Source organism: Thamnophis elegans, chromosome 1 (assembly GCF_009769535.1).
Source record: "Thamnophis elegans isolate rThaEle1 chromosome 1, rThaEle1.pri, whole genome shotgun sequence".
NCBI classification, from domain to species: domain Eukaryota; kingdom Metazoa; phylum Chordata; class Lepidosauria; order Squamata; family Colubridae; genus Thamnophis; species Thamnophis elegans.
In genome coordinates this window covers 119883815-119952052 of record NC_045541.1, presented here as the reverse complement: position 1 = coordinate 119952052, position 68238 = coordinate 119883815, and the positions used below count along the sequence as shown (strand labels likewise).

General features: G+C 39.9%; 2 protein-coding genes across 2 annotated transcripts; both read right to left on the bottom strand.

Annotated features, from left to right (window-relative positions):
* Nucleotides 1–12843: 12843 nt before the first annotated feature.
* On the bottom strand, nucleotides 12844–21137 carry EMC7 (ER membrane protein complex subunit 7). The gene is made up of 5 exons (XM_032229927.1): nucleotides 20819–21137; nucleotides 16769–16888; nucleotides 16112–16250; nucleotides 15004–15084; nucleotides 12844–13265 (listed from the first exon to the last, which is right to left on the bottom strand). Exons 1-5 carry the CDS (start codon nucleotides 21052–21054, stop codon nucleotides 13113–13115), a joined length of 729 nt encoding a protein of 242 aa, XP_032085818.1. The 5' UTR covers nucleotides 21055–21137; the 3' UTR covers nucleotides 12844–13112.
* A 5099-nt stretch (nucleotides 21138–26236) lies between these two features.
* Nucleotides 26237–61429, bottom strand: KATNBL1 (katanin regulatory subunit B1 like 1). Its single transcript, XM_032229904.1, has 10 exons — nucleotides 60319–61429; nucleotides 49147–49274; nucleotides 47349–47389; nucleotides 46313–46595; nucleotides 34574–34692; nucleotides 32448–32498; nucleotides 32279–32368; nucleotides 31520–31609; nucleotides 30193–30286; nucleotides 26237–28310 (listed from the first exon to the last, which is right to left on the bottom strand). The coding sequence occupies exons 2-10, from the start codon at nucleotides 49258–49260 to the stop codon at nucleotides 28278–28280; spliced, it is 915 nt and encodes a 304-aa protein (XP_032085795.1). The 5' UTR covers nucleotides 49261–49274; nucleotides 60319–61429; the 3' UTR covers nucleotides 26237–28277.
* Between the last annotated feature and the right edge of the window lie 6809 nt (nucleotides 61430–68238).

The following is a 68238-nucleotide window of genomic DNA, read 5'->3' as shown; positions in this document are numbered from 1 at the left end:
AGAAACAAAATTAATGACAGCTTTTACTGTAATTCCTCAAGTTGACCTTGATTGACTAGTCTCAAAGAAGAATGTCATATTCGATGTGTAGAAGGGAGGAAATGCCTGAGCTTTGTCAAAAACCTGAATTGCTTCCCTCCATTTCCTTTAAACCTTTTTCAAGCATAAGGACGATATAATGGCTGTCTAATAACAGCAGTATTTGTAAATGGAGCGTATGGAGAAAGTTGGAAAGGATGCATGTCGGCAGAAGTAATTTTTTATTGTAATGTTTGAAGATCAGCTATAACAAACCCCAAGAGACTCTCAGCAGATGGGAGAGAATTTGCTTCCTATTTCAAATCCTTCATGTTTCTTTCTTGTGTTGTCCCCTATGCAGAGAAATCTTAGCTTCTCATAGCTTCAAGAGTGAACTATTGAAGTCAATTTCATGTTTGCATTCTCAGCATTTTTGCTTTTTCCACTAGACAAGTCTCTCTTGATATAGTAGCTCCCACACATTAGTTATAGGAATTCTGTCAAGTTGGCTGTGGTGGCATAGATAGAGGGCTCACTAACATCAAAGTATTCCTGTTCTTCTGTATCCAGGATGGATGCTGGAAATATTGTGGATGGATTTGGACAGCTTCCCTAGAACCCCGGGTAAACATTAAGACATTTTGCATACAGATGGTGTGTGGGAACTGGTACAGGGAGTGCAAGATAAGTTTCTGATATGCAACTACAGTCCAGGACATTTCTTCCCTTAAACTCATTTTTATTTGTGCATGGATGGATGAAAATACTGACCTCATGACCAGACATGACTGTAAGGGCACAGATGGGAGAGGGAACATTGGAGCCCAATAGATGACTTCTCCAGGCAACATTGATGTCTGCAAAGGAAATATTTGACTTTCTGGTGGAAAACACTATCCTCTGTAACACCTTGACTCAGCATCAGCCTGCAGGCTGACTTCAAGATGAAGGCTCCATTTTGAGAACATGTCTTCAGAATGTATAAGTTGGGTTAAACCAGGTCATTGGAATTGTGTGGAAGAACCCAGAGTAATATTTGCCTAGAGTATTTAAATGTCAATCTACTTGATGAAAGGAAGATGTTACAGTGTAGATCTGGGAAGAATATTTTCTTAGCCTTTAACTTTTTTTTTATAGATGTACTTCGCCTGTTGTCAGTTTTCTGAGGTCAGCAACAGTGGAAAAAGTGCTCAGCAACACTGTAGAAGCTCCTGAACTTAGTCTAACTCCCAGGGGAACGTCAAAGAATCCTGCTCTGCTAAAGAGATTAATTAGACAAGAATTATTACTGTTAGAAAAATTGAGACTTCCAGAATGATTGGAAATTGTGAACTCTCTGTTATTATGCCTGATGTGGGTAAAGCTTACGTTTTGTACATTCATTTGTTACAGACCTTAGAACTATTATTTTGTACTTAGTTAAGATTCCCTTGCAGAACTCTTCCAATTTATCTATTTGTGTAGGAAATTGGCCACCGTGATCTGAGAGAAAAGTTGCTCTATTTCACAGTTAAGGGTATTTGCTTGTTTAATTCAGAAAAGTAATGTTGAATAGCACATCGTGATATCCTTTATTTTCTTATTTTATTTTTAACTTTAGTTTTGTATCAGTGTATCAAGAAATCACAGTGTTCATTTTGGGCAATTGAACTTAGTTATCATTTGGTACTTAATTTGACTTTGAGATTCTTGCACTAGAGGGAAACAGAGGCAAAAGGAATTTTTTAAGCTCATTGATGCCATCTAGTGCTCAATTCTTTTGTAGTCCAGATTTAGTGGTTTAAATTTACATGTGGACAATTTTTTTACAATTCTTTGGCAACCTCTGAAAACATTATCTACAAGCTCAATAGGGGCCAAGGTAATAGCTTTTTTTAATTTGGAAAAAAACAGATGATCTAGGCCAGCACTCAATCTTTTTTGTTTCTCTTACAAGTTGCCTTGTTTTTGTCTTTCAGTCCCTGTTTCCCGCCACCATCACTTGGCCCTCAAGTGCGAACTATTTGTAAATAGGAAACATGGCTGTCCTAAGGGCCCCTGGAAATCCAAAGCTAATTTTGCAGAGCCGAGGTGGCGCAGTGGTTAAGTGCAGCACTGCAGGCTACTTCAGCTGACTGCAGTTCTGCAGTTCGGCTGTTCAAATCTCACCGGTTCAGGGTTGACTCAGCCTTCCATCCTTCCGAGGTGGGTAAAATGAGGACCCGGATTGTTGTTGGGGGCAATATGCTGACTCTGTAAACCGCTTAGAGAGGGCTGAAAGCCCTATGAAGCGGTATATAAGTCCAACTGCTATTGCTATTGCTAATTGAAATAATCATATATAATTCATACTAATCAGGGGTGAAATTCAGCAGGTTCTGGAGAACCAGTAGTGGAAATTTTGAGTACTTCAGAGAACCGGCAAATAACATCTCTGGTTTGCCCCAGAGTGGGGAGGGAATGGAGATTTTGCAATATCCTTCCCCTGCCATGCCCACCAAGCCACACCTACAGAACTGGTAGTAAAAAAAATGAATTTCACCACTGATACTAATCATATTGGTTGTAGATGACAGAAATCATAGGCAAATGCATGTGGAGAATGCTAAGTGGGGGGAAGGCATGTTTTGTTACCCTGACCTCACTTTTTTTTGCATGTAAATTTTCTATCTTTCAATGAAATGTAAATACAGTTAAGTATGACCAGAGATCTAGATTGTCTCTTTATTCTCGACCTTCAGAAACAATTAAAAGACAGTACCCTCTGAGCATACCCAACCTCACCAGAGTGGCTTGACTTATCTAACCACAATTAACCTGGGTTGATATGGGTTGCCACCACTGGGCCAAAGAGGCATTTAGGAGGATTCCAGTGCATCTACAGCTTAGTTGGGTTACACTCTAGGTCTTCTACTAGTAGGGCTGCAATCCTAGTCAACCAGGTGAACACTCCTTCTTCACCCAATTCAAGCCCAGAGGATTAAAGAAAGAACTAACTAAGGATGTGGGCTAGCAAGTGTAGAAGACAGACAATGGTAGTAATGATGACAAAGTAAAGTAAATGACAGAATTGCAGCAATGATGAGGGGGTATCGAGATGTATTAAAAAAAAAGAATAGCAGTAAGCAGCCTGGCCCAGGGGAAGAAAAGGACTTGTAGGTTTGTTCCAGTGGCAGCTCTACTGGAGTTTGGTTTGGTGTACAGCTTAAAGGATTCAGCCATTATTCTGCTTCATAGCTTGACTGTACCAAATGGCCATTAGAAATAGAGAGAATCTTGGGCCAGAGCAAAGACTGCAGGTAACCGATTAAGTCAGCTAAGAGAAGTTGGGAGGCTGAAGTTAATCCTATCCAAACCAAACTGTATGTACAGTAGCAAGAAAAAGTATGTGAACCCCTTGGGATTATGTGGAGTTTTGCATGAATTGGTCATAAAATGTGCTCTGAACTTCATCTTAGTCACAACAATAGAAAAACACAGTCTGCTGAATATTATACTACACAAACATTTGATGTTGCCATGGTTTAATTGCACATAACATGTAAACATTCACAGTGAAGGGAGGAAAAAGTATGTGATCCCCTAGCCTAATGACTTCTAGAAGAGCTAATTGGAGTCAGGAGTGAGCCAACCTTGAATCCAATCAGTGTGATGATATTGGATGTTTTGCTGACAGCTGTTCTGCTCTTTAAAAACACTGGTTTCAAGAAGCACTGTCTGATATGAACCATGCCTCGCAGAAAAGAGGTCTCAGACCTACGATCAAGAATTGTTGACTTGCATGAAGCTGGAAAGGGTTACAAAAGTATCTCCAAAAGCCTTGATGTTCATGTGTCCATGGTAAGACAGACTGTCTACAAATTGAGAAAGTTTAGCACTGTTGCTACCCTCCCTAGGTGTGGTCGTCCTGTAAAAATGACTGCAAGAGCACAGTGTAGAATGCTTCATGAGGTAAAGAAGAATCCTAGAGTGTCAGCTAAAGACCTACAGAAATCTCTGGCACATGCTAACATTTTGTTGACACATCTAAAATAAGGAAAACATTAAACAAGAATGGAGTACATGGGAGGACACCACGGAGGAAGCCATTGCTGTCCAAAAAAAATATTGCAGCATGTTTGAAGTTTGCAAAAGAGCACCTGGATGTTCCACAGCACTACTGGCAAAATATACTGTGGACAGATGAAACCAAAATTGAGTTGTTTGGGAAAACCTCACAACACTATGTGTGGAGAAAAAAGGGCACACCACTCTAAAATCAAAACCTCATTCCCACTGTAAAACATGGCGGAAGGAGCATCATGGTTTGGGGCTGCTTTGCTGCTTCAGGGCCTGGACGGATTGTTGTCATTAATGGGAAAATGAATTCCAGAGTTTATCAAGACATTTTGCAGGAAAACGTACGACCATCTGTCCACCAACTGAAGCTCCACAGAGGATGGGTGATACAATAGGACAATGACCCAAAGTATACAAGTAAGTCAACACAAGAATGGCTTCAACAGCACAGAATACACCCTCTGGAGTGGCCCAGTCAGAGTCCTGACCTCAACCCGATTGAAATGCTGTGGCATGACCTTAAGAGAGCGATTCACACCAGACATCCCAAGAATATTGCTACACTGAAACAGTTTTGTGAAGAGGAGTGGTCCAAAATTACTCCAGATCGTTGTGCAGGTCTGATCTGCAACTACAGGAAACATTTGGTTCAGGTTATTGCTGCCAAAGGAGGGTCAGCCAGTTATTAAGTCCAACGGTTCACATACTTTTTCCTCCCTGCACTGTAAATGTTTACATGTTATGTGCAATTAAACCATGGCAACATCTAATTTTTGTGTAGTATTATTTTCAGCAGACTGTGTTTTTCTATTGTTGTGACTTAGATGAAGTTCAGAGCACACTTTATGATCAATTCATGCAAAACTCCATGTAATCCCAAGGGATTCACATACTTTTTCTTGCAACTGTATCTCAAGACGAGAAGGGATCGGGGCCCATACAGGGATGTCAAAAAGATCAAGATGATGGCTTCAATTTTGCATTCAAAGCTTTGCCCTTTTTTCATGTGCTACATGTCTGACCCAGCCTGGGCCAATTTAAAAAGCCTTCTCCTAAGAAAAGTTTTGAAAACATTTAGCCTATTTGGGTAGATCTCCAGTTTTTCTCCAAACAATTCCACAAGGGACAAGTGCTAACTCAAGCACAGTGATGTATCACTGCCAAGCAAGACAACAGCCAGACACTGCAAGGGATGTTATTTCAGTTGTAGAACTCTTTTATTTCCTGATTTTGTGGCAGCTGAGGAACACCCAGGAAAATGGTTTTAAAAAAAATAATTTTACTTTGTTCTTATAGCAATAAAAGAGAAAACAGGCTATGAATTGTATACCGTGTATGGGTGCTGCAGCAAAAGCAAGAGGTATTATTTTCTTTGACACAGATATGTGTGTGTATGTGTGTGTGTTGCATTTGTGCTGATAAATAAATAAAGGGAGACTAGTATAGATCTATTTCAAGCTATTTAGCTCTCATCAGCTAGCCATACCCTTACTGGGAATCGAACCTGGGCTGTATTACATATTAGGCAGTTATATTAGCCACTAAGGCTCTCCTCCTTTAATATATATATATATATATATATATATATATATATATATATATATATATATATATATATATATATATATATATATATAGTGTGTGTGTGTGTGTGTGTGTGTGTGTGTGTGTAGAATGTTTGTGTGTGGGGGTTACATCTATATAATAAAAGTCATCAGATTTACCTACCTCTTTGACCATGGTGAAGTTCTCATTAGGTCATTGCTCAGGTAAACTTGTTACATGGGACCATAGGAATGCTTTCTTCTCCCGTAACTTACATCCAGTTAATGTACTTGCTTTGTTTATGCATCTTTTTACCCATGGATCAAGAAAAATAGTTAGAAAACAGGAGCAGAAAATGCTTCCTGATGAAGTACATTGCAGCTGCATTATCCAAAATTTGTATTTGTAGTATTCTGTATAAACAAACTGTACACCCAGACACAGTTTTTAAGAAACATTGGATCATCTTTGAGGAAGCTTTATACTATAAATGGCATGAGTGAAACTGTAGAAAAAATGGACTCTTTAAATGGTTTCAAACTGTGTTGGTACATCGTCTTTCTTTTTTGAACTAGGAAGAGATGAATAAAATGCTGACATCCTCTGTTTTAGAATGTATATGATGTACTATGTATGGGAAAAGTTGCTTGCCTTTTTTCATCTCAGCTAATATTTGTACCAATTGTGCATCCCCATTGCTGAGATACATGGATCACCATGTCATTCCAATTCAAAATAGATTGTCATTATGCTGAGAAAGATTTACAACCACATGAATGGCACTTCCATGCCATCTAACTCAGCCAGCAAAGCAAATTGCTAATTTACTCTCAAGGTCACCGAATGGTGCCAACCCTTGTCAAATGAGTGTCAGTAATAGAAATTAGACATTCCTTTCATAATCTCTCCTGCAAAGATTGCCTCACCATCTTTAGAGTAACAGCTACTTTGTGCCATTCCTTCAAACTGCAAAGAAAATAAGATTTGTGTCACTGACAGTTTCCTAAGAATATACTTGCCCGGAACTCCTGTAAGAGAAGCTGGAGGACAAATTAATTGCTGCAAATACGCAGTTGCAATGACAACTGTTTCACAAATTGCATGGGAAAGTCGGGTTCTTCATAAGAGAATGTTAAATTTTTAATAAATTGGCCTCCTAGAAAACAACCGTATGCATTAAGAATACTGCCAAGAAAAGTTAGGGATCGTTGAGTTTTATCATCAAGGCACAAGGAATTTGGAATGTTAATCTCTCCAATTAAATTTTCTTGTGAAAAGTTTGTTTTCACTGGCTAGATTGAACAGGAACAAATTCACCATTGAGAGATCTAAAGTTTGAAGACAGATCATTCTGGAAACAAACATATGGGCTCTTGGAACTGACCCCCGCAGAGTATTCCCAATCCTTTTAAAATAATTATAGATTGTTCTTGGGGAAGGGAGGAGGAATTCCACTTCACGTTTTCTTCCTGAACATTTTGACCATTACTTCTGCTAATTTGGAGGTTGCTGAGCCAACTGATTCCCTATTTCCCATGGTTAGCCATGAGCTCTGCAAAGAAGGGGCAGGAGACACAGTGTAAGCTAAAGCAACCCTGCAGTCCTACATCCTCTTGCTCAGTATTCCCCAAACATTGGGAAACTGAAGTTCTCTTCAATTAAAAGACACAATGTATTCTTATCTCAAAGCACTCTACTTTTACAGTATGCTGTGAGTCACAATCAGTTCTTAGTGAAGTCCTCCCACACAGTGCATCTTTTGCGTGAGTCACCATGCAGGGCAAGTCTCTCAGTTGGAAATTGGCAAGAACAAAGAGCAATTTATGCTCTGAAATGGGACAGTGCCTCCTCTGGGAATGGATAATTCTGCTACCTCTTTACTTTGGGAACAAGTGAATACGCCAGTTGTGTTGACACATGGCAGTATTACCCTTGGTGGAGATTAGCTCGAATGAGTCAATTGAGCAGCGCATGCTGCAGGAATCCAATGTGCAGTCACCTTCATGTTAGGGACACATAAGCCTTGCATGATTTATTTCTTATGGTTTCTTAGCAGTTCTCTCTGGGAGATACTATGTGGAAAATACTATTTCCAATACTGCCAGTGTTTATTCAGGGCACTGATGGAGTTTCTAGTATTGAGATGCCTTGGATAACCCCAGAAGTGATTCTATGAATCACTTTTTATAACACTGTTTTGCTGAAAGACTAAGGTGCTATCATTATAATCTAAGCATAGTAAACAAAGGGCTGCTATATTTGAGCTGCCAAAATGGGATAAGCATACATAACAGCAAAAAGCAGCAGACCGGAAAGCCTAAATAATATTCATTAAATTGTAAAAGTATATGTTTAAAAGTTAAATTGAGATACATTTTATGTATCAACAGCAAAAAAAAAACAAAAAACCTGCAACATACCTATTATGATGTTAACAAATATTAATTTCACCGAAAGCAGTACAAGGTAGTGTTGGTTACTCTTAGCCAGCATTTGGCATAATAAAAATTAGCTTTAAAATTATATGTGCTTAATTGAAAATTTTAGGCTGAGAATTTATTAAATGTCATAACTAATGAATATTCAACGTATTTTTTTAAATAATATTAAAATCTACCTATGTTCAATAAAATCATGGTTGATAAATGCCAACATCTGGAGTTTCTTCTTTTGTGGGCATTTTTAGAAATGTTTTCAAGGCTTTATTGAAAATATGTGAAATTCAGCAGTTTCTATAATAACTATTTCTACAGGTATCTCTGCTGAGATCACTGAAAGACCTATTAAGATGGATGCAGCAAATCATCAGTCCTAGAAGTGCTTATAAATTGATACATTCACTCTCATATCATCTTGTATGGATTGGCATTCATTTCATCAATACTTTTTCTTCACTGGTATCATTTCTGCTGAAGGGCAGTTATATCAACCTATTAATAATCAATCACAGATACAGGAAAACTTTGATTCCTTTCCCCTCTCCCCCTGAACACCAATCATTCAAATGCTTCACAATTTGTGCCTTTGTTCAACCTCCAACATGCTGCTCGGTGAGCAGAGTGCAGATAAAACTAGGGAGGCAATGAAGAGTTTCTCTGAGTTAGCAGTGCTTCTTAGTGTATTTTAATATTTGTATTCTGAAAGAAACCGCTTAACTTATAAATGTGCTTACTATTGGCATGAGACCCTGTGAGTAACTTGGTTACAGTTGCTATGGAAGGAAGATTCCTAGCTGATCCTTTGAAATGATACAGTTAACAGCTCAGGAGGAATAGAATTAATCAATGGTATGATCAGGATTTTAAAAAGGCAAGTTGAACTGCCAATATAGAAACAACAGTTAAGAAAGGAGTATAGTCATGTTACTTATGCTTGCTTAACATGTAAAATACATTCAAATATCTGACCACTTCTTCCCTATGATCTTTGGGAGACAAAAGAGTAGCAGCTTGGGTCTGAGTATAATCATACTGCCTCCAAATGGTTATTATTAATTTTAGTCCTATTTGTCGTGTGCGCTATAAGCCGTTTGTCTCTTCAGAACTAGAGTGGCATATGACCTGAATAAAATTGTTATATAGAATTTTAGGCTTCATTATTTAAAAAAGGTGATATTCGCATTTTAGCATGGCATCCATACCTCCTTTGAAGTTCAGGAAACCATATTTCTTTTTAACCATTTTTTTTACATGCAGAAATTGTCCTACTGATAAACTAAGCAGGGCCATATTCTGGAATCCTTAAATGTTGCAAGTGTTAAAGAAGCCCCAATGGGAAAGGAAAAGATGTAACATATTTTAAGAGTGTTTTGTCTTTTCTCATATCAATGTATTTTATTGTTTGCACATATATCAAATAAAGGCAACAAAATTAAATAGAAGATATAAACATGGCTTTAAATATTTCATGGGAAAATTAAAATAGAAGAGCAACTGGAGTGAGGAATCAGATTACTGAGAGAAAAACTAAATCATCAGAAGAGTTAGAAAAATAAGCAAGAACACCAGAAAAAGGCTTGAAATCATTTATTTATTACCAGTTAGAAACAGCATGCTTTGTATGCAGGTATGGTTGCACAAATGAAAAGTGTCCTGAGATGAGCTTCAAGTGTGTTCCCAGTGACAAGGAAAGCAACCCGTTTTTAATGTGTAATTATTTCTATGAATAAATTGATCTTCTTTATTAGAATACAACTAGGGAGAAGACCTGAATGGAAGTCATTTAGAAGGTCTTTATAGAAATTCCATATAGAACCAAGGAAAAAAATGGTCACTTTAGTTTAAGCATCTTTTTGCTTTGTTTACATACTACAATGATCTATAATTGCATGTTTGATTTGGGCTTAATGTGTTGTATAAACTGAATTAATTGTAATTTATTAAATAAGTCATGGTAAAACGATATGTGGCTTAGTATAATTTCTGACACAGGTCTTTCTCAGTGGTGCACAGGTTCAGATCAACCAATCTAAGTTATGGTTTGTTTTAATTATAATTTGAACAAATTATATGGTTACCTAGTTCATACTTTGTTACATGGTTTATATATTATAAAATATAATTTTCTTTTCCCAGGAAGGGAGATAAAAAAGAAAAGATTTTTTAGGAATATATGCTTCCAATGAAACCTAAAATAGCATCTTCAATTGCTTTAATCCCCTCTTTTGTTTTTGCCCACTCAAAACTGTGTGTATAGTACAGTCACACCATGTCAACTTTTACGCTAAAAAGCAAGCACTTCTTTGTACAGTATAAACCTACTTTTTATACTCTGTATTTCATGAATTATTTTTTTTCAGTTGCTCACCTATAACACCACTTCAGTATCAGGGTGTGAATAAAACAGAAAACACATTTTGGTTTAAACCCAGAACCAACCATTTTGTTTTCAAATTCTACCAGACTGCCTTGGATTTCCTGGAATTCAGCAAAAACCAAACGGTGAGGGATCCTATCATTTTTTAATATTAATCGGGGAAAATATAGTACCTTCTTTCATCATCCCCCAGAACAGCCTGTTATCAGCCCGTTGGCCTCGATTTTATGGACCCTTCCTTTTCTTCCTTCACCACAAAAGCTTACTTACCTGTTTCCTACTGCAATGGACTTAGTAGCGAAGAAAAGATTCCCAAAGTGACAAATCCCATCAGTTTGTTCACCTCAGATCTTCCCTCCAATTTTTCCTCTCTTCAGGCCCATGGCTTTTTAATGCCATTATTTGTCAAACTACTTCTGCTCAGAACACCTGGGTCCAGTCTATAACCTCTCTTTCAGTTTGAGGTTGGATAATCCCAAACCTTCTTCATATATCTCTCTACTTAAACTGAGATAACTGTTTGGCTAACTCATAAATAGTCCCTGAAATGGACAACAGATGTCAAGATGGATAAAGATAAGACAGAATTGTGGTTCAGTGGATTTATCAAACAACTACACCTAAGATATTGAAAAATGACTGTGCATTATTTGCATGCAAGAAAAAAATTGCATGTGATCTCTCCACAGGGCTTTCAAACTGTAGATGAAAGAAATGGATACCAAATTTGCAGGCAACATCAAATTAGTAGTAGAACTTCAATTATTTTGTTATCATATAACTGTTTGGAAAACTTTTCAGCCCTGAGAGAAGTACAAGTGTTTGATTATGTGAAATCTCAATTTAACAAACTATAAACTCTGCATGCAAGAGACCAAATTTCCATCTAGTTATTTCTCCGGAAATAATAAACAAGCCTACCATATATAAAACAATTTGTAAGAGGTGGTTATGACCAAAATATGTAAGCTGTCATGATGTATTTTTGCATTTAACACATTTGGAATATGACTTTATTCCATTTTTTTCTCTAAAATGAGAAAAGACTAAGCTGGATTCCCATCAGCCTTTGTTTCTGCACTGTCCCTTTGACATACATGCAGTAATTGCTATTCTTAGCAAAATAATACCTCCCATGTGTTTTTTTCCTGTGGCTGAAAAACACATATCCTTAGGGATACTAGAATTGAAATGAAGATAAAAGGACAATTTTTATTTTGCTGATGTCTACTTACCTTATTGTTTGGAGTATAAGACGCACCCTTTTCCCTCAAAAAAGAGGGTGAAAATCTGAGTGCATCTTATACACTGAATACAGCATTTTTGGCTTCATGAAACCCCACCCTTTCACCAAAATGGCTGTGCCTAGCCTTTAGGAGGCTTGTAGAGTGCTCCTGGGGCTGGGGGGGTGGGTTAGAAATGAGCGGAAAATGGGCCAAGTCTGCAGGAGCACTCTACAAGCTTCCTAAAGGCTAGGCATGTCTTTTTTTTAAATGAAAAACGGGCCTGTTTTTGCGAAAAGTGGGCCGTTTGTAGGAGGTCTGCAGAGTGCTAAAACTTTTTTTTTTTAAATTTGCCTCTTCAAAATCTTGGTGTGTCTTATAATCCAGTGCGTCTTGTACTCCAAAAAATACAATAGTTCTATGGGCAAAGGTGTTTCTGTGGCAAACTAGTGGCTTTTGCCTTTCAATAAATGTCTAATTATCATGCATTGCACCTACCAATAAAATAAAACAAAACAAATCTAGCATAAATTATTTCCTCTTAGATACAAAGTAGGCATCACTGTTTTTCCTGAAACTTTCTCTAATCTTGACTATAAAAATCATACAATAGATATAAGCTTCTAGGTTATTTTATAGAGAACAGGGAGGGAGTTAAAACCTAATCATTACATAAATCAGCTCTGTATTAATATTGTACTCAATACATAACTGCTATTCAAGTGTATCTCCATTCTTCAGATGTTAGTAACATGAAAACCGATTCCATTAGCCTTGTATTATAAGTTTATAGTGACAAACTGTCAAGTAATCGGCTCTCTTTACTTATACCTGCACAGAACTGTATTATCGTTTACAGTTTACAACACAAGGTACTTATGGAATTCTTTTTAAAAGTAAGATTAATAGAGGAACATGTCTTTCATCACTGGGACTTTTCCAAAATAAGGTTTAAATAATGAGAAATGTCAAAGCATTCCACAGAAAAAATATTAAGTAAATTTGGGAATGAATCAAATAGGAAGTTAAACTAAGATTCTGGAAGAAAACATCTGCAACTGATGAAAAAAATATTTTTCCAGCTAGCAATTCATTGTGTTGAATATCAAGAAATGCACAATTATACCACTGCCATTATTAAAGAATGTTTTCTATTTCTTAAAATCAAATTATTTACAGTGATGTATTGTTTAAGAATCATTAATATATTGCACATAATTTAAATTCTTTAATGTCATTTCTACAAAGGAGTTAAATTATCATCAGTACTGACCTTACATATTTTAGACAGAAGTGATGCTCCCAGGTATTTCAAGAACAAGGTACTTAAATAGATTAAAAAGCTACAGTTGTATCCTTTCAAAATTCAAACTGAATTAAGGTTACAGTAGTGGCTTTCTGTTCTTTCACAGAACATCCAGATGGTAACACATCACAGAGCTGTGCAAATTGTGGTTCCAGGAAAAGAAGCAACTACCTTCTTTTTCCTGCACCACTTTTTCCTATTTTACTGCTACTGCCAGTAGACTTGCTGGAAGATTTTGAAGAGAAAAGTCTTGTCATGAACTCTGACACATCAGGCAGCTCATGGTTAGAATTCAACATATTCATGGATTGCTCCATTTCCTAAATACATACAAACAGAGGAAAGTATAAGAGAAAACCATTTTTAAATTATTTATTAAAGAATACACACAGTGAATGTTTACAGTTTGCGTTTGCTCTCTACTCCCCCCCTCCACTACAGACTCCTCTATTCAGCCAGTGTGAAGAACTTAAAAGAAAATTATTACATATATAGGAAAGATATAGGAAAGAAACTACTAAAAGCAAAAAAGCTTAAAAACGTGTCTAAAGTAGTCTTACAGGACAATATTGATTCACATTTTGAAAAACTGAAAAATCTCAGTTCTAAGTGTTATTTTTTCTTATAGCTTTTCTTCAAACAAATGAGCAGAGAGATATCATCCAAGCATAATACTTGACTATTAGGACATTTCAGGAGCTAAACTAGTGTGTAATAGGAATAACTTGAAAATAACTTGATACCTGTAAAGAACTACTGAAGACAGAGATAATTCAGAGGAAATAAAAATTAATACCAACTGAACCCCAGAAGCAGCAGCCAAAGGCACACAGTAAGCACCACTAAATATAGAAGATTTAGTAAACACCTTGAGTCTCCATTTTGTTCTAGCCCTCCGCTATTCAGCATAATGCATGATGAAAGGACAATGAATTAAAATATTGTAAGAAATATCATACTACAACTTCCTATCACTATGAATTTATCAAAAGTATGGCAATTCTTGCTGAAATAATAATGACAAAGAGAAGAACAACATAAGTTGGCAGGAAGTTTTAGAGAATTATAGTAAGCACAGAAACTGAATTCCTTTTAACCAATGTCTGTACAATTTGCTACAGTGAATACAAAAGAGCTCTTGATCTAGTATCAGAGCAGTTCAAGAAATCAAGTCAAAGAGCACACATGCTCAGCTAGCCATAGATCTGTCCAGGACTTTGCTTTAAATAACAATGTTTACTAGAGCTGCCATATAAAAAAAATAGTATGCTAATTCCTAATAGGAGCAGAAGAAAGTTTAGGCAGCAAGTGCCTTTGCTGATGACAAAATAGTAAAAGCTAACATCCTCCAAATAAGCTTTGATGAAATATGGGATAAACCCACATGGAAAATAAACCTGTTTTTTTTTTTTGAAGATTTCCCATTCAATCATGAAATGTGGGGGGATTAATTCTTTCATGGGGATGTTTTCCAGATTTGACTTTAAGATTCAGAGCACCTCACAGTATTTTGTGTAGGTGGGGGTACATAAAACTGTTGAAATTAAGATTATCCAGCATATGCATTCTCAAGCATAACAGCTTTATCCTATTTGCTTTTCCATGTGGGGGTTTAACTAAGAGACAGATTAGGCAGGTACCTGGGGGAAGGGTATTTTTGTTTCAGGTAAGCTTCATAGGAGGTTGGTGAGCAGCCTATAAATCACTTTGTGAGAAAGGCAGCCATACAGGTCCTATAACTAAATGTCATTTCATCACATGATCCTGACACCATTCCTTTTAAGCTCATCCTATATTTCATAAGCTTTTTGGGGAACGCAAATAAAACATGGAAAAAACTAACCTTCTTTTATGTCTTAAACCCTACTTTCCAGTAATAATTTCCATTTTTTTGTATTGTTGAAGTTTTCAGCTCAGAACTATATTTCAATTATAGCAATGAACCAAAAGCTCACTATTATATCCAAAACTTTCCTGATTCTGTATATTATATATCTATATCTATACCTATATCTATATCTTGATTCAACAGTTTTCACTTTTGCAAAGCTTACTCACCCGCCTCATGTCAGGATCACTTGTATTGACAACTTTGGGTAATAATACAAAGATTAGCAATGGAAGGATCATCATCATAACCTTAGAAAAAAAATCAAGAGGTCATCAAATTTGTTAATCACTTAACAAATGTTTCACTTAACAACAGACATTTTGGGCCCAATTGTGCCTGTAAGTCAAGGTCTGTCTGTATTGAACCTTTCACAACAAATTATGGTGATCAGAAATATTCAAGATATAGCTTCATGCAATTCCTTAAGACTGAAAAAAGGAAACTACCAACATAAGTTACATTTATCAAATATGTCCTAAGTAACCACTGAGATTACAAATTATAGAGATGTGAAATGAGCTAAAATACATTTGTTCTTTACTATATTGGAAGGGTCAATACCGAACAGCAGATATTATAACAGATTTTTTTTCTTTAAAAAATTAAAATGATGAATTTGAGTAGTAGCAGCAGTATAAAATATTACAAGCTATTTGATAGTGAAATTGTATTTTTCAGAACTTTGTGAGCACTCATTGAAGAAATTTAAGAAAAAATTGAATGGCCATTATTGAACTTTGCAATGGTGTTCCTGTCTTAGTAATAGCACTGGATTATATAACTTTCAAAATTCTTTCAATTCCAGATTGATTTCATTATGAGCTCATTGCCTGCAGCCATTTCCCCTATAATTCTGTAATCTAATATGTAAAGAACAAGTAGAGCCACTCTTCCAAAAAGTTATTCAGATGCTATGATTTTATACCTATGAAAATCAGAATAGTGCAAACAAAAATATTTCTTGTGATGCTCTATGGGAAGAAAACTTGGACTCTGAAGAAGTAGAAATTCCTATTTATATAGTGTCAGCCTCAAACATGCTTATCTGAAATGAATATATATACTCCATGCACTATTACCTTACAGAACACTTGAGATTTCTCAGGACAACCTATAACATACTACAATCACCAAATAAAATTCAGAATAATTAAAATATGCAATAATTAAAACACACAATAGAATATAAAAACTAAAAGTTGTTTAATATGTAATGTCTATAAATAGAAGAATAGTCTGGTAAACTTGTTGATGTTTACACAATTCCATACATACCATGGGATTCATTAAAAAGTCAGTCCATCCCCAAGACTCTCTCTTTATAAAATATGAAGGAGGCCCCGAAGATTTCATTTGAAGAGGATATGGCAATCGAACAACTTCTGATGTTTTGATATAATTCACGTATCTTGCTCTGAATTAAAAAAATTAAAACTGTGTTCTATAGATTTTTCAATTTTATCAATATCTCTACCCAGTATCCTGTGACAATGTAAGCTGCACACCTTAATGCACTTCCACTGAAGAGCCTACAATTAGATTAAATGCTGCTAATTTCCACGTAAATGTTCTTAGGACAGCAATCTAAATTATTTTTATTTCAGTAGGTGTCTGCACTCTATGTACAGTTGCTACCAACTCATCCAGAAATTTACTATATAGGTAGCCTTTGAATTGGGAGAAATTAATTTACTGCTTACTTTACTAACTGAAACAAGCATATATTACATATTATACTGTTCATTAACAAATATTTTATACCAATAAAAATGAACACAAAATGGCCCGTTTGGATTTTTGACTCACTAGATCTTAATTTCTTAAAAGTCTTTCTAAATGTTATATGGTGTATGTAGATATTAAAGTTAAGCTTTTAATCTCATACGTTACAAAATATATTGACATTGCAATATGAAATTTTAAATAGTTCACCTCATTTTTCCTCTTGAAGTAATATCTACTCGTACTGGTTCAAATTTATAAGCTGGAGATATAACTTCAACAACATATGATCCAGAAGGAATATCGTGAACTACAAAACTTCCATCTGTCCTGATGAAATAGAAAAGAGACAAACATATAACTCTATCACAGAATGTTTTCAGAGATAACACAATAATTTTAGATCACATATCACAATGTAAGTTTTGCTTAATCAGATAAACTAGCCATAGTTTAGAGCTACATTTCAGAGCATTAGACTCTGCATTAAGAAAATAAGATTATAATATCTGCCAACATATATGTAATACAATGTTGTTCATTACTAACAAGTCACAGTGAACTCGTATAGTAGGACATTTATGAATACAAGATAAAACATTCTAGTTTCTATCTCAGCAGAACTACTTGGCCTGAGAAAAACTGTAAAAATCACTAATATGTTACAAGAATATTTATCTTATAGACCTGATGAAATTACATATAAAAACAAAGGAAGTGTATTGTTTCCAATATGTTTTTTTTTTCTGCTTAGGAAAAAAAAAGGTAAATAAGGCATTACACATGGCATGGAAAAAGTTGAGGGAGAACATTTTGGCTTGCCAGCCCAATAAATTGGAGTCATTCAATGAATATGATTGGCAGATTGTACTTAAATATATTTAAGTATATAATTCAGAAAATGTATTTATTCCTTAAATTTCTAAGCAACTCTACATTTTTAATCAAAGTGAACAGACATTTTTTTTAAAAAAAGAATAAAAATGTGTGAACAAATTTACAAGTCATAATGGCTATAAAACAACATAAAAACAACCCCACTGCATCAAGACAAATATGACATCATACCCACAAAATTGGGCTAAGATTATTTGCAGATCAGAGCTCAAATGTTTAAAGCCTGTGATGGTCTTAAAATCATATAATTGTATGATTTGTAAAATACAATTTATAAAATCATACAAAGCTTGCAGATTCCTGCAGTTAAAAATCTAAAAGTTGGTTTATCTGCAGCTGATGCATTTTTGATAGTATTTTGGTTGACATTTTGAGGGTTGGGTTATCTGCAATTATAGACAGCATTTCTTCCAATCAGCTTGATTGGATGGCCCTTGGTCCCACTGTTTTAAGAAGAGAGAAAATATTAATATTTTATAAACTTAAAAATAAAATTTAATAAAGGCATTTGATTCCCCAAATCATTTTAATTGGCAATTTCTGCATTTTTCCTGCTCTGTTACTTTTCTAATATGATGACCAGAGCAGTAGATACTATTGTAGATATAGAAGCATCACAGACTTGAACAAGGACATTGCAATATTGACATCAGGCTTTAACAGAGCACATGTGATGTACCGTACATTACTTTACATGTAACGGTAGACCATAACCTACTATTAGATAAAGTAGAAGATTGTGGATTAGACAGCATCACCACCAAATGTATTCGTAACTGGCTGATCAACCACACTCAACGTGTAGTCCTCAATGGAACTGCATCTACATGGAGGGAAGTATGCAGTGGAGTACCCCAAGGCTCTGTTTTAGGCCCAGTACTCTTCAACATCTTCATCAATGATTTGGATGAGGGAATAAATGGGGAACTCATCAAATTTGCAGATGACACCAAGCTGGCAGGAATAGCTAACACTCCAGATGATAGACTTAAGATACAGAAGGATCTTGACAAACTTGAACATTGGGCACTACCCAATAAAATGAAATCCAATGATGAAAAGAGTAAGGTTCTACATTTAGGCAAGAAAAACGAAATGCATAGGTAATAGGTGGTACCTTGCTCAACAGTAGTAACTGTGAAAGGGATCTTGGAGTCCTAGTGGACAACCATTTAAATAAGAGCCAGCAGTGTGCAGCAGTTGCCAAAAAAGCCAACACAGTTCTAGGCTACATAAACAGAGGGATAGAATCAAGATCACGTGAAGTATTAATACCACTTTATAATGCTTTGGTAAGGCCAGATTTGGAACTGCATTCAGTTTTGGTCGCCACAATGAAAAAAAGTTGTGGAGACTCTGAAAAGAGTGCAGAGAAGAGCAACAAAGATGATTAGGGGACTGGAGACTAAAACATATGAAGAATGGTTGCAAGAACTGGGTATGTCTAGTTTAATGAAAAGAAAGACTAGGGGAGACATGATAGCAGTGTTCCAATATCTCAGGGGTTGCCACAAAGAAGAGGAAGTCAAACTATTCTCCAAGGCACCTGAGGGTAGAACAAGAAGCAATGGGTGGAAACTAATCAAGGAGAGAAGCAAATTACAATTGAGGAGAAATTTCCTGACAGTTAGAAGAATTAATCAGTGGAACAGCTTGCCTCCAGAAGTTGTGAATGCCCCAACACTGGAAGTCTTTAAGAAGATGTTGGATAGCCATTTGTCTGAAACGGTACAGGGTTTCCTGCCTAGGCAGGGGGTTGGACAAGAAGACCTCCAAGGTCTCTTCCAAGAGCCAAGGTGGCGCAGTGGTTAAATGCAGCACTGCAGGCTACTTCAGCTGACTGCAGTTCAGCAGTTTGGCTGTTCAAATCCCACCAGGCTCAAGGTTGACTCAGCCTTCCATCCTTCCGAGGTGGGTAAAATGAAGACCCGGATTGTTGTTGGGGGCAATATGCTGACTCTGTAAACCGCTTAGAGAGGGCTTTCAGCCCTATGAAGCGGTATATAAGCCTAACTATTCCAACTCTGCTATTGTATTGTATTGAAATCTTGGTTAATCATACATTGGAATATATTCATTTCTCAACATCAGATCATGTGTGCATGTATTTCTATTCTGCAGGAATTCATTAGTTTAATATGAAAAGTTGTGTTAGCATTTCAACACAGACTATTTCAACACTAAGCAACTGCCCTTCTGGGAAAACCAAAAACATGTTGGTTTTTAAACAAACATTTTTAAACAACTGAGTATGTGTGTGTGGAAACTTATTATCTGCAGATCAGAAACACAAGGACATTTATTCTTCCTCAGAGCAGAACACCAACTGTAAAGACTGAGAGGTATTGTTTTGCCAGGACAAATACATTTAGAAAATGCTGCTTGTGATCTTCCCAAGCAACAACCCAATCCCAACACACTGTGACACAATAAATATGCTTTAAAATCTGTCCTGGCCAATCTGCCTTGACCTAATTCAGACCAGCTTTCCCCTCCTCAGACTATTCTCCAGCATCAAGATTTTAAGACAGAATAAAATAGTAATGACGAGGAATCACCTCCAGTTATTTTTGCCTTTGTCTAGTGAGTCAGGAAGCTTTAAATTGCGATATAATTTATCACACCTTTCCTTTAGAAACTCCTTACTCCAATTTTTGTCCACATCAAATGTTGTCGATTATGATTGGGTGGGAGGAGTAATGGAGCCAAAGTCGTTCCCTGAACTTCCCAAGGCTAAAGGACCCATTTGAACCTGTCTCTCCCCAGGGCCAATTCAGAATCCAAACTGTCATCTACAACATCTCAAGGCAAAACCTCCACGGACACAACTACATTGTTTACTTGGCAACACCAGGGGAGTATCTCGCTAGGGTCTTCAATTCCTTCAATTAGCATTGTGGGGTTTTCTGATGGGCTTTTCCCTCAGGTATCAAGCGTAAAACTTGCTTAGTATTTTTCTTTTTTGCTTTTTTTTGGGGGGGGGGGCGCGGGGGCAAGACAGCTTAAGGCGACAGATATGTTAACCCTGAGGGAAGACTGTTGGACTGGTAGGAGAGCCGTCTTCGCCTAGGTCATTCTGTTTCCGAAATTAATAAATACATTAATAAATATCTTTTTTTAAATCTGCCCTTTTCGTAGTTGCCCAATTTAGTCTTGCGAAAGGCTTAGCGACAAACCGCGGCCGGCCGTCTGGGGGTTTTACCGAAGAGATACGAGGATCCAAAGCGAACTAGAAACCAGTTCTAGACATGGTCCGGAACGAAGCGGGAGCCCCCCCCCCCGAAAAAAGCCCCCCCCCGAGGGAATCCGCAGAGCGGGGCTGGGAAAGTGCCGGCGGTTACCGCCACCGCGGTTGCTACTCACTTGAGGAAGCCGACGTGCTCCTCTCCGTCCACCAGCACTCGGGCGCCCGCAATCCAGTCTTGGGGCTTCACTCCCGGCACCACCGCGCGACCTTCGATCTTAAACCGCTCCCCAGCGCCCAGAGCATCCCCGCCACCGCCGCCGGGCGTTTCTGAAGCCCACGAACATGAGGGGAACTGAAACGTCGCCGCCAACAAGAAGACTGTCCCAAACAGACTAAAAGGTCCGGCCGCCATGATAGTTCTTGCGCGAGATACCGGGATAACGAACCAGCGGAAGAAGGCTTTTTTTTTTCTTTCTTCCTTCCTTCCCCTTACCGGCGCATGCGCCAAGCGACCGGAATGCGCCTTTCGACGGGCCGGAGCTGCGCGTGGTCACGTGATAAATAAGAGACGAGCCCGGTTCTTATCTTGAACTCTGAAACTCTGGACTTCCGGTTCCTTCTAGCATTTTTGCCCCCAAGGGGGGCGTGGAAATTAGCCTTGGGTTGCTAGTAAATTGTTGTCAGGCGAGGATATAATAATACTGTGATTTGACAAAAGTATACCCTATCCTACTCGAAGAATCAGGATAAAAATCTTCCTGAGCCACCCGAATGGAAATGCTAGTCAGATTCATTTTTCCGCAACTGACACTGACAAGGTTTTTTTTTTAAGTTTGAAACATCCCTAGTCCCTTCTAACAATATTTCTACAACATGTATTATTTTTGTACAATTTGTGCAAATGTAATATATGCATACTTGTAAAGGGTTGCAAACTTATCAAAAGTTTTTCACAGGAAATCAAATTCTCAAAATGTATTTGAACTGTTGATGAAGCAACTATACTTCCTCTATAGATCAACTATGTATAGAGTACAGATAGACCAGAGACCATTGCAGAGGTAATAGATATTTAACAGTTTCATTTGTAAAATCATATTTCTTAGGTTATTAACCAGGTACTGCACTTTATTGAATAGTCTGATTCACTATTTGATATATAAAAATGCTGGACTATAAAATTTTATTCTACTTTCACTAATAGAAGGACTAGGATGCAGAAATTTGACTTCTGATGAATAGTTCGGGTGGGGCCTTGTTTCTCATCTGTTGTTGCTAAAAGAATCTGAAATGTGTGTCTCTCCGTATATAAAGTTTCTGTTTAAAAGATGCAATGGAAGAGGAACAAATTTTACCGGACAAGACTTTAAAATTGCAATGTCTGATAAAATTGGTATAAAAAAGTAGCAGCATGTCATTGTACAAGCTCTTGAATATTTGTACAAGCCTTTTGAATGTGCACATACCATGATGTACATACAAAAGCACCAGTGCATATATTATGATGGCACCATGCTGCTTTTGTCATTTGAATGCTATTTTGAATACTTTTATCGTTACTGCAATTGTGAAAATTGGCCTTATCAGTTAAATAGATGGTTAGGTTGCCCTTAGGTTGGCTACCTGCGGCTCTGGAGCCATATGTGGCTTTTAACCCTCTGCTGTGTCTCCCTCCTTTCATCCCTCTACTGTGGAGAGAAGTGGCTGCTGTTGCTGCTATTGCCATCTCCATGGCCTGCCCGCCACTCTTGCAGCACAGTGAAATTTAGCAAGCTTCACGATGGGGGAGATGGGGTCCCCTCTTTTTGAAGCCCATTATAATGTGGAGCCACAATGTGATCTTGCCCCACTCATTCCTGGCAAGAGGAGTGGCATTGGCCGTGGGGTCTCTTGGGGCGGACAGTAGGCTCGACAGTAGGTCGCACGTCTCCCCAAATGACTGAGGTGTGTCCAGCACCAACAAAGGCTACAAGTAGCTGCTCACTGTTTCTGCTAGTCAGGGAGAGGGAGAGAGAGAGGTGCGAGTGATGTTGAGTTGGCAACACCCACTCAGTCACACCGGTTGTTAAAGTGTTCGCTCCCCTTTTTTTTTGTGGGAAACTGATCCAAATGACTGGAAGGTTGCAGACCCCTGCCCTATCTGCACCAAAGCTACTAAGGGAAACATAAAACTCAATTAACCCTGAAATTATCCAATTGCATACAGAATTGCTAAGGGCAAAAAGTTCCATGCAAATGGAGAAAATTGCCTTTTTCTAACTGTGGTTTAAATTAAAAGGGCATCTTTTCTTTTAAGTAAAAGAAATAGGTAGATCAAATACTGGGGGAATTTTCAAGTAGACTTGTCTACTAATATTTTCATCATATGGCAGATGTGTAGGATGTTGACTCTGTCCTGGCTTCATGTACTTCATATTTATAGTTATATAAACTTTTCCAGTGCTGGGCCCAAAGCTTTCAAAGCAAAAGTTTAGGTGTGTATCACAAAGTGTTACCAATCAGCACAAGAACTGCAGCATATTAAACGGTTCTCTGTGATACCCTGACACGCAGCGTGCAATTTGATTGTACACAAGTTTTCATAAAATGGTTTATTTCTTGGCTTTTTAAAAGTCATCCTTTAAGCAAAGATGAGTTTTTGAAGAGACTGGTACTGAATACATTTCTTTATTGTTTACCTTGAATCAAGGTAGATTAGAGAAAAATGTTAACAAACAGGTTTTCAGATGGAGAAATTAAACATATTAGTATTTAACAGTGACATGCGGTGAGGTTTATGGCTGGTGAAGCAGTCCTCTCCCCCGACATCCTGTCTAAAGCGCTCTCTTTCTTTCGTCTGCCTGAGGTCTGACAGGTGGGTGAAAGAAAGCGGCAGCCTGCCAGCACAGGCCGGCAAAAGTCACTTTTTTTCACCCGCCTGTGTCCGCGGCAGCCACAGACATAGGCGGGCGAAAGAAAGTGACTTTCGCAGGCCTGTGCTGGTGAGCTGCTGCTTCTTTCGCCTGCCTGTGTCCACGGCAGCCTGCCAGAAAAGTGACTTTCGCCGGCCTGTGCTGGAGGGCTGCTGCGGGCACAGGCCGGCGAAAGAAAGCGGCAGCCCGCCAGCAGAGGCAGGTGAAAGACCCGCCTCTGCTAGTGGGCTGCTGTGGACAGAGGCAGGCGAAAGAAAGTCTCTTTTGCCCACCTGAGCTGGCGGGCTTCCCTCCCTGCCTCTCCTACCCCCTTCCCTCTCTTCACTCATCTCAAACAAACACACACACACTAAGTTGCACCAGGATTAAGTTTGAATTCCTCCCCTTCCCTCCGACCCACATACACGTACCTTTCTTTTCCAGCTGTTCCACAGAGGATTTAAACTCTGCTGTTGCCTGCCATCATGAAAATGTAAAAATGTAAAAGGAAAAAGGCAAGAGCTGAGGTCAGGCTGGGCTAATTGCTGCCAGTCACCATGGACGACTCTGCTTAACTGTTTAAAGAAGCCTCTAAAAAAATGCCCTCTACAGGAGGAGGCAAGAGAACCACGTGCCTCATCTACATCAGGAATTTTTCGGCTTTTAACCCTTGCTTAACTCTGCTCGAGTGATCATAAAGTCAGACTAGATGAGGCACATGGTTCTCCTACCTCCTCCGTTAGAGGGTGTTTTTTTAGAGGCTTCTTTAAACAGTTAAGCACTAAGCAGAGTCATCCACTGTGACTCTGGCAGCAACTAGCTCAGCCTTTTTCCTTTAACATTTTTTTTTATTTTCATGATGACAGTGGTGAGGATCTGCTTTCCCTGCCTCCCCTGACTGCATGTCCCTGGTATTTAATTTAAAAAAGGATCAGTAATGCATGTTATTATGACATGTAGTTATGCTTGTATATTTAAATAACATTTGGTAAACTGAATCTTTTCTCATTGCATATGGATTGTGATCTGTAAATGTTTTATGACACATTATGTCATACAAACCCAAATATTTTTTTAAATCATGGCTTAGTATAATTTATGAGTTCATTTTTTCATTTTCAATTCTCCACAAGAAAAGCATTTATAATAGCTCATAATTTTATATAACATCCTGTGTCAGGTAGACACAAATATTACCAATATTGGTATTAAAATAGGAAAATAATCACACAAATGTATACTATATAGGAATTTATTGCCAAAGTTTACTGTTTTATAAAGTTCAGATGATACCTGGCAGATATTATAGATCTTCCCAATAAAAATAACAATTCTATTCAAGTACTTGATGTTGAGCACTATGTAATTATTTTGTTGGAACAAAAGTAACGTTAAGTGCTTAAGTGAGGAAAAAAGTTGCAAGAAAAAAACTCAAAGAATAAGAACCCCAACAATTCAACCTTGAGGTATATTGATTCTCCATTATTGAAAATTTATTTTGCCTAACATGTGTTTTCCTAAGTATTATTGTCAAAATAGACATACCAAAGTACTACTGTATTAGTAATTGCAGCAACAGGGCTGTGTGAAACAAATAAAAGTAAAAACCATGCATGCACACTTTTATTCAGACACCACTGAAGCTAAACTATTGCAGACATATTTATGCAAACTGCAAAACAGTTTTTGAAGCAGCTTATAAATTCTTCAAAGGACATGGCTTTTTAAACCATCTATGCTTCAATTGCAGTACAATGCTGTACATCACTTTGCAATTGATCTCAAAAAAGTATTTCAGTTGCTTTTCCCCCTGACTGATCTTTTTGGTGACTGAATATATACAGGCAAACTTTGCTTACAAGTTGCCTTGTGCAGCAATCCTTTGAACTTTTGACAGTGCTGAAAAGATAACTGTGACTAAGCTGAGCTTTTACAATCTTTGCAGCATCCTTCAGTCACATGTCATCATTACAATCCCATATATTGTCCTGTACATTAGTGGTTTCTTTTCCCCCCTCACAGAACAGAGAATTGAGAAATAGAGATTATGAGACAGTAAGCAGGAACACAATGAATATACATTGAAAGAAATGTGCTCATGTTGTTTATTGTTGCATTCTTTTCAATGTGTATCACCTATTGTGTGTCTGCTTATCTTCTTGTAGTCCCTCCCTCTTCAATGGATGTAAATAGAAACATTAAATCCCTACTTAGTAATTATCTTAGTGCTGAGAATGAGGTTTTCAAAAGGCAGGGGTGTGGGGGAAAAGAAAAAGAAATAAAATCATAAAGTAGTCACAGCCTTGTGATTTTTCACTTAGTAACTGCATCACTTAGTGACTGAGTTTCCAGTCCCAACTCTGGTCACTAAATGAGGACTACCTATAATGCTGCACAGTTCTATAGCTTTGCAAAGCACACCCTTCAGATGCCTCACCTTATCCATCCTACATTTAGTACACATTGGTGCAGCATATACTGAAGCTAGGTACATCTAATGTGTAAGTCATTATAACTGATTGGTGGCTCATTCCCAGTTGCATTTTCTAGCAACTGATGTTGCACAAAATGTGGATGTATGATTAAATATCAATTTTAATGGAAAACAAAACAACAAAAAAACTAAACTACTTTTAATATGTCCTAATATTTATAAAAAAAATCAAATTTCCATACACAAAATATCCACAAATCTCCAGCTACTTCATTCATAACTATGTTAAGTCTTTATTTTTTGCAATGCCACTTTATATTACCGATCCTTCTGTAGAATGAAATAAAATAAAAAAGCAATTATCAAGGCAAAATGGCCTATGAAAATAGGAGGTCAATATGAAACAGCATAAAATTGCTACTTGTCTTAAGTTAGCTGATCAGATGAGTACAGGAATGTTATACAATTATACAGTCTGTTATTGATGCTACTGATTTCATATGGTAAGCCCTTAAAAACATTATGGTAATAATGATTGATTTTACATATTTAATCTTTAAATTGTTTATAGCTCTGTTGGCCCAAGAGCTGGACAGCTTTTCTCTTATATGAAGACAAAAGACCCAGGAAAAATTTGCATAACCCTGCACAGCTGGAAGTCTGTAAGTCAATAGAACTAGATTTATAATTTTTATTTTAACAATTCAGATTTGTTTTTATAAGGAAATGTACATAAGTCCTCTTATAGCCTGCAGTTGTTTATATGCATAAAACTAATATTTAAATTTAATTTAGGATTACATTAAATATAATGAGCAACTTTGCTAACATGCTACAAATATTTCAGCTTATATTTTGGTGCACTGTTGGCACTTCCTAAACTTTTATTTGGAAATATCTGTTTTCTACTTATATAAAATACAGCTGCCATCTTAGAAACACATTGTTTTTCAGTTCAAATGAGTAAGTAATCCATAGCAGATTGTCCTAAAATGTCACAAATAACCCAAACAAAGTACAGCTGTAAAACTTGTACATGGGATGTACTGTTCGTTTATTGTTTATTTATTGTTCGTTTTTTTTTAAAAAAAAAAATCAGTGTTAGGAATTTGACCATGTGGCATCTACGTCTGAAAGCTCTGCAGGACTCCGCCCGGAGTCCTACGGGATTGGGCAGCATACAAGTGTTATTAAACTTTGAAACTTTGTTATTAAACTGCAGCAACATTTGTTAGAAGAGGTAGCAGCTGCGCTGTTAAACTGAAACGAAAAAGTCTAGACAGGCTGTAAACATTTCTAGGAGTTTTAAATATCTAAAGAACAGCAGAAAAGGTTTTGAAGTGGGAAAATCTGAACTTAAAACAGTAACATTAGTACATTTCTAAGCTGCATGTAATTCAAACTATAAAGAGGAGAATATATTAGAAAAAATATTAAAATTCTGCAAGATATACAGAACCACTATTCTGTTGACATCTACAGTTAACTTTCTCCATGTTCTACATTTTAATACTCTTATAGTTAAGTCATACAGGTATTTAAGTAGTCAATTTAGTGGAAAACCCCACTTCAATATATTTCAGTGTGCAAAACATTTCAAAATTATTTGTACAATTTGTGTAAACACTTTGATTTTTTTCAAAGGAATTTCCATCCCTCTATACAGTTATTTAATATATTGGCTATATGATATCCTAATATATTGGCTATTTGCAATTCTAGTTGTTAAGGCCTCTTTGCTAGATGCAGTTTTTCAGTAGTGCAACAAAAATAGTCTTTAATATTTTGATTAATATAGCAGACACATTTCAGAAATTCAGTACATCGAAACTGTCAAAAGTTGTAACATATTCGAAAATACATTTTTACAGTTCATAAGAAAAACATGATTTTAAAAAATCTTTATGGCGAATGGTCTTTTGTGGTTCCTAGTAATGGTTTTCACTTCTGTCTTCACAATTCGGTTTTGTAGTAGTATATAGTTATGTAGAAGAAACACTTTCATGATTTCACCAAGTAACTGAAAATATCCCTCATATGCGGCAAAGGCATGCATACAGTTTTCATAGTGCACTTTCACCTCACTGAAGTAAAAGTTGCTCCTGAGATTTTTTTTTTCCACTTCAATGTGAAGCAGATGGATATTTAGTGTTCGCATTAAATAATCCAATGGTCTAGCCTTCTTCTGTCAAAGACAGTCCTCAGATGAGGAATTATTTGGAAAGAGTATTTTGCTTAGTGTTACTGTTGACTGTTGACAGTTTCTGTTTAAGCACATTAGCGCACACACAGCTTTGTCCTCCAGGTATATCAGTGCAACTGTAACAAATAAGATTCCACTTCCTAAAAAAAATAGAAGCAGTAAAGCACATTAATTCAAAAAGTAGTTCAAAACACCAAGCCTCTCTTTGAATGCCAGCCATAATAGTTCAAAACTCAGCATGCTGGCTGAGGAATTCTGAAAGTTGAAGTTCACACATCTGTCAAGCTGCCAAAGTTGAGAAACACTGCTTTAGCAAACACATGTTTATCTCTATTCTTACTCAGAAATGTTTTTGTAGAAACATAATTAAAACACCCATACTTGAGTACAGGGTTTAAAAGATTATCAGAGGATTTGAAGTGTTACCTAGGAACTGTAGTACAACATAGCTTGTGAATGGCTAACCAGTATATATTGTAGGTAGTGCTCCACTTACAACATTTCATTTAGTGATCATTTGAAGTTAATGAAAGTTACACCACCAATGAAAAAAGTAAGTTATTTGTCCCTTATGACATTGATGCATCCCCATGGCCATGTGATTTATATTTGGATGCTTGACATCTAACTCATATTTATGACGGTTGTAGTATTTCATAGTGATGTGGTCCCCTTTTGTGACAAGCAAAGTCAATGGGGAAACCAGATTCACTTAACCATGTTACTAATTCAGTAATTACTAATTACTAAAAGAATGTAAATATACAGGCTAAAAAATGATATGAATTGACAAATGTTAAACAGCAATTATAAGTGTATATTTAAGACTGAATTTGAAAGGAAAAATAAAAAACTTTAAAAAATGAAAACCTGTAAAATGGGGCAAAACTCACTTCACAAATTTCTCACTTAACAACATTAATTTTTGGCTCAACTGTGTTCGTAAAGTTAATGTAAATAGCTGTGTTTCATTAATGAATTATAGTTAAAACTACAAACTTGTAGTTTAGCATAATGTATTAACATCATTACTAAAATATTTTGGTAACTCACATGCCCTTTAGTTCCTGTTCAGGTTTTAATTTAACACCTATACAATAACAAGTAACTTATCTAGAAACATAACCTTTGACATAAAAACAATATCACCATGTCTCTCCCATTTGATGCGCTAAGCAACGAAGTATAAACTAGAGTTTGCTGTAATCTGCTCTGATAATTAATTCCCCAATTATGCTGAAAGTTCTATTTTGCATTCATGTGAATGCATGTAGAACCTCAACTCCTAACTTTTCTATTTCAATTAACAAGGATAGAGGGAGGGATAACTAATGCAGAGAAATTAGGAGACAATACTATATACATTTCTGTCCTTGATGTATAAATAACATACACTACTCAGAGTCTTCTGTCTGAAATACAGGAAATAGTATGCTCTATTATCTGCAAGACAACATGATCTTTGAATGGTTATTCTGTGAATGCTAATAATGATTGTGCTGACTGTTCTATGAAATAATAAAAAATAGTTCTTCTTTGCTAAATGAGGAGGTAAAATTTAAGTGTTTTTTTTTAAATGGAAAGCAAAGATTGAGATAATAACCAGATAAAATAACCAAGGGATAAGAGACAGAGAGAAGAGCAAACAAAATAACCAGATTCAACTTGTATCTCAATAGTGACAAAAGGAGAGGTGTGAGAGGTTTGCTCGACTAACTCAGGATCTGCCTGAACATAAGTGCATTGATATACAAAGAAAAATACTGTTAATTCCAAACAATTAACCTCAAATGGAGAAATAAAATAACTCAATAGGCTATCTTCAAAGTTACATAATGGAGTTTCAGCTCATGCCAAGGGACTCCCATCTCCAACATAGCTCTGAATAAGCTAACTCTTTAAATTATACTTTGAGTATCACAGCAAGGGACGGGCAGAATATAAATTTGGTACATTTCATTATAAGTTACATTATAAAAACTTAATTTTAAAAATATATTATCATCAAATAAATTTCATTACCTTTGCTATATTACCCGTATACCCTGGAACCAAAGTAAGATGGTTTTCTTGTTTCCACAATATACTTAATTGTTCTTTTAAAATTTGAATATTTCTAAGAAAGAAAGCCAAAAATATGGAATATTAATGCAATAAACGAAGAGCAATCAGAGTCTCATAGCAATTATCTTACCTAGATTTCAAATATATGACCAACTGTATCTTTAATAAGTTATTGGCTAATGCAGAAAAAAATGTTTTTAATAATTTTTAGTGAAATTTGAGAAGGCCATCACAGACATTTCATCAACCTTACAGCAGGTTTTAACTTAAGTTCAAAAAAATTTTTTTTTGTACTGTGCTAGAGACCTCAACAGATGCCATATTTTCAAGATGAGAAATTTATTATTTCTGTAGGAACGAAAGCACTGGGTCTGTCAGCTAAGAAGTGTTGGCTGGCCTTTTCTGACATGGCACCTGCTTTATGGAATATCATTCCACCAGAGATTAGATCGGCCCCAACCCTACTGGCTTTTCACAAGGCCCTAAAAACTTGGTTTTGAGCTAGAGCAGTGATGGCTAACCTTTTCTAGACCGAGTGCCCAAAGCATGCGCTCCCAAACCCCCAAAATGCAATACGCGTGCCCCTTCCCTTGCATGTGGGGCAGAGACCCAAAGACCAGCTGGCTGAAGGGAGGACGCACGCAGGCATGGTAGAGCTGAATTGGGGAGGTCTTATTATTTTTGAGGTACAGGAGGGGGCAAGCATGGTCACATCATGGCTGCTGCTGTGTTGCAATATTTTTGGGGAGAGCTTATTTTCAGGACAGGGCTTATTTTAGCACATGCGTTCAAAAGCTCAACTGGGCTTATTATCTGGGGAGGTCTTATTTTCAGGGAAACAGAGTATGACATGGATAGCTATATAAGTCAAACGTGCATCTTACATTGACAAAATTACTTTGCAATTGTTATTCAAGTTAGTGATTTTTTTAACCTTCAGTTTCACATATCAAAAAGTATAGATAACAAGTTATTAAAAATTAGACAAGAAAATCTACTATGAGACATACTTCCAAGATCTAATAAAAAAAAGTTTCTACATTTATATAGCAGAGTTTTCAATACTAAGTGAAAGAGAAAGATCTGCACAATCAAACTTCTTGCATACTGTTTAATATGATCATGTATAGAATTGTTCCCAACGGTATGTTAAAAAAAAAATCTAGTTTTTTTTAATCAGGAAAGTTTTTAGTTATTTAAAAATATCCAACATGTTTTAGGCACTATATAAAAGTTTAGCAGTCATATTAAAAACCATACTGCATAATTAAAAAAGATTACTTACTCATCTTCTATTTTATCTGTATGGACAGAAAGTTCTGACCACCATCTCTTAATCACAGCCTGAAGCCAATTTAAACCAACAATTACATATCTAGGGGAAAATAAATCACCATGGTAAGACTTTATTCTGAAAACTGCTTAAACATTGGCAAAAACAGTTGCAAAGTACTCAGAAATCTTTCAAATCAAATGTTTTTTTTAAATGAATGGAGAAACCAAGCAAAGTAATTCTTCCTAATAATGTATTAAGGGTTTTTTTTTCTTAGAAGGCAAAATGTCTGTTATATGGGTATAACTCAACCAAGTTTATTATTGAGAAACATTTTTTTCCAAGTCATTCTGTTCAGCAACACTGATTTTGGTTTTCCCAAAATCTTTTTTATTCAAACAGGCTTAAGAAACTGAATTGACATACACTGCTTGTTTTAAATATATAAATAGTAGGAGACACATCTTTAGCATCAGTAAATCAGGCTGAGGAAGACTGCAAATACAAAATCGTAGAACAGATGGCTTTTTAGGATCCCTTACTTCAACCCATCCTGCCTGGGATTCTGGAATGTATAGCACAGCAACATTGGAAAGGCCACATATTTGCCCTAAATGTTAGGACCTATGAGACCAATAAAATCACTGTTGATCCCACCCTTGACATGCAAGTCTATGAATTTATGAGAAACAACAAACTACGAAAAGTAAGGATTAACTTAAACTTTTATTCTCTAAATAATCACAAGATATTTTTTTAAAAAAAACTTACTCTTCAAATTTGCTTTTAAGCATTAATTTTACTAATGGTAGAAGGTCTACACAGCAACCAACAGAAATATAAGGTTTTTCTTCCTGTAAACTGAAACAAGGCATTATTAATATGCATAAATATACACTTTCAGACTCCATTAAGCCCTTCTTCTAAATCTTTCTTTTACCTGCTGGTAAGGACAGGGAGACAATCTACAACTACTCCCAGATCTTCTATCCTAGAAACATCATGAAAACACACCATTAGTCACTGCTTTGTATAATTCTTCAATACATTTCAAAACTCTATCAATATTTTAAGGGCAGCATATTAGAAATGGCTGGATTTTATTACATTATTTTACACAGATAAGCAAAGTCTGTTCATAGTAAGCCTATGAAGAATTCCCACAGGTTTTAAAATTATGGTCTCACATTCCATTATTAATTGTCCCATCATTATTGTTGTTTTGTTGTTGTTGTTATTATTATTATACAATTGTATCACAGTGGCCAGTTGTTTTGCCGGATTTGGCATTGGTTACTAGTCGGGCCCCACCCAGGGGCCTAGGACGTCGTAACATATTTTTGTAATATACGTGCAGATCCAAGCAGTGCGGCTTTTTGCATTTGACTGATGGTGATTTTGTCAATTTTTAACTGTTTTAAATGTAATTCCAGTGCTTTTGGAATAGCACCCAGTGTGCCAATTACCACTGGAATTACCACTGCTGGTTTGTGCCATAGTTGTTGAATTTTGATTTTTAAGTCCTGGTATTTTGCGATTTTTTTCATGTTCCTTCTCGGCGACCCTGCTATCACCTGGTATTGCGATGTCTATGATTGTGACCTTATTTTTCTCAACCAGTGTGAAGTCTGGTGTATTATGCGCCAGTATTTTGTCCGTTTGTATACGAAAATCCCACAAGATCTTGACCATCTGATTTTCTGTGACTCTTTCAGGCTGATGTTCCCACCAGTTTGTTGCTGTTTTAATATTATAATTTTTGCACAAATTCCAATGGATCATTTGTGCTACTGAATTGTGCCGCAATTTATAATCAGTCTGCGCGATTTTTTTACAGCAGCTGAGTATGTGATCAACAGTTTCATCAGCTTCTTTGCAAAGTCTGCATTTGGCATCATCAGAGGATTTTTCGATTATGGCCTTAATGGCATGTGTGTGGATAGCTTGTTCTTACGCAGCCAGGATTAGTGACTCTGTTTCTTTCTTTAATGTACCTGTTGTTAACCATAACCAAGTTTGTTCACTGTCCACTTTATCTTTTTTTTCCAGAAATTGGCCATGCAGTGCTTTGTTCTGCCAACTCTCCATTCTTGATTTTATCACATCTTTTCTGTATTCTTGTTTCCTCTGTTGGGCCTTCAGTAGATTTTTGTTCTTTACTTCGATTAATAGATGTTCTTGACTTTCTTTTAAATAATCAGCCAGTGCATGTTTTTCTTCTTCAACTGTTTGCTTCACTTGTAATAATCCTCTGCCCCCTGATTTTCGGGGCAGATATAGTCTATCAGTATCACCACGTGGATGTAAACTGTAGTGCATTGTCATTAGTTTCCTGGTTTTTCGGTCCAAAATGTCCAAATCAGCTTGTGTCCAGTTAACTATACCAGCTGTGTGTCTTATAACTGGTATTGCCCAGGTATTTATGGCCTTGATTGTATTTCCACCATTCAATTTAGATTTCAAAATTTTCCTAACTCTGTTGGTGTACTCTCGCCTGATAATAGTTTTTACTTCTCCATGCTTGATGTTAACCAACTGCAGAATGCCTAAGTATTTGTAGGCTTCATTTTCGTTGCATTTAATTAGTTGGCCATTTCAATTCCCTCACTGAAGTGATTTTGCCCCTTTTTATGGATACAGTGGTGCATTTTTCCATGCCAAACTGCATTGAAATATCGGTGCTGAATACTCGCACTGTGTTTGTCAATGATTGGATTTCTATTTCTGACTTTCCATCATCATCATCATCATCATCATCATCATGGTTTGTCACAGAGAGAGTCAGATGTTTAGACTGAACTTGACATTTTTAACCCCTTATTCAAAGACCTATGATATATAGTTGTTTGAAGGTGGATTTGGCATTTAAGTCCACTGTTATTGTTATATAAAATATAATTAATTGTGTTGTGGACACTTCATGGAGGGAACACCCAATCTATGATTAACAGTCTCCATCCAGGCTTTTCTTTATAAAAAGCATCCTACATATAACCTCTCACCCTCCTCCCCCAAACGCACAATGTGACTTCAGTTCAGCTAGCAGTAGTTTTCTTAAAGCTTTACCTCAATAAATAGGCTACAAGTTCACTTATACTTCTCCTCTTCCAAAAAGTTAAAGCTGCATTCAGCCGGAGATTTCTACTGAAGAGAACTTGGGCCATTGTATCATGATCTTCAGAAACCTAGAAACAGAATAGTGTAAGTGTTATAACTCCAGAACTATGATTTTCTAAATTTTCTATCAGATGAGTCTATTAAAGATATCTATATGCTAAGTTGTTTAATGATAAATAAACATTATACCAGAACATTATTTCCATCAATGGAAGCAACTGTTGGTCATGGAATAGGAAGGATGATTTTTGAGCCTGAAAGAAAGATCATTGGCTTACCTGAACAGTCGTTCTCAGGGCGCTGCGAGGAGAGTCCAAGCATGGGTTAACACAGTCTATCTGCCCTAGGACTGAGTGAGTTTTTTCTCTTGGCCACGCCTCCCTTTACCTCCATTATTCAGTTTTAAAAAAGAGGAACCACTGAGCAGGAAGCCCGTACACAGTCGAGTCCAATCATCACCCTCGCATCTGCGAGGACCCGGGGCGGGATTGGACTCTCCTCGCAGTGCCCGGAAAATGACCATTCAGGTAAGCCAACGGTCTTTCTCCAGTGTGCTGTTTGGAGAGTCCAAGCGTGGGACATGCCCAAGCTATATTGTCCCCGGGTGGGAAGATACTTGAGTCTCCGGAGCCTCCACAACCTTCTGTAGAACCCTTCATCCAAAGGAGGCTTCGGCTGAGGCAAAGGTGTCAATCTTATAGTTCCTGATAAATGCAGTGGGAGAAGCCCACGTGGCTGCTCTGCATATGTCGAGAATAGATGCCTGGGTCGCCCAAGCCGCAGAAGTGGCAGCGCTCCTCGTCAAATGCGCAGTCACCCGGCTAGGCGCTGCCCTGCCCTGATGCTCATAGGCAAGCTTGATGCAGGCCCGCAACCAACGCCCAACGGTGTGGGAAGATGCTTTGAAACCAAGCGAATCCAGATGAAAGGACACAAAAAAGGAGTCAGACCGCCAAAACTCTTTGGTCCTCTTAACGTAAATCCTGACAGCGCGTATCACGTCCAACTTGTGCCAGTCACATTATTTGGGATGCGATGGCTTGGGACAGAAATTGGGGAGGATTATCTCCTGATCCCAATGAAACACGGTGTTGACCTTTGGAACAAACGTGGGGTCAAGCTGCAGGATAACTCTGTCAGCGTGAATGATGCATAAATCTGACCTGACTGATAGAACTGCCAACTTGGACACCCGTCGAGCAGACGTGATGGCCACCAGACATGCCGTCTTGAGCGTCAGATGGTGAAGACTCGCCTGTCGAAGCAGCTCAAACAGCTCCCCCGTCAAGGCTAGGAGAACCAAAGGTAGGTCCCAGGATGGGTATTGGTGAACAGCTCGGGGGCAGATGTTCGACGCTCCCTTCAGGAAACTCTTGACCTGCGGGTGTTGGCTTAAGGGCCGGGAGGACCCCCTGATCAGGATGGTAGAAAGGGCCGCAACCTGATGCTGGGAGCCAGACCCATGTCCAAATCCTCCTGCAGAAAGTCCAGCAGCTGGGGAACAGATGCGGACACATCCCTTATGCCCTGCCTCTGGCACCAGGAAGAAAAAGCAACCCAGGTCGCCTCGTATATCCTGGTGGTCGAAGGCCTTCTGGAAGCTTGGATAGTCTGAATGATCTTGTCCGAGATCTTCTGCCTCCTCCTTCTGCCAGACGGCTAGTTGTAGGCACTGGGGATCCGGGTGTCGAACCGCCCCCTGGCAGAGGGAGAGCTGCTCCTGCGGAATCCTTCACGCGCCTTCTGTAATGAGCTTGGATACCATGTGCGGAATGAGACGTAGAGGAGGGAATGCATACAATAGTCCTGGGGGCCACTTGCACCTCAGTGCATCTGTCCCCTCCGCCCACTGAGAACGGTATCGGGAGAAGAATCGTGGCAGATGTGTGTTGGCGTTTATGGCAAAGAGGTCTACTTGCGGTTTGCTGAATCTCCTCACAATCTGTTGGAACAGGTCCGGATGCAGTTGCCATTCGGAGTGGTTGATCTGCTGCCTGCTCAACCAATCTGCCCCCTGATTGCTGGACACTGAGATGTAGTCCGCTCTGATGGATGCCAAATGGCATTCTGCGCACCTGCCCAGAGATTCTGCCTCCACCATGAGCTTTCTGGAGTGATTTTATGATTTTTTTTTTTTATGATTTTATGATTTTATTAATATTTGTATGCCGCCCTTTTCCCTGAGGGGACTCAGGGCGGCTCACACAAAATCAGGGGAAGGGAAAACAAACATTGACAAAGAAACGTACAATAAAATAATCAGCAACATACATTCATCATTCGGGAGGGGCAGCTATCCTTGTCCCCAGGCCTGACGGGCTAGCCAGTTCTTAAGGGCTGTGCGGAAGGCCTGGACGGTGGAGAGGGTACGAATCTCCACGGGGAGCTCGTTCCAAAGGGTCGGGGCTACTACTGAGAAGGCCCTCCTCCTTGTAGTTGCCAGCCGACACTGGCTGGCTGATGGAATACGGAGGAGGCCTAATCTATGTGATCTTATTGGTCGCAGGGAGGTAATTGGCAGAAGGCGGTCTCTCAAGTATCCAGATCCACTACCATGTAGGGCTTTATGGGTGACTAGTAGCACCTTGAAGCGCATCCGGAGATCGACAGGTAGCCAGCGCAGCTCGCGGAGGATAGGTGTTATGTGGGTGAACCGAGGTGCACCCACAATCACTCGCGCGGCCGCGTTCTGTACTAGCTGAAGTCGCCGGATGCTCTTCAAGGGCAGCCCCATGTAGAGCACATTGCAGTATTCCAGCCTAGAGGTCACAAGGGCCCGGGTGACTGTTGTGAGAGCCTCCCGATTCAGGTAGGGTCGCAACTGGCGCACCAGGCGAACCTGGGCGAAAGCCCCCCTGGTCACAGCCGTCAAGTGATGGTCAAACGATAGCTGTGAATCCAGGAGGACTCCCAAGTTGCGAACCCTCTCTGAGGGGTATAAAATTTGACCCCCCAGCCTGAGTGATGGAATATTGATCGAATCTTTGGGAGGGAAGCACAACAGCCACTCGGTCTTTTCTGGGTTGAGCACAAGCTTGTTAACCCTCATCCAGTCCATAACGGCTTCAAGGCCTCGGTTCATCACGTCTGCCGCTTCATTGAGTTGGCACGGGGCGGACAAATACAATTGAGTATCGTCCGCATATTGATGGTATCTAATCCCGTGCCTGCGGATGATCTCTCCCAGCGGTTTCATGTAGATGTTGAATAGTAGGGGGGATAAGACCGAGCCCCGAGGCACCCCATAAGTTAGGGGCCTAGGGGACGATCTCTGCCCCCCCACTAACACCGACTGCGACCTGTCCGAGAGGTAGGAGGAGAACCACCGCAAGACGGTGCCTCCCACTCCCACCTCCCGCAGTCGTCGCAGAAGGATACCATGGTCGATGGTATCGAAAGCCGCTGAGAGGTCAAGGAGGACCAGGATGGAGGAATGTCCTCCATCTCTGGCTCTCCAGAGATCATCGGTCAATGCGACCAAAGCGGTTTCAGTGCTGTAACCGGGTCTGAAGCCTGACTGGAAGGGGTCTAGATAGTTTGCTTCCTCCAAGGACCGTTGGAGCTGGAAGGCCACCACCTTCTCAACAACCTTCCCCAGAAAGGGGAGGTTGGATACTGGGCGATAGTTATTGAGAACAGCTGGATCCAAAGATGGTTTCTTCAGGAGGGGTCTCACCACCGCCGCTTTCAGTGCGGCGGGGAAGTTCCCCTCCCGAAGAGAGGCGGTAACAACCGCCTGGATCCAGCCTCGTGTCACCTCACTGCTGGTAGTAACCAGCCATGAGGGACACGGATCCAGTACACAGGTGGAGGTACTTACAGCCCTCATGGCCTTGTCCACATCCCCGGGGGCAACGTCCTGAGACTCAACCCAGAGATGTTCTACTTGATCCTCCTGTGCCTCGGCTGGAACTGCGGGGGTGGAGTCCAAGTCCGACCGAAACCGAGCAATTTTGTCCGCTAAGAATTGGGCATAATCCTCAGCTCTGCCCTGCAAGGGTTCCCCCGCTTCCCTTTTATTCAGTAGGGAGCGGGTTATCCTAAACAGGGCGGCTGGGCGGGACTCAGCGGACGCAACCAAGGTGGCTATGTAAGATCTTTTCGCTGCCCTAAGTGCCCTGGTGTATTCCTTGGTGCAGGTGGTTACCATTGCTCGGCTCGATTCGGACTTATCGGACCTCCAACGGTGCTCTAGGCATCTCCTCCGGCGCTTCATCTCCCGGAGTTCCTCGGTGAACCAAGGAGGTCTCCGGGATCCGCCGCCTCGGAGGGGCCGTAGTGGCGCAATCCGGTCGAGGGCCTCCGATGCTGCCGAGTGCCACGCAGCAACCAGAGTCTCTACCGGACTGTGGGCGAAAGTGTCAGGAATAACCCCAAGCTCCGTCTGGAACCTTAACGGTTCCATAAGTCACCTGGGGCGGAACCACCTGGTCGGTTCCTCCTCCCTACAGTGGGGGTTTGGTCTCCGGAAGTCGAGCCTCAGTAGGCAGTGGTCTGACCACGACAGGGGTATGATGTCGTTCCCCCTCAGACCAAGATCACAAATCCACTGCTCCGAGAGAAATACGAGGTCAAGCGTGTGCCCCGCTGAATGGGTTGGGCCCCGAATTACTTGGGTCAAGCCCATGGCTGTCATGGAAGCCATGAACTCCTGCGCCCCATCAGAGTTTTCACCGAGCGACGGCAAATTAAAGTCCCCCAGGACCATCAACCTAGGGAACTCAATTGCCAGCTCGGCTACCGACTCGAGGAGCGAGGGGAGGGCTGCTGCAACGCTGTTGGGAGGCAGGTACGTTAACAGCAGACCCACTTGACCCTTGAGGTCCAACTTCATCAGCAGAGACTCACACCCGACAATCTCCGGAGCAGGGACCCTACGAGGAACTAACGACTCCCGGATAACAATGGCCACACCCCCACCCCTTCCCTGGGCTCTCGGCTGGTGCAGCACCTGAAATCCTTCTGGGCACAGCTCTACAAGGGGGACTCCTCCCTCTGGGCCCAGCCAGGTCTCAGTAATACATGCCAGGTCTGCCCTCTCGTCTAAAATTAAGTCCCGGACGAGAGGAGCTTTATGTACAACAGACCTGGCATTTAGCAACAACAGCCTGAGACCAGGGTCCTGACTACTTGCGCCATCTGGTCTCGGAGTGGGACTCATAGGGCCGGAAGGAGGGATCTCTGTAATGTAGCGAACCCTCCTTCCCCGGTAATGGCCTGCCCTAAAGTCCCCGCCGTATCTGCCCCTCCCTGCTATGACCGTAATACCCCGACCCTCTCCCGTGTCTCTGGACCCCTCAACCACCCCCATGGCCCCCGCATCTCCCGGCAGGTCCTCCAAATCATACATACCCATGCACTCCCCCAGACAATCCCCACGTAAGAATTAAAATACACAAATTTACAACAATATAATGATAAAAAGTGGGACATTCATTCATCTCATGCATATCTCATACATATCCCATACAAAGAGAGAAGAGAAAGATGAAAGAAAAGAAAGAGGATAAGATAGTTGCGCAATTGATTAAAAATTTTAAATTTAAAAGTGCGAGTTCGGATGGCAAAATTGGCTCTTAATGTTCAGGGTTAAAGTGGCTAAGGACCAATTATAGTTCTGATGGAATATGTGGAGGAGGATTTTGTAACCCTCCTCTTCTTTAGCAGATTTGTTGATCAAAAGGTCCTGCGGGGGTCCAGTGCAAACACACAGTGCTGCCATCATCTGTCCACCCACAGCCCGGGTCCGACGTTTTCCTCCTGGGGGTAAAGCCACTCCAAGGGGTTCCCAAAGGCACACCAGTAGAAATATGTAAAGTACAAGGATGGAAAAGGCGTTGTAATTGCCAAAGGGCGCCGTTACTGTTCTCCAGATGAAACTTGCTTCCTCAGCACAAAATGGTTGAGGCAGCCCGAGAACCGCCGGAATCCTTAGAGCCGATGGAGTCATCCAGGACTGTAAAATCCACGGGTGGTCTCCCCCGTTCCTCGTCCCCACTGCAGGCAGACGGAATAGGGAAGTAAGGCAGGCAATGAGGCTGCTGAAGGACGATGCCGCTGCCACCCAGCTGAGGTTCCTCTCCTCGCCGCCGGACAGCTGATACAAGCAAACCAGGTCGAGGGCCGCTGGAACCGCCAGGAACCATGTGGCCCGCGGTCGCAATGTCCAAATAACTTGGGAACGGTCCTGGAGATGGTCCAGGAGTGGGTATCGCCCTGCCTGTTTATGTGAGCCTTCGTGGCCACATTGTCCGTCAGCAAGAGTACATGGTGCCCCAACACCAGGCTCGAGAACCACCTTAGGGCGAGGCGGGCGGCCCTCAGCTCCAACCAGTTTATGCTTTGGGAGGCTTTCCTTTGGGTCCACAGTCCCTGTGTGGCCCTGACAGTGAGCCCCCCACCTGACGAGGCCGGCATCAGAAGTCACCACAATCCGCTTGGGTTCCTTGAAGAGGCACCCCCTCTCGACTGCCGCCATCCTCCACCAGGCAAGGGATCGGATCACCTTGGGGGGAGGCTTCACCCATCTCAACGAGTTGCTGGTCTTGGTCCTCTGCATCATCAGGAGAAACCATTGCAGCTCCCTGGCGTGGAGACGTGCCCAGGGGACCACCTTCAAACAGGAGATCATGATCCCGAGGAGCTGTGACAGCGTGATGATCGGCAACAACTTGGATCTCCGACACTGCTGTACTCTGTGTCTGGGGTTCTGCAGGCGGTCTGGAGAGAGAAACACCTGACAGGTGAGAGAGTCTATGACTGCGCCTAGATGTTGGATGTGTGTGCTTGGCTCCAGCTGGCTTTTGGCCAGATTCACCGAGAAGCCGTGTAGACGCAACGTGTGAATGGTCAGCTGGACGCCTCGCCTGGCTTGCTCCCGGCTTGCGAATGATGATATTGTCCAGGTAGCACTCCAGATGAATTGGGTGATCCGAGATGCGCCACTACCACCACCAGGATCTTCGTGAAGGTCCTGGGCGCAGACGAGAGGCCGAACGGCAGTGCCCATTACTGGTAGTGCCTTCCATCGTAGACGAACCTCGGGAACTGTCTGTGAGCCGCGTGAACCGAAACGTGCAGGTAGGCCTACTTTAGATCTATTGGCGTTAGAAGATCTCCCTGCCTGATGCAGTCCAGAATGAAGTGGAGCGACTGCATCTTGAAGCTTTTGAACGCTAGATGCTGATTTAGACGTTTCAGATCCAAGATGGCCCTTCACCCACTGAGCTTTTGGGGACTAAGAACAGTATGGAATACAAACCCTGCCTCTCCTGTTTTTGGGGAACGGGTTCTATGGCCCTGATCTGGAGAAGATGAGCAATTTCCTCCTGCATAAGGGACCTCTTCAGGGTATTCTTTGGGGTTGGGCACCGGATGAAGGTCCGTTGCGGAAAGGAGAGGAATTGCAACACCAGGCCCTTCCTGATCGTGTTGAGTACCCAGGAGTCCGTGGTAATCTCCCACACGTCAGCGTATAACTGTAGCCGACCCCCTATGGGAGGACCCCTGTGATGGTCACATGCCCTTACGGAACTGTTGGGAGTTGTTCCCACCATGGTACAGCTTCTGAAAGGAATGCTGCTGATGTTGCCTGCTGCGTGACCCAAAGGAACTCCTGTCCTAATTCCTATCTCCCCCCTGGGAATAGGGTCTCTGATAGGTGGAAGAAGTGGACCCAAAAGGACTGCTTCCAAAAGGAACTAGAACCCTTGCGGTCGCCCTTCTTCAAGGTGGCTGGAAGAATCTTAAGTTTGTCCTTCGTCTCAATGACAAACTGGTCCAGGGCATCCCCAAAAAGCTGCCCCCCTTTAAACGGGGCGGAAGCAAGCTTCCACTTGGCCTTCATGTCGGCTTGCCAGTGACGAAGCCACAGCAGTTGATGTGAAGTGACATTGGATGCCAATGCCCTAGAGGCAAATTTTGCAGCGTTCAACGAGGCATCCGCAGAGTATTCCACATCCGTAATCATCTTACTGAGGTCATGCTTCCACTGGGATTCCCCGGCAGGAGGCCTAGCCCTCCGCTGCCTGAGCCAAAGAAGGGACGCCCTGATGAAGAAAGAGGCTGAGGTGGATGCCCTGATAGCCCAGGCGGTCGCCTGGTGCATTTTATAGCAAGCCTTCTCAGAATGCTTATCCTCCGCCTTGAGACCTTCCAGGAGGTCACCCGGCAGGTTCGAGGACGATGTTAAGGAAACCACCAATGCATCCACCTCGGGGAGTTTCAGCACATCCTCCATTTTACTCTCTACGGAATAAAGGGATTTATTCCCTCCACTAGGATTGGTCAAGGTACCACATCCAAAAACAGATCTGGAACTGGAATTAGCTCCTGAGTGGGAGCGGTCTCCTTGAACAAACCCTCCTTGGGATCCTTGGTAGAGGAGGATGCAGCAGCCGTAACCTTAGGGGTAGAACCTAAGTTGGTAGCCGCCTTGGCCTTATGCAATATGGACTTAAATAATGTTGGTTTGAACAATCCAGTAAAGGCTGGCTTGTCGGGAGGCAAATTTTCATCCTCCAACAATTCAAAACTTCCAGCCTCCTCATCCTCCCAGACCGACTCCTCCATGGCGACCGAAGTGCCCAGAGAAGCCGGAGCCTGAGCGGAACTTGAGGCCTCCTTAGACCTGGGGGTCCCAGAAGCCCCCGCCTCCCTGTGCTTAATGCCTTTAGCGATCCCTTGGGATATGGCAATAGACCTCTCTCATCTCCGCAGACAAGGCTGAGCCTTTGTCCTCACTAGGCCAAGGCCTAGCTGGGCCAGGCCCGCCCCTATGCCTCTCTGAGCTGGATCTCTCCTCAGCAGGAAGGATACCTTGGAAGGGCCCCAGCTCCTCCCTGATAGAGGAGCTGGGGGAATCGGGTAACCCCATGATGCCTCTGGGGAGTCACTCCCAGATACTTCGCCCATCAGGGAAGGGGACTTGCTGCCTTGGAAGGAGTGCTGCATTTCCCCATGCCATGTGGGCAAGCCCACCTCGTGGCCTACAGACATTGGAGACCCTTGCGGTTGTGGGGCTTTAATCTCAACAGGCCCTGCTGGTCGGGAACCCTCCCTGGCCCTTTCACCAGTCCCAGAGGTCCCCAGGGAGGCCTTCCTACAAGCGCCCTTCCCTCCTTTACTTCCCTTGGTTTGAGGGGCTAGCTTGCTGTGTTTAGCGGAGGGCCCTGCCTGCGCCTCCTGGCCGTCATCTGCCATGATGTTCTGTGCAGACCAGAACTTTCCCTGTAGCAGCTGGATGCCGGGCAACCAGCCAGCTGGCAAAGGTGTGCCCGCAGACCAAACAGGGAGGAGAGGCCGGATTCCCTCCTCCTGCCACCCTCGGAGGTTCCGAACGGTGGGGAAATAGGAAGGCAGGCCTGGCCGGCGCCCCGGACAAGGCCCATATTCCTGGCGGCGGTCTGCAGCTGAGTGGCTTAACAAGGTCCTCTTCCTCGCTCCGACGGCACACAACTGCTCTCTCCTTCCACGAGGCTCAACCAAAATGGCAGCTGATGCACGCGCAGCTGCAAGTGAAAGCGTGCGAACTACAAAAAATGGCTGCCGGGCAAGAGGAACACCGCCGCCTTTGCCGGAGTGCCCAAGCTCACCGCGCGAGCCTGCGATGGCCCAGCGGGGATCAGCGCCAGTCGGGAAGCCTCCCACCGTCCCCTCGCTTGCCAGCTCTCACCGGACAAGCAACCTCTAGTTCCCGCCCGCGTGCGACCAGCGGGCAAAGAAACAGCCCGGAGCCCACTCAGCAAACAAATTATCTGTAAGTCCATCTTCCAATCCTCATAGAACACCTGAAAGAAAAAACTGAAGCTAAACCTAATTTCAACTAAAATACAACCAATTTAGACTATATAGTTAACATGGGGAGTCCAGTTATCTGCTCTAGGACTGGAGCGCTCCCCAGAACAGTCCAAACAGGCGGACTGAGTTTTTTAAACTGAATAACGGAGGCAAAGGAAGGCGTGGCCAAGAGAAAAAACTCACTCAGTTCTAGGGCAGATACACTGTGTTAACCCACGCTTGGACTCTCCAAGCAGCGCACTGGAGAAAGTACATGAATGGATTTTTTAATTTTAATTATTAGATTTAAAAATGCATTGTTCCAGACAACCAAGTGGTCAGCTTTTTGTTGAACTTTACACATACAGAAACTTGAATTTATATAAGTTGTTTTTTATAGACAGTATTTTGTCAAAACCTGTTTTAAGTTCATATTTATGCATTACTCTACAAATAATACATGGAGTTGTTGCCAGATATTGCTCTAATTTGCATGTTGCTCTATAATAGAAAGAACCAAAAAAAAGGTTGTTGCATTAGCCAACTTTATGTAGCCATCATATTCTGTCTGTCTTTTGAAATAAAGACAGAATGTAGTCACAGCATGACGGCATTATTTCCAACAGTGGTAATAATTACAAAAAAGAAATAGAATGGAAAAAAGCATTTACAGTAGATTTTCAATTACACACTAGTTCTATTCACACTGAGCTGTTTTCTTTATGTTATGGAAAATATTATTTTCCAGTAATATATAGTTACAATTTTTGGATGATGCTCTAATCTTGGTGTATTCTGAACAGTAAAACAGAAAAAATAAAACATAATAATAAATAAATAAATCAGTAGTTGACCACAATCATATTAAAGACCAAAAGATAGTAGAAACAGAAGTTGTTTTTGAATGAGCCGTAAGCACCTCTGGGGAAGATAGTTCTGAACATGGAGGTTATCACTGAGAATCTTCATGCCCAGCCAAACTTCTGGACTTTGAAGGATTGGGAATTTCAAAGGTTCTTTTCTGTATATACAGACTGGATAGACAGAATCCTATTTGATATGTTAAACCTGATATATCCCATTGCCACACTATATGGGGCTTTATAGCCAATGAAAAACATGTTGAATTTGGCCAGAAAACATATGGTACTGGCAACCAATGTGTGCCCAAGGCAAGACTAATTCTGCTGTAGAGAGTTCTCAAGAGTTATACAGAGTTAATAGTCTATTGCTGTATTCTGCACCAGCTGAAGCTTTGACTTCAAAGGCATTCTGACATGATGCACACTGAAGAAATTTGTTAACGCAGTAATAAGGGCCTACGTTACAACCATATCATAAGGGCTTAGAGGTCATTTTAGGGTGCACCAGGCAACACCGCCTCCAGCAGCACTTCTACCTTCTACTGCAGAAAGACTGAGATCCAAGAAAAGTTCCAAGATACAGATCCTTCAGAAAAACATGATTCTGTCAAAAACAACTATTGGGATTAATGTTCCCAGATAACTTAGATGTTAATGTACAAACAGCACCACAGTCTCAGTATGTAGTACTGAGTTTTAGTATGAATTTGCTTCTCCCTGTCTATTCCCAGGCAAGGTCTAGATCTTGCAATGCTAAGTTATTATACTAAGTTATTATAAGTTATTATATTAATGTTGGTATTAATAAAATGAATTATATCCAGTTCTATAATTATATCCAGTTTTATGCTGGTGGATTATATTTACTCACCGGTACATCTTCCCCTTACAGTTCTCATTATCCCTAATCTGAAGCAGATATGGGTAATAGGTGGTTTATAGCAAAGAATAATCAAACCCTAACATGCATAGAAAAAAAGAGGAAGGTAAACAGGGTTGTATTGTCTTACATTCATAAATTTTTAAAAAGATAAAACGTTTGATTTACCTCTGAAAAAAACCCACTGTATTTTGATGAAGGACTCTCTGTTTGAGATCGGCCAGCATCACTGGAGTTCAGTAACAAAGTACGACCATTAGGAGGCAATTTGGCTGGCAGGTTACCTGCACAGGCTAGTTCATTTTCCTTATTTGCCATGTCACGGCCTCTAGCTTTAGGGAGCTGTTTCTTTCTGAAACAAGGCTTTGGAGAATAATAGTGAGCCTTTTTTCTACAATATACTACTTTGAACAGAGAACGAGGGCTGGTTAGAGTTTGTCCAACTGTTGTTCTGCAAGAACAAGAAAGTTCATTTAAAATCTGAATATAAAACATCCAAGCAACTTATAAAGTCACATGCAATCTTAGAATCATTTGTGCCATCTTGCATTTACTATGAGAATACTATTAGACATGTAAGTTTGCTTCACATCTGGCGTGGGAAATACTATTTGAAGCATTAGCCCCTAAAAATGTCTATGCTTATATCTCTCCCCAAGACATAAAAAGTTGAAGAAAAATAAGGATACAGCAATAAAAATATCCTATTCACCATCACCCACCCTGCTAACATTTGCACAATACACTGGTCCACCAAAGATTGGCATCATTTTTGACCAATTGCTGTATATAGCTTGGCAGTCACAATCAGAGGCCCCTGGAATTGGAACAGTAAAAGCAGTTTTGGTTGGTTAATTATTTTTCCTTATAGTCAACCACCAAACAGGTCTATAGGTATGGAAATTAAGTTCCTTATAGACCAATTTACATGACCAGGATACTTCCTTCAGTGTGACAAATCAGTTTTATCAGATGCCTCTGACATTAAGACAATGCTATTTTTATCCTAATTAGAGATGAGCACCAAGAGATGGAATGGGACCAAAACTATTTCCGGTCATGCCAAAGATGCTAACAGCATTTAGTTCTAAGGAACCTGGACAAAAATGTCCTCTTTTGATAGTTTCAATTGATTATTTAAATCAGAATGATTTCTAATCACACTAGTCTTTTCTCACAATCAATCAACCAAGGTAGCTCTCACCTGCTTGTGCAAGAAGCCAAATGTTTTGCAGATTGCTTATCCTAGAAATAAAGATAAAAAATATTACCAAGAACAACACACACTAATAGTAATACCTTATTTCACCCATATTTTTAAAATGCTTTTTCACTTAGTTTTGATACTATTTGGAGAAAATCAAGTTAGTTTTGGCTTCAGAAAAATAAAATTACCAATGGCAACCCTAACTATTTAACTGAAGTACAAGATATTATGGCATCCATGAGGCAGAAGAGATTATGACATCAGAATGAGAAAACTTTGTACTACATCAGGAGTATAATGTCATTTTTGACATATAGAAAAAAGTCTCATTAAAATCATTATATAACAATTAAGAATTTATTGCAATCTATACCAATGGCTTAAAAATACGGTATATAACTTACTTCAGAATATCAATTTAGTTAGCATTTATTGTGAAACTAGATTATTGAATAAATGGATGATTTAACATTTAATATTCTGATCTGTAATATAGTATTTTCACAAAAAGAGTAGGATACAAGTGGTGTTTTAGTTAAAAGGACTTTTATCAATATAAACAACATTTTGTTTGCCACCTTTATGTTCACAAGTTAAAAACATTCCAATTTAATTTACAATCTGTGTGGTATGAGCAAAATTGCATTTCAACTTCTTCATTTTACAACAGCACTACTGCTGAACATTCAGAATCTATAATATAATCTATAATATGGATTGCTGTAGTATAAACTCTTTCCATTTCTGGTCTTTGGGGTTCTGTTACTTCACATATTTGGATTCATTAACATTTCAAGATATAAGCCATTAATCGAAGAAAAGTCTAGCATTATTATAGTACAATAAATTATTGGTATGGGTGGAATGTGCAAAGGAAGCCTTTTAGAAACTTAATTAAAAGATAACCATTTATGTATTAATGATTAACATTTGTAGCTTGGGGGAATTAAGAACCTCAGATAATATTTAACAGGAAGTGCCAGCATCCAAGTCTATTTGTCCCCAAATATTTCCAAATTCTACTACCATTTTCTGTTTCTTTTCCTATATTTCCATTTTTCCCTAGCTTACTTTACATTTCTGTAATTCAGAAACTTCAATTGTAGAATGTCATCTTATCACTTTTTACAATCTATTATTAGTGAGCATGATTATGCTGAGTTCTAGTGCTACTGATCTCTCTCTCTCTCTCTCTCTCTCTCTCTCTCCCTCCCTCCCTCCCTCCCTCCCTCCCTCCCTCCCTCCCTCCCTCCCTCTCTCTCTCAATGAATGATTCTAAGACAAAAGACTTTACTATAGTTTAATGTACAGGTAAAACTGTATGGATAGATGCTATTCCAAATCTCAAAGTGAACAGATTACTCTGATGCCTTTTAGAGAAGACTACCAACATACAGTATGCTTCTCAGAGATAATAAAATATTTCACAAAACATTTGCAATATAAATATATCAAAAATTCTCTTTAAAGCTGAGTTCTAATGGCTTAATGGACACAATAGTCTACTCTTCTTGATGTAGTTTATCAATGTTTTCTTTCAGGATACTTTTCTTCTTTGTCTAATCTAAATCCCCGGAATTCTCCACAGATCTCCCTATACAAGTAGCACCATCTATCCACTATCCAAGACAAATCAATTCATTTGCTGCTATCTAATAAAATTAATGGCCCTTTATAAACAGCAGCTCTCTCACAATATACATTTACTAAACAGTAAAGTGACATGTATTAGTTTTTAAACTAGTATTCAAATACAAAAGGTAAGATTTAAACAAATAATATATGAAAAGCTTACCTCCTTCATATTCTCATTAAGGGAATGAGAGCTCCTTTTCTTAGGGAGATCAATAGGACGACCCTCAATACATAACAGGTTCCGTTTTCTAACATTTTGAGCTTCAGATGCCATAATCTCCACAATTCCTAATTTTGGAGAGAAAATTAATTTACAATCTTAATATTAGCTATCATATTTATACTCATATTTATAACGGTAGCAGTCTCCCAGGGTCACGTGATCACCTTTTGCGACCTTCTGACAAGCAAAGTCAATGGGGAAGCCAGATTCACTTAACAACTGTGTTACTAATTTAATTGTACTGATTCACTTAGCAACTGTGGCAAGAAAGGTTGTAAAATGTGGCAAATTAACAATCTTTTGCTTAGCAACAGAAATGTTGGGCTCAATTGTGGTGGTAAGTCGAGGACTACCTGTACTAAATGCTCAACAATCCCCCAAAAGGGAAAGCTAGAACCTGGGAAATACAAGTGCTGATGCAGAAAGAGTACTTTTAAATACCATTCATTAATACAATATTAAGAATACGATTACATTTGGATTCAGAACACGTCTAAACTTTCTTAGCAATGTTTAACATGTTCCTGTAATATTGCTTATAATAGTGAACAAATCTGTCTAAAAAGCGTGAAGTGAAACTTCTGTAAATATTGGATTATGAAAACAAATTTGTTCTCAGATAGCTGCAATATTGTAAAACTATTCCCAGAGTTCTTCTTAGCTTTAAATTCAAGTTCTTCCAGATTTTATCTTGAAGGGGGGTAAAACCACTTTAAGTTCACATTTTGGATAATACAGAGAAAAGATATAAAAGAATACAGTCTAAACCTGAATGTTAAAATAGAACTGAATATCCTGTGTAATACTAAATTTATAGTTAAACTATGTGTTTTTACTAATTGTGCATATTGTAACCAGATCATAATGCAGATTGTACTGTGCACTGTAATTATTCTTTAGATATAAGATATAAAATTTTAAACCCTAAAAGCTATTTAAATTTTATTGTAAACTCCAGACCTGTTCATCTTAATGTTCATAATATGTACTTGTAGGTTATTTCTCAACTAACAAAGTAGTCAAAGATGGCTACTTAACAGACAAGGTTGAAGCTTCTGAGTATTGAGCATCAATAAGGAACTAGGCCAGTGAAGATGAACCTTTTGCTCACCATGGCAAACATTCAGAAAATGCCTTAATTTGACTCTGCTGGTCTGTCACCACCTCACAAAGAAATGAATGCATATTTGTTTATTTAAAAAAATATAGTCCAATCATGAGGTGCTATGTATTATATAAAGAAACATTAAATGGTTACAAACATGAAAAACAAGTAAAGCAAACTCATTTTCAAAGTTGTGCTTTTGAGAAAGTTGTTGTCAAGTGTTGGTGTGACATATCACCTTTGTTTGACACATGTCATATGTTTGCCATCAATGAACTAAGCCAGAGGTCCCCAATCCCCAGTTGACACAGATCTGCGGCAGGGGTGGGTTTCAAATTTTTTTACTACCGGTTTGGTGGGTGTGGCTAGATGGGGGGCATGTGACTGAGTGGGCATGGCCAACTTGACATCACTCACGCACACTCAGTCACATGACCCCCATCACCAAGCCATGCCCACCGAAACAGTGGCAAAAGGTTTTGACCGGGGGGAAGCGCTAAGGGAGCACCTACAATAAAAAAGGATTTTGTCCTCCCCAGCCCCCAGGAACACTCTGGGGAAAGGCAAAAACACCTAGTTTTTGCAAAAAAAGGGGGGCAGAAAATGGACCAGTTTTTGCAAAAACAGGCATATTTGTCTTCCTCCAGCCCTGCTAAAACCTGCAGAATGCTTCTGGAGGCTGTGGGAAGGCAAAAACGCCTCCATTTTTGTGAAAAACAGTCCATTTTTTGCAAAAATGGGGGGATTTTCCCTTCCCACAGCCCTGCTGAAGCCTACACAGTCCTTCTGGCGGCTGGGGGAAGGCAAAAACGCCTCCATTTTTGCGAAAAACGGCCCAACTCAGGGACCTTTCTGGAACTGGCATGTGCACACCATTAAAAAAGGGAAAAAATTATATTTTTTCAATGAAGATTGTTCTGTGCATATGCAGAACACAAAATAAAAGATGGTGGCACCCAGGATAGAACCATTAGGGTCACATGTCTGGCTGAGTTACTACCTATTTGGCTGAACTGGTTGGAACCCACCACTGGTCTGCGGAATGCCAGAAACCAGGTCGCGCAAACAAGCAGAGCCTCATCCACGGGATGCTGGCAGCACACAAAACCACACTCCCTCTGGTCCATGGAAAAACATCTTTCCCCGGACCCAGTCCCTGGTGCCCAAAATATTGGGGAGTTCTGAGCTAGGAAAACTGTAGCACGTTAATACTGTTAGGAATATTTCTAGTGATAATAATGAAATAAAATGAAATAATGAAATAAAGCTGCAAGCACTCCTGCCTGCCTCCTCTGCCCCTCCTCTTGCAAACTCCCGCATTCCCTTCTGCGGTTTGCTGCTCTTCCATTTGCATATATAAAATTAAACCAGCCCCAGGCTGTGGCACATCATGTTTCTACTGAAGCAATAGTCCTTTTTAATCCCATCACAGCCAAAACAATGAGAAAGCCCTCACCTATCATCCTAAAGGCTCATCTAGGGTGCAGCCTTAAAGAGTTATGCATCTATTGATCATTGTGATAAATATGGTTCTTCTCCTCAGCACTGTATTACTTTCTTCGGTCAGAGATCTCCACAACCGTTCATTGGATATTTTTCAGGCAGGAGGTAGACATGTATTGTACGGTAAGTCCTGCACATAGCAAAGAGAGGCCATGATGGCTTAAAGGAATCCTTTCTAGTTCTGATGGTGAGCAACACAAATATGGTAGCTTGGTGAACTCTGACTCTGAAACCCCTACATGTCCTACAGCACTAACATGACATCGACAGCATACCTAGCTTCAAAATACAGCCCCAGATTTCCGCCCTCACTCTGTTTCTCTGAATTGTATTAATTATTATTTCACTGTGGGAGCTTAGTAGTGACTCTTGAAATATTTTTCCTTTTACAGTTGAGGTCTGAAACTTCTGGGATTCTGCACTATTTCAATGGGAATCCCCGCTCACTCTTCATCTGTTAGAAAAAAAAAGGCACTAATTGCACTCCTGATACGGTTTATCAGCCAGCAAACATCCCACCAGAAAATAGGGGAAAGAGAGATAAGTATACTCCAGTGGGTCGCTACGGGACAACATCTCTGTTACTTACAGGCATTAGACCAGCAATATAGGGTGTATTCGAGAATTATACTATCATTGTTAGAAAGAAAGCCAAAAAGTTAAAAACAGGTTTCCAAATAGTCTTGTCTTCCTTTTCTCATTTCCTATTTTTGGCAAAGCAATACTGCATTTTAAACTACAAGTCTGAAAAACAGGGTAGACATGTTTTACATACAAATCAAACATGTTGTAACACTGGAGGCCATCTGCTTTATTTAAGTTGAGGAGATCAAGTAATCAACTTAGAAGTTAAATCCATGGCTTTCATAGCACTATCGTATTTGAAATACTTTTTTACTTCAATATTTTTACATGTTCAAATTTGGCATAAGAACCATAATTAAAGAACACATGATAAAAGGATATCCCAGTATTACATCAATAAGGAACAGAGTCATTTATGGTACGTTCCCCAATCCGGCATACTCTAGGCTTCAATTTCTATAATCTGCCAGTGAAGATAACTGGATGATACCAGGTAAGGGAAGATTGGCTTACCTGTAATCATTTGCTGCATATGGTCTCTTCCACAGTACATGCAGCTATTCCTAGTTATTATTAAGACTTGTCTAGTCAATCTACTTAACTGTGTTAAAACTATCAGTTATTACATGAGTAATCTACCAGATTTAGAGCCTCTGTTCACATTTGAATATATGAACACATTTGCAGCCTATATTCACATTAAATTATTTTTCTGGAATGGATTTTTGAAAACATTTATTCCAGTAATTGCAGTTTTGCAATCTACTAAATTGTTCCAGGATGGCGCTTTATAGCAATCTCATTTTCTCATACAACAGAATAACTACCAGAATAGCTAGATAAAGTAATTATTTTACAATTACTTAACAGTCATTAGTTGGAATTATCTGCAAATTCACAAGCTTACATTATTAGATGTACCCCATTTTCAGAGTCAACATGATTAGTATTTTATGTAAAATCATCAACATCATAAAGAACAAGTTGTAAACCTTTTTTCAACTAAGATTTTGAAAAAAATGAATATTTTGATAATTGTGATTTAATACAAATTATGGATTCAAAAAAGAAGGAAAGCAATAATGATGGAAAATCCTATGCAGATGTTTTTATCCCAGGCCAACTATAATTTGATCAGAGCAACTATAATTTGATCAGAAAACGTTAGCACAATACTGCCAAAATTTTATTTTATTATATTTAATAGGCCTTATAGGCTTTTCCAGGCTTGATAAAGACTATACAATTATAAGAAACAAAAATATTTGTTTCTATTTGACAATGTTCACTTGAATCACATTAGAACTAAAAAAAAGATACTAGTGATATCTTCAATTCAGGTTCCCTTGATTTATTACTTTACTTTAGTAAATTTTTTGGCTTGCCATAAAACAAGCAATGTGGAGTTTCTGGTGCTTTCTGAGCATGGTTCTTGCTTACAGACATTTCATTACCCAACTAGGTAACATCATTAGTTCAAGTGAGTGTCAACTTTGCTCCCTATTTATACACACTAGTTTGCCTTACAGTGTTGGTGGGGGATGTGGTTTTCTCCTTGGTCATTTCTTGATTGGGATATTTTCTGCTAGACTGTTTGCCTGGTATTAATCCCTGCTTATTTGGGTGTTGGCTACTAGACAGGATATGTTCTGATTATTTTGTTTCCTTCTTAGCTTTATACTGGTATTGGAGGCACAGTGGTTAGAATGCACTATTGCAAGCTAACTCTGCCCACAGCCAGAAGTTCAATCCTGACCGGCTCAAGCTTCAATCAGTTTTCCAACGTTCTGAGGTCAGTATAATGAGGGCCCAGATTGTTGGAGAAATATGCTGACCCCTCAGCGTGTACTATAAAGCACTATGGAGTGATATATGTCTAAGTGCTATTGCTGTTGCTAAGTGCTATACTATCTTTTTTGAATGGTATCTAAATAATGGTTTATTTCTGTGCCTATTGGTTGGTTTGTCTGAATCCTAACTTTCAGAAATTCCCTAGTTTTTGGATTTAGCTTGGTATACCAGGGCAAAAGTAGCATTTCATTCTTTACAATTATACTAGTCACCTTTCATTCAACAATGGTCTGGAATTATGGCAGACTTTGAGCTTGTAAAGCACTTCCAGCCGTCACATGTTTCAGGTTGGGGAAGGCCCTGGAAGGTCCAGTGCAGGTCATGCACAAATATCTCTACACTTAGAGGCTGCTTAATGACCAGAATCAGGAGTGCTGGGATTTCTGTAATTCAGGAAAATAGGCAAGTGGGCAGTAATGTGACATTCTGCTTAACAACCGCTTTACTCAACAACCTAAAGTCCCAACTGTGGCTATAAATTGAGCAGTACCTGTATCCCACCACATCTTTATGGTCTACAAAATCTGTCACTTTGTCAGGTTTTTTTCACTCCCTTACTTTCCTATTAAGTCAGGTGACCTCTTCTGTACCAAAAGTGTTTTTTGGGAAATGCTAGGAGGTAGAGATATGCACTCTCCTCAAAACATTAGCCAGTCTTTGCTACAGCTATTCCTCTTCCGTTGTTCGATGCTTCCAGGATACTTTCATAACTGATGCCTTCTTTCCCCTTCATTCCCCCATAAATTATCTAACAAAATTTTCTATAGGCTTTCAATGAGGCAGAGGAAAGCAAATCAGAAGTTAATTTGGAAAAGTATATTTCTACTTTCTCATGCTACAAAAATTAGTTATTTGTAATTTGGTATAGAGGTTAAGACATCAGGCTAGAAACCAGGAGACCCTGAGTTCTAATCTTGTCTTACATACAAAGGTAGCTGACTGACTATGGGCCAGTCACTCTCTGTCACCACTAGAAATAAGGCAATGGCAAAACACTTCCAAAAATCTTATCAAGAAAACTGCTGGGAATAGTCTAGGCCAGGGCTAGTCAAACTCATGGTCTGTGGGCCAGATGCGTCATGCACTGGCCACACCCACAACCAGTTTAGCGAAGGGGGAAAAAGTCATGATACGTCACATGATGCTGCTGTGACGCTGTGAGTTTGACACCTCTGGTCTAGGCAGTCACCAGGAGTAATGTATCTGTTACATATTTTATATAGTAATTTATTAAATTTATGTCACCCACTCCCAGCAGATAATTAATAGCCAGATGTCCCTCCCTCTCTTCTCTCTTCACATATTTTTAATTTTGGAGATGCCCACAGGAATAACTCACCCAATTCATGATGCAGGCCCTTTTTGCAAGAGACATACTGAGGAAGGGAGCAAAGCTGGGGCAAAGGGTAGGGAAATTAATCATTTCCTCATTAACAAGTAATATGCTCACACTCTGAGTAAAATCAATCAGCCATAATTCATAACAAATGCAACAGCAGGATAGGGCTTGCCAAGAAGGACAGCACATTTTATGCCAGTATTATTTGGTGTCAACTCAAGGACAAGAGCCGAGGTGGCGCAGTGGTTAGGGTGCAGTACTGCAGGCCACTTTAGCTGACTGTGATCTGCAGCTCAGCGGTTCAAATCTCACCAGCTCAAGGTCGACTCAGCCTTCCATCCTTCCGAGGTGGGTGAAATGAGGACCCGGACTGTGGGGGCAAGTTGCTGACTCAATTTGCTAAAAATTTGTAAACTGCTTAGGGCTGAAAGCCCTATGAAGCGGTATATAAGTCTAATAAATAAATAAGGATTGGTACAGAATACTTTAATTGTGTGAAAAAAGCCAGATATTTTGTGAGAGCCATTTGGGATTTACTATTAGTTATTATGACAGTTCATTAGTTATTCAGTTATTATGACAATAATTCATACAATAAGGAATGAATTAATTAATGTTTCCACATAAAACATATAAAGATTAAAGGTATCAATTATTACTTTTGAATTTTAATTACAATAGCAGAGTTGGAAGGAACCTTGGAGGTCTTCCAGTCCAACCCCCTGCCTAGGCAAGAAACCCTATACTGTTTCAGACAAATGGATATCCAGCATCTTCTTAAAGACTTCCAGTGCTGGGGCATTCACAACTTCTGGAGGCAAGCTGTTCCATTGATTAATTGTTCTAACTGTCAAGAAATTTCTCCTCAGTTCTAAGTTGCTTCTCTCCTTGATTAGTTTCCACCCATTGCTCAAGTGCCTTGGAGAATAGTTTGATTCCCTCTTCTTTGTGGCAACCCCTGAGATATTGGAACACTGCTATCATGTCTCCTCTAGTCCTTCTTTTCATTAAACTAGACATACCCAGTTCTTGCAACCATTCTTCATATGTTTTAGTCTCCAGTTCCCTAATCATCTTTGTTGCTCTTCTCTGCACTCTTTCTAGAGTCTCCACATCTTTTCTACATCATGGCGACCAAAACTGAATGCAGAATTCCAAGTGTGGCCTTACCAAAGCATTATAAAGTGGTATTAATATTTCACGTGCTCTTGATTTTATCCCTCTGTTTATGTAGCCTAGAACTGTGTTGGCTTTTTTGGCAGCTGCTGCACACTGCTGGCTCATATTTAAATGGTGCTCCACTAGGACTCCAAGATCCCTCTCACAGTTACTATGTTGAGTAAGGCACCACCTATACTGTTATTAGTTATATTAGTTTAACTATGAGATTAAAATTATTTTCCAAATAATGTCAAACATTATAAATAATGTCAACAAACTCCTGAAAGAGAAAAATAAAAAGTGGTATCAAAGCTAGATTATTTTTCTACAATATAGAAATGGAAAAAAGCTGACTTTAATCTGTTAAACCATAAGGAGAAAGAGGATTTCACATCCTCATTGCAGGAACCTATGAGGATAAATTCCCTCCCAATACTAGCTAATCTTACCCAATTTATTTTTGTTTCTTATACAAGTTTAATCATTGCTAACTTCATTAAACATTGATTTTTACTCTGCATTCCACAAGTTAAGTGACTTGTGCATGTTGTATATGAGGCACAGAGTTTTGATTTTAGAATCTGGAATTTGTTCCTTCTTTCCATTAAGCTTGGGACAGCTCCTAGTACAACTACTCCTTGTATTCCATAATGTCAAATTTGCATGTCTAGAGACTCTGACTCTATCTAGGAATACTAGTGTAGACTTTGCTCACAGATAAGGCAACCCTCTCCCCCCTTAGTTTTAATCATTTAAACTGCAGAAAAGCTCAAACAATAGCTATTATAAACTTTAGTTCGGTGAAATTTAGATTATTTTCTCATGGCCTACACAGTTTTTTTTTAAAGTTAGCCATTAGAATGGAAATCCTCATCAGTGTACCAAAAGAATTATCATTACAGCTATCTAATAATAGTGAAGAAACTTACCAGCAATTTTTATCAATATAACGCAAACCTTTTTTATGCTTTCTTTTTAATAGTGTATTTTTTACACTCAGTAAAAATGGAGCACATCTATTCATCTCTTATAATGAAACAGAATCTTCAGTTAGCAAAATATTATATCCATGTTTATCCAGAAATCCACTGTGTTATTTTTAGGAAAGAGTGACATGAGTGCATAGATGATCAAAAGTCCCACTGAATTTGAAGGACATCATTCTCAGATATGTACAAACAGTACTGCAACATATCTAAGCGGTATTATGGTACTATTCTCAATCCCACATAATACTTCACTGGGTCTTTTCAAAACAAAACCCTGTTTTGTTTGGCAGCGCTTGGCTGATCTGAAAAATCAAGGCAGGATCTGAATTGGTTAGTACTAAGATGAGATACCAACAGAATACCAGGGTTAGACTACATTTAAAAAAAAAAAAAAATCCTGCAAGACGATACCAGGAAACTATATGTCCATGTCCATGAAATCACTAGTAATTCAACATGATTCACACAAAATGGTAAGCTACAATGACTCAAATCTTTGGGATGATAGAAAGCAAACTAAAAATGATATAAAGTAAATCAGATAAAAGAGAGTCCGCATTGTATGAATCAGTCAATATCTCAATATATACAAAATGTTGTGTGGTGAGAAGGGAAACAGGTAGGAAAAATATGATATACAATGTATGAAATGAAGGAAAATATATGGCAAATACCCTAGGCTAGGAAAGAGATATCTAGATGATACCCACAAATATTAAAACTTATTCTCTGGACCTACATTGCTAGTACCAAAACACTATATTCTAAAGAGTAAGTGCGGTCCAGACAACATAATTAAAGTGATGTGGTGTAAATTCAAGCCTTGCTGTAAAGTGGCTTAAAGGATTATATTCTATACATCTATGCCAGCCTCTAAAATGTGAAGCAGAATAATTAAGGGAAAATATTTTATTTGTAGAAAATCTATACATCACCATTTGGCCCTTAAGGACATTCACAATAAGCAATCCTGCTTTGAAAAGGCAGTGAGCAGCCCACCTGAAAACAAGAATTTGCCTAAAAGGCAACTAAATAATTAGCCTCTATTATGAGAAAACTCCTCTTATGGAGCCTTTCAGAGAGGTGATCTTATTTTATGGTACTTCAGTAACAGCTCCAGTTGATCTACAGTTTCAAGTGCAAGGAAGTAGTACTTTAAGTATTCCAGTTCCAGAAATGTATCTAATTGCTGTTTTCCAAAAAGCATATCCTCTTGCATTTCTATTTGTTATTTTTTACCTCTTGGTCCTTTTTCTCTTTATGATACATGGTCTCTCTTTTAGAGACCAAGAGGGAATTCTGGAGACAGGCATAATTCATATTCTGCACTATGTCATAATATCACTATTGTAGGTATTGTTATTTTATTTGTATCCCATCTTTATTATTTTTTACATATAACCCAGGGAAGCAAACATATCCAACACATTGTTCTATTTTCCCCACAACAATTACTCTCTATGTGGGTTGGGCTTAAAGAGGCCCAAAGTCTCTGACTTTTATAGCTAAGGTAGGACTTGAACTCAGTCTCCAGCTTTCTAGCCTGATGTCTTAACCCACTGTGACTAGACCAGCCTGGCTTTATTTATGACTTATATATCCAAGAAACTTTATTGGCCCTGTCAATTGGCCTTGAGCTGCTGGGATTAGCAACATTTAAGATTTATAATTTATCTTCAGTAGCATTTCCACTTTGATCTCACTATTAAGCCGACAAATCCCATGTCCAGATATGTTTTCAAATAACCCAAAGTAAGCTAGGGGCTTTTATCTTCTACCTAAATTACTACTCAATTAATAACAATATTTCCAGATTTAAATTGTCAACATCAAGGATCCATAGCTGCTTGAGATTCTGGGGGGAGATTTTGGACAGAGTGGAATTTTGCAATACAGAAAAGTTAACAAAATTGATTTCATAAATGATCACAGGATCTGAAAAGTCACACCAATGCAATCCTAAGCATGCTTACTCAGAGGCTAATTTTACTTAGGCAAATAAGTTCATTCTTGTTAAGTGACAGAGATTCTATGCATCCAAAGCCCAGATGCTTTTTCGGAAAACAAAGCCAAGTAGCCTGAAAGAAAAACTAGAACAATTGGAGTAATTTTTCATTCTTCAGATTTAGCAGCTATGCGAATAGAAAGACCAACACTGACAGTATTAGGACGTTTCTCTATTTCAAAGCCAAAATTGCTACCGGGGGAATCCTTCCTCGGGCAATCCGGGGCAGGTGCAGGCTTCCCAACAAGCACCACTTAAGGGGGTGGTTCAGAGACAGGTAGAGACTAGCTAACTTCATCCCCGCCCAGGAAGGCTCCTGCCAACAGAGGCAGCAAAAGATGGGCCTTCTTCCTCACAGGCGCCCAGGGGAAAAAAACAAAAACCCACCCCACCCCGGGAAGAGCGAAGAACGGAGGACGCAGAGAAAAGGGCGCCATCGCCCCATTCCCGAACTCGTAACCCACTTTAGAATCTGAGCCCGGCCTGCGTAGCCGAGAGGGCGAGATGGGATGCAGCAGCAGCGTGGCCGCCGCCCCTTCGAGAAAAGCACCCGGCAACGGCCTTCGCTCACCTGCTGCCGCTCATGGTCCAGCGCACCAGGGGTTCCGCCGCTGCTCGGGACTCCGATGCCAGCCCTGGAATTGGCAGCAGCGGCGTCGGCAGTGTCCTAACACCGCGGCCCACTCGCCGTAGACAGCAGCGCCATTCAAACTGCGGCGCGTTGCATGCTGGGACTGGGGTATCCGGACAGGCGGGACTGTCAGCAAGACACCGCCGTTTCTCTCTCCACCTCTTTCTCCGACGTGCTCTCGCACCGCAGCCAGGTCTCGGGGCGCCGAAGCTGTTTCTGGCTCCTGTGGTTAGCGGCGTGCTTTAGCAGTACAATGGATAGCAAGAGCCTTTACCCACCCCTTTTACTCTGCGCCTCTTCTCCTCCTTCCAGGTGCTTAGAAAGCCGTAGAGAAGGTGCTTGCCTCTTGATTTCCGCGCTGTAGCTCTCTAGTCCACAGGTATATCGCTCTATCGCATTGCACGAACTGGAAGTGAATAGCTGGGCTGGCCAAAGGAGGCTCCTCGGGTGTTTTACCTAATCCTGCGGTCAGACTGGTTCGAAAGCCTTTGTAGGTCGCTGCCAATACGTGTTGCTTCTCTTCACCGTTCCCTTCCGACCTTGCAGGTTCCCAGTGTTCTCACTGAGCTATTTTGCATTTTTTCTTTAATAGTATCACGTTGCAGCACTTGCTCAGCATAATGAGTGGATGAGTAACTCCCGTACGCTGGCAAATCCTTCCCCCCTGTCATTCCTCCAGACAGCCAATGCAGAACCCCAAATTTAGGGTGGCAGGAGAGCTCATACTGTCTCCAAAATCCAATGGGGTGGGGATGGACAGAGAGAGAGAAGACACCTGCCAAGGCTGGCTTAACAGGTTCTCATAAGTCCCTCCCTGAGACAAAGGAGGAAGAGATAGAAAGCTGGTAGATGTGAGAGGAAGCACTTGGGAAGGGAAAAGAGGAACAACACTTGGAAGAAAGGGAAAGAGGTACCTGAAAGATGTAAGCAAGATGGAGACTGGAAACTGCCACTTAGTTTTGATTTTCAAAAAGTGGAGAGTGGGGGAATAAAGTGATGGATAAGGTACAAATATGGTGTATGGAGAGCAGAAGAGCCAATAATTTGTTTTGGGGAGTTGTTGGTAAGACAAATTGATGTAAACATTTAATAATACAATATGATGTTGGTTATGTAATAGTATACATGTGATTATATGTTATAAAAATGAAAATAAAAAAAAAACTTTATTAAAAAAAGGAGTGAACTGAGCAAACCCAAGAGAAAAGAACTGATAGCAACTGTGATGAACTTTTTAAGGGAGAGAGAAACTACAACTCAGAACCAAGAAAATATCCAGGAATTTCAAAATAAGACCAGCTTGTTCTAGATTGAGAGAAGCAATTGCTTGGGGCCAGGGGTAAGTAAGAGCAGGGATGAGAAAGCACCAAACTATGACCCAGTAAATTTTAGGGTATCAACAATAAATCTTCATAAGGCTTTGATTGAAGATTGCAATCTATGGGAATCAGGAATTAGGGTTTTAGGGCAGAAATCACTTCTTTTGAAGGTATGTAAAAATTTACCCCACAATCTTAATTGAGGTTATTTTAAAATGTGATATTCTGCTACAGAGTGCTGTTTTTTTCCTCCTTTCAAGAATGGACAAACAGAGCAACTGTCCCTCTCATAGTGGATTTGAATGACAAAGGATATACAGACTACAATACTGAAGGTAGAATGTAACAATGTGGCTGAGAGGCCTTCATTGGTGTAGAATTGGTGCAGTGGTGGGTTCCAGATCTTGTTCCAACGGGTATGGTTGGAATGGGCCCGGTGTCATCCACATGGGTGCATGGAGCACATGCGCACACATATGCAGCGTGAGCATGCATCTTACTGTCCAGTGACGCCTCCATGAGCCTCCACAACGTTCCAGCTGTTCAGAGGAGCGTCACACAGGTGCTGTACCCGCCGTGCATAGAAGTGCTGAAGACTTTAAAGACAAGTAAGGAACGCGGGCGGACAGATGGGCCCTTCGGAGCACCGTACCGGAACGGTACCCGGTGCTCCGGGCTGGCTCCGGTACACCTGTACTGGGGCGTACCACCTGCAACTCACCTCTGGATTGGTGAAACAGTAAACAAAAATGCAGTGAAAGCAAGCCAGAAGCCATGTCTGTTGCTGTGAAGAATAAGCAATCTGCCTGGGATATGACCAGAACAATATTCTGAGCTTTATCATGCATTGCAACCTGCTTCTTCTTAGCATCCCAATGTAGAACAGGCAATTTGCATCAGGAACGTTCAAAAGCTGGCACAAACTTTATGATACATGGCTTTCTAAAGTAACTGTTTTGTTATTAGTGTTTCAGATCCTTTGCATTTTCAGCTGTTTGAGTAATGTCAGCATAGTGTTGATATTTTTTCCTATAATTTTAAAACCATGCTTATCCTTAGTGCAATCCAGCTATCTTCAAGATATATTCTCTGTGTGAATATATGTATATGTGTGTATGTTTTTGTAGATTTTCACGGGTGTAGGTATGCTGGTCTTGCTGTATTCAGGTCTTTTCCCATGTAAGATTGAGATTGTCTTGGCAACGTTTCGGTGAGGTCTCACTCACCATCTTCAGACTGGGTTTTGGGCTTAAAGCGTGGTCGGAACTGTCGTCTTTCTATAAATCTTGGTGGGGGTGTGTGGAGTGCTGGCTTTGTTTCATTAAGTGGAATAATTGGTTGTGTGGTTGTATCATGGTTGGTAGATTGGTGCTGATTGGTCCTGGCTGTGTGTCCGTTGTTTCGTGTTGTAAGACCGAGTGGCTGTTATGCTTCCCTCCCACTAATTGGCCCAGTGTTCCATCTCTCAGGCTGGGGGGTCAAATTATACGCCCCTCAGATAGGGTCCGCAACTTGGGAGTCCTCCTGGATCCACAGCTGACTTTTGAACATCACTTGTCAGCTGTGATCAGGGGGGCATTTGCCCAGATTCGTCTGGTGCGCCAGTTGCGCCCCTACCTGAACCGGGAGGCCCTCACAACAGTCACTCATGCCCTTGTGACCTCTAGGCTGGAGTACTGCAATGTGCTCTACATGGGGCTGCCCTTGAAGAGTATCCAGCGACTTCAGCTGGTCCAGAATGCAGCCGCGCAAGTGATTGTGGGTGCACCTCGCTTCACCCACGTAACACCTATCCTCCGTGAGCTGCACTGGCTACCTGTTGCTCTCCGGGTGCGCTTCAAGATGCTACTTGTCACCTACAAAGCCCTTCATGGTATTGGGTCTGGGTACTTGAGAGACCGCCTACTGCCAATTACCTCCACTAGACCGATCAGATCGCATAGATTAGGCCTCCTCCGAATTCCATCAACGAGCCAATTTCATCTGGCAACTACCCGGAGGAGAGCCTTCTTGGTGGCCGACCCTCTGGAATGAACTCCCCGTGGAGATTCGTACCCTCGCCACCCTCCAGACCTTCCGCACTGCCCTTAAAATCTGGCTGTCCCAGCAGGCCTGGGGCTAAAGACCCTAACCCCACCCGAATGGTGTGATTGTTGTGTTCTCTTTTAACAATGTATTGTTTTATGTTCATAACTTGTTTTGTCCTCCCCTTCCCCTGACTTGTGAGCCGCCCTGAGTCCCCTCAGGGAAAAGGGCGGCATACAAATAAACTATAAACTATAAACTATAAACTATTGTAACGGCCTGGGTGGTGGGTGGAGCTTGTTGACTAGGGCTGGTTTCCAGATGTCTGGTAGGAGGGAGGTATCGTCACTTTTATTCATGTTGTGGGAGTGTTTCTCTATTTCAATAGCTTCCATAATTATTCTCTTGTTGAAGTGTTCTGTTTTGGAGATTAACCTGGTTCCTTCAAAATTAATTTCATGTCCTGTAGCTTTAAGGTGCTAGAAAAGGGAGGAAGTTTTTTCTTTTTTTCTTACTGCGTTCTTGTGTTCTGCGATACGTGCATTTATTCTCCTGTTCATTTATCTTATGTATGTTGCAGGGCAGATTTTGCATGGTGTTTTGTAGACTCCTTGGTTTTCTAGCTGGATTTTGTCTTTGGGGTTTCTTAAGATGTTGGCTATTTTTTGGTCAGTGTTGAAGGCTGCCTTGATATTGTGTTTGTGGAGAATTTTGCTGATTTTATCTGTGGTGCCTTTGATGTAAGGGAGGAAGGCGATGCCGTTGTCTGTTCTGTGTCTCGGTTTTTTGGGGAGGTCTCCCTTTGGATTAGGTTGGTAATTGTTTTTCTTTGGAGTCCATTGGAGATTAATACGTTTGTGAGAGTGTGTAATTCAGTTTTCAGGCGGTCTTTGTCGACTAGGTATTTGGTTCTGGAGATGTGGGTCTTGGCTACAGAGTTGATCTGTGCAGGGTGGTGATGAGATTGTGCGTTTAAGTAGCGGTTGGTGTGTGTTTTTTTCCCGTTAGATGGTGTGTCCTAGGGAGCCATTGGGTTTTTTGTAGATTAGGACATCCAGAATGGTTGCTTGCTTCTATTTCCATAGTGAATTGTATTTTGGGGTGTAGGCTATTGAGATGTGTGGGGAAGTTGTCCAATTTTTCTTTCCCGTGTGGCCAAATCACGAAAGTATCATCAACATATATAAGCCAGAGTTTGTGTTTGTGTTCAGATTTATCTAAGGTGTTGGTTTCAAAATGTTCCATGTATAAGTTTGCGATGGCGGGTGAGAGGGGTGATCCCATGGGTGCTCCTTCTATCTGTTTGTATCTTTGTCCATTATGGATGAAGTATGTGTTGGTTAGGCAGTGGTTGGACAGGTCCAGGATGTTTTTAGGGGGATTGTGTTTGTTCTGGATAGTTGTCAAGGCTTCTTTTATAGGCACTTAGGTGAAGAGGGATATGACCTCGAAGCTCACAAGTAGGTCGCTGGGTTGTAGGTTTTGTTTCTTTATTGTTTCACTTAATAGAAACAATAAAGAAACAAAACCTACAACCAAGCGACCTAAATGTTTTGCCAAACTGGAGCCAGTATGTTTCTCCATGTTATGTCTATACTGTGACTTTTTGATGTGTATATGTTTTGCAGAAGGATAATAAACACTTTTGGAATTCCCATTTTTCTAAAAAAAATCCACATCTTGATATGACATATACAATTGGATGCCTTTCTTTAATCAATGAAGCAAATATTGACTTTTTGTAGTATTTGGCTTTCTCAATTATCTGGTACATTTCAACAATAATGCCTTAATGTTATTTGATTTTTTTCTAAAGATTATTTAATTTTGGTTCTTGTATTTTGTTAAAAAAGAAACTCAGGTATGCACTCCTGCATTGTGAGGCTTCAAATTTCATCCATACCCCTATATTGTTAGCAATCCTAAAATGTAGTGGTTTTTTGTTACCATACTTCAAAATTTGGCCGTAAAATTAAAAATTACATCAGAAGTGTGGATGCTTTTATTTAGCAGACAAATCTATATGACCTCACATTTTGTTCTCAGGGTAGTGAAGTAGAACTGGTCTGTTTAGTCAAGACTGTTTGCATAATGAAACTTTTTCCAACTGTCTGCGATAGTAGACTTGTTTAAAGTGTTGTAAAAACTAAATGATACTTTGATTCACAAATACTTCCTAAAAATATCCAATTAGAGGTAGTCCTTGACTTAGGACAGAGGCCAAAATTTCTGTTGCTAAGTGAGACATTTGTTAAGTGAATTTGCCCCATTTTATGACCTTACTTGCCACAGTTGTTAAGTGAATCATTGCGGCTGTTAAGTTAGTAGCACGGTTGTTAAGTGAATCTGTCCTCCCCATTGATTTTGCTTGTCAGAAGGTTGCAAAAGGTGATCACATGATGCAACCATCATAAATATGAGTCAATTGCCAAGCCTCCAAATTTTGATCATGTGACCATGGCATGCTGTAATGGTTATGTGTGAAAAATGGTGTTAAGATACTTTTCAGTGCCATTGTAACTTTGAACAGTCACTAAACAAAGTGTTGTAACTTGAGGACTACCTATATTTCATTTTTTGTCTTTGATGTAATATGTTTTTGTCACTGTTAAATTTTACCTGTTTTACCACAGGTTGATCTCTGCATCTGTTTTACTAATACATTCAGATGAATTCCCATTTATTTTCTAATTCTGTTTGCTTCTGTAATCCATTGATTGCAAAGAGCAATTTGAAAATTGTTTTCAGATGTTGCATTTTATGTGTCACCTCCAATCATTTGGTTTGTTTGTTGATCTCTTTACTGGTAACTCATCACATTTCAACTTGATTTAGATTTTTTTCTAACAGTGTTTTATAATGCAGATGTTTACACTAGTATACAAATAACTCCATGTTATAGCTTAGCTTTATCAGGTTTTTGCATATCTAATGAGTATCCCTCATTAGGGAAATCATAAAAGGGAACCAAAAACATTTACCAAGAACATATCTTTTTATAATAACATGAAATGTTAACACTATTGTGACCTTCCCTTTTGGAATAAGATACTAAATGTAAGATTAAATTATCGCATTAATTGCTTGATACTTTCAAAATAAGTTATATTTTCATCATCTATCAGATTTCATTTGCTTTTCTTTTTCTCACAAACATCAAGCCTGTTTTCATTTTCCACTTCCACTTTATTTTCCCTTTGCTAATTTCCTTCCATTAATTGTTGGATCAAAGTACTACTAGACCAACTGGTTTTCCTAGTTTTTCAGCATGATTTCCTTGCTTACCGCTTTGGAGATAAAAATCCAGTAAATGAAATCTCACGGCTGTTACACAAAGCAGCTTCTGCTGAGATCAGGCTGTGCTCTGAAATCTAATATAAATTAGTTATCTAAGGAGATGATATCAACAGCCTCGCTTATCTGATAATCTGTAGTTTGCCAGTAGGAGACAAAGAAGCTCTGGAGACTATAATAGGATCGAATCATTCAACTCTGAATTGCTAACTGAATTTGAGCCAAGTCTGAGACAGAATGTGAACCATCTGTTTTGTATATCTTCATGACACAAATCATCGTCTTGCTCCACTTTCATATAGATAGGTGTTCTGGGACAGGTTGAACAATCCCAGACTATTAATGGTTTTTACTGATGGATATTGTTCCATATAATATCTGATTGCATGTTCTTCACATTTTGCTAACATTCTCTCTAACAATGCTTCAGGGGGTCTGTTGCTATCACAAGCCTATTGCTGATATCAAGGAACTTCATATCTGGATAAGGAAAGGCTTTGAGCAGCAATTATGTGGTCCAGAGGTTGAAGCAAGTGTACAAATAAAACACTGAATAACCCTTTGTGTTTGTGAGAGGTGACAGAGAAACACTTAGATGGGATTTCAAGTTACTATTATAACCTACTGTAGTAAAGATGGTAAAAGTGGAAGGAAAGAGAAAGACAACAACCAGCATTCAGGTAGACAGATTCAGTTAAAGTGATGGGTGAACCATGGAAGATATGAAGGGCCCAGATGGGGGAAGATGATTCTGGAGAAAATATGTATGATTGCCAAGAGTCAATACTAAGTGGATAGCACATAATCAATTGGTAGTAAATGAGTGTTCCTGGAATCTCTGTGGTATTTATCTTTTGTTCTGGCCCTCCTTGAAGGGTTGACAACTTGTGAAAATAGTTCTATCTCTAAACACTTGCCATAGGACAGTGAACCTTTTTTAGCTCACGTGCCAAAAGCGGAGTTAGCACAGGGGGTGGTCATGTGGGGCATGCCACACCCATAATGCAATGCATGACCCCAGTGCACATGCACGCATGACCAGCACTCCCCCCCATTTTTTGCATGCTTTTTTCACCCTCCCCAGGCTCCAGAGGCCTCCCCGTCCGCCTGGAATCCCTCCGGAGGCTTCAGAGCTTCCCTGAAGTCTCTGAAGCACAAAAAAAGCGGCCCTACGGGCAAACCGGAAGTTCAGAAACAGACTTCCGGTTTGCTCATAGGGCCT

Bases quoted from the DNA above. Each gene is read 5' to 3' on its own strand.
- EMC7 (XM_032229927.1), bottom strand. From the start codon at position 21,054: ATGGCGGCCGGACCTTTTAGTCTGTTTGGGACAGTCTTCTTGTTGGCG. The intron at 16,251-16,768 runs GTGAACTATTTA...TTTTTAATTCAG, and splicing joins ACTTCAAGAGGAAAAATGAG to AGCAAGATACGTGAATTATA. The intron at 13,266-15,003 runs GTGAGTAAGCTT...GTATGTATTTAG, and splicing joins GTGATCCTGACATGAGGCGG to GAAATGGAGCAATCCATGAA.
- KATNBL1 (XM_032229904.1), bottom strand. From the start codon at position 49,260: ATGGCATCTGAAGCTCAAAATGTTAGAAAACGGAACCTGTTATGTATT. The intron at 47,390-49,146 runs GTAAGCTTTTCA...CTTTATTTCTAG, and splicing joins TTAATGAGAATATGAAGGAG to GATAAGCAATCTGCAAAACA. The intron at 46,596-47,348 runs GTGAGAGCTACC...TTGTTCTTGCAG, and splicing joins TTGGCTTCTTGCACAAGCAG to AACAACAGTTGGACAAACTC.